General features: G+C 55.4%; 1 protein-coding gene and 1 long non-coding RNA gene across 3 annotated transcripts; one reads left to right on the top strand and one right to left on the bottom strand.

Moving 5' to 3' along the window:
* Positions 1-13,369: 13,369 nt before the first annotated feature.
* DMBX1 (diencephalon/mesencephalon homeobox 1) lies at positions 13,370-33,974 on the bottom strand. 2 transcript variants are annotated; one of them, XM_076010778.1, is made up of 5 exons: positions 33,933-33,974; positions 20,005-20,170; positions 16,869-17,047; positions 16,266-16,614; positions 13,370-15,239 (listed from the first exon to the last, which is right to left on the bottom strand). In XM_076010778.1, exons 2-5 carry the CDS (start codon positions 20,156-20,158, stop codon positions 14,788-14,790), a joined length of 1,134 nt encoding a protein of 377 aa, XP_075866893.1. In that variant the 5' UTR covers positions 20,159-20,170; positions 33,933-33,974; the 3' UTR covers positions 13,370-14,787. The 2 variants fall into 2 exon arrangements, with proteins under 2 accessions (XP_075866893.1, XP_075866892.1); XM_076010777.1 differs by lacking the exon at positions 33,933-33,974 and having other exon boundaries at positions 14,788-15,239; positions 16,869-17,064; positions 20,007-20,158.
* A 131-nt stretch (positions 33,975-34,105) lies between these two features.
* LOC105877501 (uncharacterized) lies at positions 34,106-66,169 on the top strand. The gene is made up of 2 exons (XR_001156991.3): positions 34,106-34,821; positions 65,879-66,169. It is a non-coding gene; the product is annotated as an uncharacterized LOC105877501 (long non-coding RNA).
* The last annotated feature ends 3,700 nt before the right edge of the window (positions 66,170-69,869 follow it).

Genomic DNA, 69,869 nt, shown 5'->3' with positions numbered 1-69,869 from the left:
CTTCTGTGCAAGGTGACCTTTGAGCTGAGCTGTGAATGACAAGGGTCAGCCACAAAAAGGTCTAGGGCAGGGACATTTCAAGTTCAGGAACTGGCCAGTACAAAAGCCCTAAAAGGAGGATGGACGGGCCGCCTCGTGTCAGGACAAGGAGTGCGGTCGAGATGTGTGGGAGAGGAAGTTGGAGAGGTGGGGAAGGGCATCACTCAGCTCACAGGAAGCTTAGTAAGCCAGGGTGAGGAGCTGGGATTTCACTCTCAATGAGGTGGGAGCCACTGGAGGGCTTTAAGCAGGGAAGTGACATGATCTGATTTATGATTGTAAAGATTGCTCTGCCTGCTGTGTGGAAAATAGAGTGTTGAGGGGCGAGAGGGAAAACAAGGGGGCAGTTCGGAGGTCATTGCAGCGAGATGTGCTGGGGGCTGGGACAGGGTGGCCGCTGCCAAGGGAACAGATTCTGCCCCCATTTCTGAGGTAGTTGGGACAAGTCTCCTGTTAGAAGAATTTAGGGTGAGTGAACGAGAAGAATCTGGGAGGAAGGTCTAGAATTTTGTCTGAGGACCGGGCATATGGTAGAGGACTGGGTTTTGGAGGAAAGTGAGGGCTGTGGTAAGGCAACAGTCCACCAGTGGGGCTGCCCCACAGTGCTGGAGCCACAGCCCTGAGTTCTGGAAGGAAGAGGCACCAGATGCAGCCTGGGCAGCCGTCAGCATGCGGGAGCGGGTGAGCCGCGAGGAACTGCAAAGACAGAGAACCCATAACCTAGACTAGTCTCACCTCTGAATCCAGGGGACAGAGGGGACCCACGTTGCCCAGTTCTGAATCTCAGGCAGCCTTCTGCTGGTGCCAGTGCCTTTCTGGTAAGGGCTGTGGATGGTCTGGGGACTGGGGAGCAGTGGCACAGGAGCTCCACGAGGTTGCGACTTCTGTCTTGTTCACCACTCTACCCTAAGTGCCTACTGGCATGAAGTAGGTGCTCCATAAATATCTGAAGGAATAAGGAAAAGCTGTGAATTTCATCACACCGCTGCAATTCCAGGTCCTTGGTAATAGAGATTTTTCAAGATGCCTGATTCTGGGCAGGAGGGGAAAAAAATCTCCTTTATGTGCGGGCATTCCCCCAGTGGCTCAGTTTTCCACTTCTCTGTGGGCAGGTGGCACTGGACTGTAGAGCTGGCTAGGTGGGCACCGATGGGCCACAGCGGGCCAGGCTCCCCAAAGTATGAGATAGCCAGATGGAGAGACCTGGCCTGAGGAAATCGGCACTGCTAGGGACTGCCACCAGAGGGCACCCCGGGCACGTGACAGGGGATAGAGGCGACTCAACCCAGCCAGACTGCATGATTTTGCCTTTTCCTCTTCTGGGGGCCAAGACCCTGTGGGACAGGGAAAGCAGGGGAGTTATGGGGGGTGGGAGAGAAGAGGGAGGGAATGTTGTCACCCAAATTTACTAAGTGACTCATCCAACCCTGGAACTTGAACTTTTTACAGAGTGAGCCTTGATCCTGGACATAAACTTAGCCTTGATCAAGGTCACAGGTAAGTCTTGAGTCTGGTCATAGACGACACCCTGACCCTGATCTTAAATGACTGAGCTCTCACCCCTGTCCATACTAAGTCCTGACCTTGATCATAGACTGAACTTGACCCTGGTCATGCTCTGAGCCCTGGCCCCACCTGGTCCATACACTGAACTCTGACCTTTAGCACATATTAAACCTTGACTGGGACACAGACTGAGCCTTGATCATGGACACACATTCGCCCTTATTCTGGCCATGTACTGAGCCCTGACCCTTACCCTGGTCCATACGCTGAGCCCTGACTATGATAACACACTGAGCCTGACTGGTCATAGAACCCTGAATCTGGTCCCAGCCTGAACGCTGACTCTGATCTATAGGTATTGAATCCTGACTCTGGATAAACACTGAGCTTTTATCATGGTCACAGACTGAGCCTTGATCCCTAAGACTTGCCTTCCCAATAACCCACTGAGTTAAAGACCTTCCACATGCGGCCCCTGTGTCAGGCCAAGCATTAGTCCCAGAAGGAAGTAATTCCTAGAACCACTTTTGATGGGGAGAGAAGGGATTCTGGATCTCTGAATGGTCCAGAAACTCCTGGGCATTGGACCCCTGAGAGGCCAGACAAAGACCAGTCCTAAGCTGCCAGGACATGAGGGAACAGGGGTAGCAGGGCCTTCTCGAGGTATCCCTGGGGCTGCCGGATGGGGCTCTTCTGTCTGCCTGTGCCTCTGGGGAGCCTCCAGACAGAGTCTCTTCCATCTGCACCTCTGACTTCCCTGGAATCGTGGGCAGGTGCCTTCTGCTCACTGGGCTGGGCTCTACTCTTCATTACCTCTCAGGAGAAATATGAGAAGGTGACATTCCATGTGCAGGGAGTGGGACCAGGCCATGACTGAGGGCCCTATGTCCCCAGCCTGTGCCCTGGCAGGAGAGAAGCTCACTCTGGAAGCTCACTTTGGCTGGCCACTTCACATAGGCAAGAAAAAGGGAATCATGCTCAAGGCGACTCCAGCTGGGCCTCAGGTTGGCAGAGGCTGTGACACAGAAGCAGGCAGTGGTGTAGGAAGTCACTGAGGTCCCTGTGTGTTTCTTGGGTCTGCTGTGAGGGGTGGGAGGTGAGGGCAAAGACATAACCCCTCTCCAGGCGCACTGAGCAATTCCATTTCTGTCCGTCCCAGGGTCCAGCCTATGTGCCCTGTCCCTGCAGGGCCACGATGGCCTCCGCCAGGCCCCCCAGCTCACCTAGGGAGGCTCTGAGGGCGGGTGGGGGCTGAGCCAGGCGGGAGCTGGGGCGGGGGAGGGGGTGGCTCGAGTCAAAAAACGCTGACGCCGAAGACAATGAGCTCTCGGAGGCTGAGGCAACTCATTTGGTCCCGGCCACGCTTTATTAAATTCTCATAAACCTGTCGGGGGGACAGGGCTCGCTTCAGTTTACCTCATTAGCCCGACACAATGACAGTGGGGGGGGCAGAGGGAGGGGGCGGCAAGTGGAGGCCGGTGCTCAGCGCTGAGAACCGAGCCAGCCGGGAAGATAATTGAATTAAGTGGCTTTTGTTAATGGTTTTTAAGACTCCGAAGTGTAAATAACATTTAGGGGCTTTCTTTTAATGGGGCTGGGGTTTTAGAGACCCAGGGAGCTTAGGGGAGGCCCAGACTGGTCCCTGCCTTCTTCCCCACCCTAGGGTAGCTCAGAGGGAGCTTTCTGGGGACACATTGCAGTTAGCCTGGGAGGACCGAGGGGACTTCCCCAAAGGGAAGGAGAAACAGACACAGCAGAGCCAAAGAAGGTGAAATAACTTCCCACTGGATCTTTGAACAGAGACAGAGAGTATGTGAGCAAAAGAGTCCGTAGGTGCAGGAGGCTGACTGTGATGACCTACCTGGTCCTAGAATGCCACCATTGGACAAAACAGCCAGAAATGTCTCTGGGATATTACTGGAGTCCTGGCTTGTGAGTGGTCAGGTGACCTGGCCTCGTGGGGTCAACAATCATTTTCCATGAAAGGTCAGTGGGAGTAGGAGGTTATGGCTTTATTGCCTGGGAGGTGGTGAGCTCCCCATTGCGGAACATGCTGTGAACTGGGGCTTCCAGCCTGGAGCAGAGTAGTGGAGCAGACCAGACCCCAGGCTTGCTGAAGGAGACTGGATGTGAGCTGAGCTGTCAGAGGAGCCTGCAAATGTGGGCTGCGAGCTCACTTCTCTGGGGACACAAGGGCCTGGGGGAGCTGGGTGCCAGGAAACAGGGACACGGATACAAGTTGTTCGAGGATCCATGCCCTGGTTCTCCTCAGTCACAGCTTCTCCCTCCCTGCAGATGTGATCCAATCCGGGCTGATAGTTGGCTGGATTGAAGGCAAAGGGCTCTGGGCTAGGTCCCCAGGGGCTGGAGGTGAGATGGGCAGGGCTGGCCCTGGGCCAGCCCACAAAGGGTTAAGGCACTAATCGCCCTGCATGTGACAAAGGGAAGTGGGTTTTCTGATCCAGAAAGGATCAGTCCCTAGGACGCCCCATCAGGCCCTTCAGCGTGAAATTACACCCCAGCAGGGGTGCTCCCCTCCCCCTACACACACTACCTGCCTAGGCCTGGCACAGGATTAGGGCCTGGAGTCATCAGCTTAATAGATCCTGCCTCCCCGCCCATCCCTTCCCCCGGGAACCTTCCGTCCTGCCTCTGGTCCTGGGCCAGCCTCCCCTTTGTCTGTCTGCCTGGCTGTTGGTCTGTCTGGTCATCTCTGGCCCCACTTGGTCTAGTCATTCCTGTCTCCTCCAGCCACTCACTGAACCCGGACCTCAATCCCTGTTTGTTTCCTCATCAGCACCCCAAATGTGCATATGTCATTGCTTATCTGTGTGTGTCTGTCTCCCCACTTGCACATAAGCGCACTGGGAGCAGGGACTCCGTCTTGTTTGGCATTGTATGCCCAGTGCGTCTGGTGCGTGCACTGTGCTAGTCAACATCAGTGGGCTCCCATCCGGCTCACAAAGACTGGGGTGTGGTCTCTAAACTCCGGACATTGGTGCCCAGGACTGAGAGGAGGAAGCTACAGCCAGTGCCAGGACAAGGCCAAGTCTTTAGGAAGAGACACGGGCCATGGAATGGCCTCTGCCCCAGGCCCAGCCTCATCTCCTAAGGATGCCACTAGTGAGACTGGCCAGGAAAAGGGGAGGTCCTGCATGGCAGAAAGTGCTTGTTCATCCGTGGGTGCCATCCTGGGAAACACTGTCACCTTCAGCTGCTGCTAGACCTTTGCCACGTGAGCGGCTCTAAGCCCCATCTGCACCCACAGCTGGGAGTGCCCAGCATGGGAAGAAGTCCTGGATAGAACAGTTGAGGAAACTGGAGGCTATTATCACATGGAAGAGAAAACCCAGCAAGATGATCAGAAACTGAGGCAATCAGAGGCAGGCAGCCTATACAGACCACCCTGGCCAACCTCTGCACAGGAAACAGAGGCCCAGAAAAAGCCAAGGCTTGCCCAAGGCCACACCGCAAAGCCATGGCAAGGCCAGACAGGAACCAGGTTCCTGGAGGTCCTCAGCAGAGCTTGTCCCTCATGCTGCACTTCCCATTTAATCTGACAAGGTTAGATTCCAGCTCCTTCTAGCTCCTTCCAGCTCCTGCTCAGGAAGGTCCATCTAGCAGTGGATGGGGGGGTCATAGAGTGGCAAGAGGAGTCAAGAAAGGAAGGCTCCCTCCCCTGGGGCAATCAGGCAAAGCTTCCTGGTGGGGGGGGGCGGGGGGTTGGCATATGGATGGCTTCTGAAGAGTAAATAGGCTTTCCCCAGGATGAGGGACAGCAAGAGCAAGGACAAGCGGGAAAAGACACAATGCATGTAAGGCACCACATGGGCCAGCGGGTGGCACATCCCAGAACAGTGTGAATAGCATGTTCCATTCATGTGCCCCCCAGGACGAGCCAGGCCTGATAAGAAGGCTGCTGGGTGACAGGTTTCAGCTCAGCATGGGAAAGAACCTTCCAACAGTCAGACCTGAAGCAGGCTGCCCTGGAAGGTAGTGAGCTCCCTGTCCCTTCAGGTTTCTGGAGAAAGGCTGGCTGTCAGTGACTCCTGCTCTCAATGAGGCTGAACTGGAGACTCTTGAGGATGTCTGTGCTGAGACCCTGAAGCAGGACTCCCCAGACATCCTTTAGTAGGCACCCCCTTGCCTGCCTTGTCCGTTCCCCCGGGCTCTGCAGGAGCAGGCGGCCATGGAGAGGGGGCCAGAGGGCTGCAGAGCCACCACTTCTGCAGTTCTAGCTACTCAAGATTCTGCCTGTACATATGTGGCTTCCACCCAACCCAGTCCAGGGGACTTACATCAGGGTCAGAAGTTGTTGAGATCCAAGCTTCTGAGTTAAAAATAGGGACTGAGGCCCCGAGTCCCACTTTTCCAATAGCCCACAGTGCAGGCTGGGGCTTGTCGGCTGCACAGTCTTTCTCTAGGTGGCCGGTCAAGGGCAGGCCGAAGGTGAACCTGAACAAAGCCTGCCCTGCAGACCATCCATGGGCCCTGCCTCTGGAGGGACTGAGGAAGGCCCTGGCCTAGACTCCCTTTCCTTCCCCTGCTGCCAGACATCCACCCCAGCTAACCTGCATTCTTCCTGAGGCACTGGGGCTCCTGTTTCCTGGACTTCTCTCCTTGGGGGGAATCTTAAGGCAAAAAGAATGTGTCTCCTCCCTCCTGGCTACCGAGCACAGGCTGTGCAGAGGCAGGGGAGGGACAGGGTGACCTGTGAAGGACCAGGCTTGCAGGTCTTTTGGCCCGCTCAGGTGGGGCCAGCAACAAAGAGCAGCTTGTGTGCACACGCTCACACCCACGCACACCCACACGCCCACACAAGCTCTTTCCAAGAACAGCTCTTCAAGCCTGGTTACCAAGATAAAGGAGCCACTGAGCGGTCAGCCCCCAGGAGGAAATATCGCTCCTCTGGCCTTTGTTGTTCAAAGGGCTTTGTGAAATCTCCAGAGTCCTCTTGGACAGGGTCCCGGGCTGAGGTGACAGTTTCCCGCAGCTGGAGGCATGGGCAAGGGCGGCACAGCCTTCCTGGCCTGGAGGGCTGGATGGGACCTCCCAGGGGGCCAGGCTTAGAGTCATCAGCGGTGGCAGCAGTTTAATCCTTTCTGTCCATTATTAGCTCATTCAATTCCCACAAGCTTAGGGGTAGGCAGAGATCCCCCCATTTTACAGATGAGGAAACAGAGGTTCCCAGAAGCCCAGCAGCTTATTAAATGGTCCACAGCAAGTCTGTGCTAAAAATGAAACTATGAAACTGTGACTGACTTAGCACTAGTCACAGGCTAAGCCCAGCCTTACCCCAAATAAAGTCCTGCCCTGGCCCCATTCCGAGCTCCAACTCTGACCTCTAATTGAGCTGTGACTTTCCCTAGAGCCAATCCCTGATCCTAGCCCAGATGGCCTCTCCCGTTAGCCATAGGCCCTTGAAGGTCAGAGATGTGAGCACTTCTCCCTACTCCTTTACTCGCAGTAGTTTACCTTCATATGTGTGTGATTATTTGAGCAATCTCTTTTATTAAGCATTTAGTAAATGCCAAGCTTGTGCTAAGAGTTTTACAGATGTTATCTCATTTAATCCTCACAAAGAACCCTGAAGTAGGCATTATCATTAGCCCCATTTTCAGATGAGGACACTGAGCCCCAAGGTGACAGCGGGAGGGATGTGGAGTCTAGGATGCTCTCGGTAGCTCCCTCCCCATCACACTCAGCTGCCTGGTGAGGGGTGGGGGTGGGGAGGAAAACCTCAGCTGGAAAAGGAAGTGGAGGCATTTGGGCAGGTGGGAGAAGTCAAGGGCTTTCCAGAGATCTTGGGTTTCTGAAACCACAGAAGGGGCAGGTGAGTCGCAGAGGGAGACTGTGATGGGAGTGGGGGTGAGACCAGCTACATGATTTATAGGATCTGGTGCAAAATGAAAACGTAGGGCCCCTTGTTTATTTTATACATTTTATTTTTTTTAGAGGTGGGCATCTCACTATGCTGCCCAGGCTGGTCTTAAACTCCTGGCCTCAAGTGATCCTTTCACCTCAGCCTCCCAAGTGCTGGGATTACAGGTACGAGCCACCTCACTCAGCTCCCTTGTTTAAAAATTAAGGATTTCAAGGCCAGGTGGAGTTGTTCATGCCTGTAATCCCAGTACTGTGGGAGGCTTGGAGTGGGAGGATTGCTTGAGGCCAGGAGTTCCAAGCCAGCCTGAGCAAAAGCGAGACCCTGTTTCTACAAAAAATACGAAAATTAGCTGGGCATGGTGGTGAGCACTTGTAGTCCCAGCTACTCGGGAGGCTGAGGCAGGAGGATCCCTTGAGCCCAGGAATTTGAAGTTGCAGTGAGCTGTGATGACACCCCTGACAGCAGAACATTATGGGGCCCTTGGAGGCTGGACCCTGTGCGACTACATGGGTCACATGCCCATGAGGCAGCCCTGGGAGGGAGGACATTGTGTGAGGACATGGGCTCCAGGCAGCCCCTTGGGGAGGACGTGTGGGTCAGTGCACGTGGGTGTACAAGTGGCAGCTAGGACCGGCGTGTGGCTCTCACGTGGGCGCTTGGGCAGTATCTTCAGCAAGCCCAGAGCAGCAGTCACCGAGTATCGTAGGCACCACGCTGGCAGTGGCTCGGGAGACCTGTCTATAGAGGGGAGCTGGTGCCACTCTCTGAGTGTTCGGGGGCTGTCTGGAGTGTAAGCCAAGAAGAATGCACGTCTGGAAGGGGGCAGCATCCAGGCGACAGAGCACGGGCTGTGTGTCTGATGGTTTGTAGCAGGGTGTGTACATGAACATGAGAGACAAGGAGACAGACACGCTGGGATCATGTGATCCAGTGCAGAAGTCAGCACGTCCCCCGTGTATGAGAGAGAGTGTATGTACAGATGTCGTGCGTGTGTGTGGAGTGTGGGTGTAATCGGGTGCGAGAGACTGAGTGGCAGTGTGTGTGGGAATGTGTGCACACCCCCACCGCCCTCCTGGGCGCTGGCCCCTGCTGCCTTCCCGTTGTGAAGGGCCCCCAGGGGAAGGTGCCCCCAGCGTGCCCTGGCCCAGCCCCCAGCCTTTGTGGGGCCAGGTCCCCTCTCAGAGCCACATTCCTGCCTGCCATGGGGTGGCAGGGTGGGCAGAGCCACGAAACTGCCTCCTAGGCTGCTGAGGTGATTTGGCCCAGTGGTGTCAGGTTCCTGTGCGGAGCCCTCCCTCCGCAGCCCTCTGAGGGCCTTTGTTGGAAGTTCAGACACACTTGTCAGGGGGGCGGGCAGGAGGCCGCCTCCTAATCGGCTTTCCCAGAAGCAAAAGGAGAAAGAGATGGGGGCTGGGGGGCTCCAGCCCAGCGCAGCTCTGTGGGAAAGAGATGAGGGGGCGCCCAGCCCTAAAGGGGTCCGTCCCCTAGACCTTCTCAGCAGAGGCCCCTTCCACAAGGGCCCCTAAGGGACCAGAGCCCTGGGCTGAAAGAACACTGCAGCCAAGGCCCAAGAGAGGGGGGATTGGGGGAAAAGCTTTGGGGAGCCCCTGCCTTTCCCATTTCACCCGCTGGGAGCCGTCTGAGCACCTACTGCGTGCTGGGCACATCACCACTCAGCTTCTCGGCCGCCCCATGCCTTCCCCTCTTCATCTCCTCTGAGCCTCAGAGCTCAGAAGCAGGCTGACACAGTTAATCATTCCCATTCTATGGAGCAGGAAACTGAGGACCAGAGAGGGGCAGTTATTCACTCGCCCTGATGGCTTCCTTCACGTCCCCGGCTGACAGCCAAGGTTAAGAGCAACGATTCTGAGGCTGGCCAGGTTTGTCCGTCGGTCGACCCATTACTAGCTGTGTGATACTAGGCAAGTTACTTAACTTTTCTATGCCTCAGTTTCCTCATCTGTAAAATGGGGGTAACAATAGCACCTACCTCATAGAATAGTGTGAGAATTAAGCAACTTATTGTTTGCAAGGTGCCAGGCACAGAGAAAGTGCTATGTAAGTATTGGTCAAAGTCCGTATCAGCAACAGAGAGAGACCCAGGATGGAGCCTTGCATAAGTGGAAGTCTCCTCCAAGGCGGCAAACAGGACCAACCTGAGCTCAGGATCATTCCATCATCTCACCCATTCTCTCCTCTCCCTCCCTCAGTCCAGATCAAATCCATCCCCCTCTCTCCAGGATGTGACAATGGCCTCCTCTCTGGTCTCCCTGCCTCCAGCTCCTTCTCATGAACCACCACATGCCAAAGGCATATGTGTGGGGTTGCGGGGGAGGTCACTAAAATACACATACGGTCACCCCACTGCCCCACTGGGAGTGGCTTCCAGTGCCCACACAGCCCTGGCCCTTGGGCGTGAATCCAAGCTTCCACTTCCCTTCCGGCCCTCCCCTGCTGCCATTGTCCCCACTGTCCTCAAGCCCCGTCCAGATAGGCACCTTGTTCTTCTGGAGCTCAGGGGTTCACCAGCTGGCCCAGTCCCGCAGCTCTGTATGTGCTGTGCCACACACAAGGGTCCCTTTGCCCTCCTGGTGATCACTGGACCTATGGGACTCACATCAGAAGTCTCCTTCCCAAGGGACTTTTCTCACCTCCCCAGACCAAGCTAGAGCATCTCTTCTGTGCTCCCACAGTTCTTTATTTTTGAACCCCAAATCACCCTGTGTTGTAATTGTCTCAGGAAGTGTTTTCCTTGTTTCTAGCTACTCAGTGCCTGCCACAGGGCTAGGCATGCAGCAGGTGCTCAGCAAATGCTGAGTGAATGAGTGATTTGAATTGCAGTGTTACCAGGGTGCCCCGTATGCCAAGGAAGGTGTGTCCCTTGAAGCTGAGGTATGTAGGAGGCACTCCTGGCTGGGGGAGGGGGCGGGTGGCTCAGGGCAGGAGAGGGAGCAGTGGGAGATTTGGGGCAGACATTTGATCTGTCAGCCCCTCCCAGGGAGGCTGGGCAGGTGAAGGGGAGACACGCCCTGCCCTAATCCTCAGCCCCACCGGGTGAGAGGAATGCATCTCCTGGGGTCAACCTGGGAAGTGGGGAGGTCAGGGCCCTGGGAAGCCCAGCGGGTAGTTCCCTGCACACATTCAGGCCTGATGGGGTTCTTGTGCCAGGAAATCTTTAGACAGAGGGGACTGTCACCTCCCTTCCAAACCTCAGCCAGGTGCATGCACCGCCCCTTCTGGCTCTCAGGCCCTGTGTAGACACACCGGAACTCCAGGGAGGGAGGTGGAGCCAGGCCAGTGAGGCCTGAGTGGTGGAGATCTCTTGTCCTCGTCTTGAAATATGGCAGGAGAGACCAGGACTTCGCAGCAAGAACTCCTTAGTTGTGCATTTTTTCTGCAGTTACTGCAGATATATCCAGTCTCCCAGTCTCTTGCGCATGTGCTTGTACCCACACGGATGCAAGCAGATACTTACGAATTCATGGCACAGGTTCTCAAGCCTACATGTAAACTTGTAAGAACACATGCACACATGCAGTGCACCGTAGCAGAAATCCTCTGCTTGCTCGCCTCTGAGGACAAAGAGCTCACTCCCTCTGAAGGTCACCCATTCTGCTGGAGAATGGCCCTGGCTTTAGATCCAGATGTGCCTTCCTATCATTCCCATTTGGCCCTGGCTTACTTGCAGTTTCCCACAGAACCTCCACCTCTTTCTGTCCTGCAGACCCATGCCCCAGGCTACCCTCAATACTCCCAGGTATCTCCGGTCCCAGCTGTCCCCTGTCCCAGGCTGCCCTGCCACCCATGCTTGGGTGAAGTCCAAAAAGCATGGAGATGATGGAGCCCTCTCCCACCCTCTGCTCCCCTGCACCCAATCCAGAGTGGCAGCCCCGCTGCAAACTGGAGAGACCCATGCAGCCACGTGAGGCAGTGGCCAGTCGTGTGGCAGACTCGCCTCTCTCCCCACTGGCCACAGCGTCAGCGGGGCAGCAAATAGACCTTGAGACGCTACCTGCTCAGCCCACTGCAGGCATCTCTGGAAATGAACATGGACCAAGGTCTGTGCTGCTGGGTTCTCCTTTATTAGCCAAATAGGACAAAGAACAGGTCACGTCACAGGAAGTAAGACCGACAGACAGACAAATACACAGAGCATCATGCTGCACTACACGGTGGTGGGGAGAGGGTGATTTGAGTCTTGTTTTTTCAACTAACAGAATAAATAAATACAGTACACAGTGTTTTTGCCACGGGCTGGCACGACCTCTAAGCACAAATGGTCACAAAACGGCTGGTTCGGAAAGCAGTCTCAGAGGTGGGGTGGGGACACAGGCCCCGGAACCATGCTCTGGGGGAGTGAAGAAGCAGGGAAAGGAAACCTCAAATAGGAGGGAGAGGCCAGGCAAGAGGCTTTCCTGGAGGGAACGGCCACAGCTTGCGCCCAGGCTCTCGGCCCGTGGGGTGGCCAGCAGGCCTCAGTGTCAGGTGAGGCGGGCCCACCAAGCCCACACCCTCTGCCTCCCGAGGAGATGCTTAGTGCTGCCTACAAGCAGCTCTCCCCTGCCTTCCGACTGTCCTCAGTCCCTGAGGCTGGTGCCCTAAACTGGCTTGAGAGCTGCCCCAGGGCAGGGACCACATACACCTTCCCTGCCTTCTCTGGGCTTGTGGATTTGGGTCAGTTGAATGGGGAAAGTATCTGAGGGAAGCTGGGCTGAGCCTAAGGTGGGCCTGGCTCCTGCCATGTCACAGCATGATTCTAGATGGACTTGCCCCTTAGGAGGTCAGGGGAGGGTTCCTGGAGGAGGTGGTAATATCCAGGGCTATTGGATTTCAAGGCCCAGTGACAGTCACTCACAGCCAGGGACAGACAAAAAGCTTCGGCTTCCCGTGCCTGGGCCAGATGAGATTTTGTTGTTGTTGTTTTAGAAACAGAACTTCCTGGGGTCTGATCCCAGAGGACAGTCGCTGCGCCATGGGCCTCGGAACCCCTTCCATCTCTCCTGGAGTCTGTGCCAACCTCCCAGACCCCTGTCTAAGTCTCTCCTCTGATGATGATGCCATGGCTCTTACATGCACCTCCCAAATTCCAGACCTCAGCAAGACACCTCAGGGGTGTCTTGAAACCTTCAGCTGCCTGTCATGGTACTTGCCATGTGGAGGTGAGGTCTTTAGCCTGGATTCCAGGCCTCACGACCCTGTCTCTCATGGAGCTGGCCACCCCCTTCCCTGTGGTCCACTTATCGTCTCCACTGATTTGTTCACAGGTTTCCTGGCTCCAGCTAACATCCCCCTCACCTTATTCCTGTCCAAAGCTTTTTGCACCTGCCCCAGCCCAGACTGACCCCCCTGCAGGGATGATGGATGCTGACTATCCTGCAAACCTATCCTACTAGGGCACCAAGAGAACCTCTCTTCCCGCTGGGACAGGAAGCGAGCCATAGGAATCCTTATCCTGGATTTCAGATCAGCTGCTTTGGTGGGGGTTGGAGTGTTCACTGGAGAGACACAAGGGGTTGGGGATCAACCCCAGGACAGGAATCTGTCCAAATTGTCCTCCTCCCTCTGCCCGGAGCGCCTGAGACCATGTGAAGGCATGGGAATGAGATGACCCGGAAGCTGGCACTGGAACTCAAGAAAAGCAGTATCAAATCCAGATTGTCTGAACTACAAGGGGACCATCATACTTATGGGGAAACCGAGGCAAGGTCCACAGAGACGCTTACACATACAATGCCTCTTAATCCACAGCAAGCCAATAGTAATTTTCTAATTATACATGCTGCTTCCGAGAGCTTTGTTGTTGTTGTTGTCAATTTAACTAAAAACTTCTGACTTGCAAGGTTGTGAGCACAGAAGGGAGAATGTAGAGCTGGACAGGGCCTCACAGGCCATCTAACCCAGCCGGGGAAATGGGCCCAGAGAGGCTACAGGCTTGCTCAAGGTCACACAGCTTTGAAAGGGAGTTTCTGAGCTGGGTTTCCTGGCCAGGGAAACACACCTTTCCGTCCCAGAGACTAGCTGGACAAAAGCCCTTATTTCAACAATTGGCTCCGGGAAGCCGCCAGCAGCCTGAGCCTGTGTGCTCTGTATGGTTTGCACTCACCGAGACCAGGAGCCAGAGTTCAGCCTGGGTGCCTGGCTCAGGCGCACTCCTGGGAGGACAGCACCTGTGGAGCCTGGAGTCTGGGTGTGGGAGAGCAGCGCCAACCCTGTTCTCTCTGAGGCCCCACTCCCCCTGCTGCCTCCTTCCCACCAGGGACGTCTCCCCAAAGACAGCTCCAGAGCCCTGTGGTCAGTCCTGGGTGAATGCTGACACCAGACCACTGTCCTGGGAGGACTTACAGGCAGGGATGCTGCCCATTCTACCACCTGCCCCAGCTTGACTATCGCCGCCTCAATCCAGGGAACTGGGACCTCGACACTGAGCAGAGAGAAGAGAAAGTGACCCATGACTCCTTCTGGGTGTCAGGCCTGGGGGAGGGTGGGTGCAGGGGCCAGTGCCACTTCCTGCCTGCAGCTCCTGAGCCACAGGGTCTCCAGCTAGGGCCTTGCTGCCCCTAGAGCCTGGGAAGGAGCAGGGGGGTCTGGAGAGGGTGCAGGCGGGGAGAGACAGGCAGGCAGGGACGAAGCAGGGAGGGAAGAGAAGGAGAGGAACAAGAAGAAGCAAAATTACTAAAACCCAAACAGCCACAACTCCAAACAAAACATAGCTTAGGAACTGATGACACAAAACAGTCAGCACCAAAGGAAGAAACCAGGGGTCAGGGAAGAGTCACAGAGAAAGGCAGAGGCTGGGCAGAGAGGGCCTGACGGACCCAGGCAGGGAGAGGGAGATGGAGGGAGGGAGGAAAGGAGATGGAGTCAGGGAGAGAGAAGGCTGGAGTGAGCTGCAGAGGCTGGAGGTGGAGGCAAGGGTGGCAGCGGAGAAGAGATGAGTGCAGGGCAGGGGACCTGGGGCAGGCAGGTGCCTGAAAATATAGCTTTATATATTTATATTTATATGTCACATTCCACACATCGACTGACTAGGGGCAGAAGGGGAGGGAAAGAAGGGAGAAGGTCTATTGAGGTGGGGATCTAGCCAGTGATAGCCTCTCGCCTCCCAAAGGGAAGCTGGGGCACCCCAGCCTCTCACCTCCTCCCCATTCAGCTTCCATGGGGTCCAGGCAGGGCCATGCAGAGGGTGTGTAGGTGTGGGTGCCCCCTCGGGCTGGGGCTGGAGAAGGGGAACAGGGAACAGGATGCCAGGGCGCAGGATCCCTGGGCTCACAGAGTTAACTCCTTGAGAGCCGTCTGGGGATAACCATGGGGCTGGGAGGGGGCACCCAGGAACCCTGGCTGGGTTGAAGGCCAGACAGTCAGTTGGGCAGCGTATCGAGTCCCAGGGAGGCTGCGTGCTGCTTGGCCCGGAGCCGCAGGTTCTCAATGCTTGTGGTTTTACTGTTCAGGGCAGCGGAGGCAGGTGCCAGGCCTGCGGGGGGTGCAGGCAGCAGTGGGGACCCCCACACACCCTGGTGGGCAGCAGCGGCTGCTGACAGGGACTGGTAGTAGGACTGGCAGTGCAGAGAGCCCAGGGGGGCCATGTTGACGCCCAGGTAGGGCACAGCAGCAGCGGCAGCTGCGGCAGCGGGGGCTGGGCCCCCCACTTCGAAGGATGAGTAGTGCACCAGGTTGTTGGTGGCCGCCATGTGCTGGCGGAATTGCTCCTGCAGGCGGAAGAGGCTCAGCGGGGACGAGGAGTAGGAGTGGGAGGGGCCCAGGAGGCTGCCCCCTGGGGCTGCAGGCGCTAGGGCCAGGCTGCCTGGGGAATCTGCAAACAGACAGCCAAGAACCAGGCACTCAGGGCAAGGGTGCATCTGCCAGGAGAGGCCCCCTCAGCCGTCCCACCCTCTTGGCACTGCAGACAGTACAGGCTGTGGCTGAAACCATATCCATCCATCTCAGCCAGGCCATCCCTGAAGCACTGCTCAAAACCCCTGGAGGGGCCGGGCGCTGTGGCTCACGCCTGTAATCCTAGCTCTTGGGAGGCCGAGGCGGGCGGATTGCTCAAGGTCAGGAGTTCAAAACCAGCCTGAGCAAGAGCGAGACCCCGTCTCTACTATAAATAGAAAGAAATTAATTGGCCAACTGATATATATATAAAAAAAAAATTAGCCGGGCATGGTGGCGCATGCCTGTAGTCCCAGCTACCCGGGAGGCTGAGGCAGAAGGATCACTCGAGCCCAGGAGTTTGAGGTTGCTGTGAGCTAGGACGCCACGGCACTCACTCTAGCCTGGGCAACAAAGCGAGACTCTGTCTCAAAAAAAAAAACAAACAAAAAAAAAAAAAACCCCTGGAGGGAGGGATCCAGGGGGACCCTGCCAAGGCCCCCATGTCTGTCCTTGGGGAGCCCCTCTTTCTTTTCAAGGGCTGTTACTTTGCTTTCCCCTCTGTCCACCGATCCCACCCCCTCCCTCCAGCTCTCAGCTCACAGTCCCCACCCACTCCTAACGCAGCTCCCCTAGCTGTGCTGCTCATGTGGGAATCTCTGGTACCGACACAGCACTCACTCGGTGTGCACCGGTATGTCCGTACTCATTACTAAAACATTGGAATACTCCCAGATGGTTGATAAATAATGTTTGCCCTGGGCTCCCCAAGTCCCCCACCACCCCCGCCACCCAACCCCTCCCACAGAACCAACAGAGACCTTCCCACGACTCAGCAACTCAAGGTTGAACACCCGGCCCAGGCCCGCTCTGGTGATGCCCCTGAGTGCCAGGTGCTGACCACCCCCTGCTCTGGCCACCTCGCACACCCAGGCCCCAGCCTGTCCCAGCCCCTCCCAAGCCTCACCTGCCTTGGGGCTGCCCCTCTTGCAGCCCAGCGCCTTGCCCTCAGCCCCAGGGCTCTTCTCAGCTTTGGGGTCCTCAGCCCCTGCCCGGGGGTCCTCCTCACGGTCGGGCTGATCCTCGGGGGCTGACTCACTGGCCGACTGCTCGGACAGGCTCAGGTGGAGCTCAGCAGGGGGGTCACCACTGGGCAGACTGGGGGGCTGCTCAGTCTCCAGCTGGGTGTCTGGGGTCGGGGCTTCGGTCTTGCCCTCCCCGTGGGAGCCCTCAGCCTCCTTCTGTTTCTGCAGCTGCTCTTTCTGCAGACTGCGCTGCTTCTTCCGGAACTTGGCCCTGCGGTTCTTGAACCACACCTGGGGACAGGAGAGGAGCAGTCAGAAGTGGAGAGGAAAGAAGACGTAGGGTTGTTGTGGAGCAGGGTGCTCGGGGAGAGGCTGTATATGGCAACACTGCCCCCCACCCCAGAAAACACACCCCCTCTCTCCCTCCCAAAACTCCCCTCCTGTCACCACAGGCTTTGCACCCTGGCATGAGGGAGGCAATGCTGGCTGCTGGACAAGGAGCCAGGTGCTTGTCTGTAAGGCCTGGTCAGGGGAGCTGGCCCTACCTGCACCCGGGCCTCAGGCAGGTTGGTGCACATGGCCAGCCTCTCGCGCATCACCACATCCGGGTAGTGAGTCTTCTGGAAGGTCTTTTCCAGGGCCTCGAGCTGCTGAGCCGTGAACGCCGTGCGGCTGCGACGCTGTTTGCGGTGCTGGGAGCCATAGCGGGCCTCCAAGATGATGTCTTGAAATGTACAGCCGTTGGAGGGCAAGGAGAGGGGGCCCATTTAATTATGGGAAATAGGTTCGAATCTGATCCTGCTCTGACCCACTGTGGACACTCAGGCTGCTCCCAGAGCTGGCCTCTGGCCCTTTGCCCTTGGGAGTCACCCATCCCTCTCCATACAGCTGGATTTTCAAGAACTCCCCACCCTTCAATCCACTCTCAGGACCACAGAGGTCTCCATGAATGGCTGTCAGGCATGTGATTGCGGCGGTCGTCCTTATTTGGCACGGAGGGTGGGGAGCTGGGTATTGCCCTGAGGTCCATAGTCGCAGGATACTATGAGTATAATATTCTGAGACTACATGATGCTAATGATCCGTAAGTCCATGTCTCAAAGGTTCTAACACCCTGCAGCCCTGGGATGCTGGATAGTAAGACTTCTTTACTGTCAGAACCCTAGCCCTGACTGTGACAAGGCAGCCTGGGGTGCTCACCTCCTAGTGAGGGGAGTCTGACTATGCAGAGAGAACTCACCAGCACATAACTCTCCGTCCTCTGCGTGTAAATCTCATCACCCCAGTTTTCCTACCAGTCTCTTAGGGCAGCGCCAGAGGCTCCTGCTCTTATGTTTCCTGCACAGAAAGCCTGGCTCTGGCAGGGCCCTCAGGTCTCAGGGAAAACTTGTTGGACTCAGTCTGGATCCTTTCAACTATCTCCCCAAGGACAGAAGGACAAAAGACCAGGCTCCAACTACCCCAGTCCTGGAGGGAAGATGGGGCTGGTGGACCACTGTTTCCATGTCCTGCCCTCGGGTCTGGTCACAGACCCGAGATAGCACCCAAGATAGCGTCTGCCTCGGGCTTGTGTCCACCTCTAGCCCCTCTGCTTGACTAGTCCCTCACCCCGCACTGCCTCCCGCCACCTCATATGTGGCTCCTGCCCCATCTGTGCTGAGAGGAACCCCAGTTCTCAGAGGTCTCGGCCTCTGCACAGGGCTGCCAGAGTCCTTCCCCTGCACTGTGGGGACTGTGGAGTCATCCACAATACCCTAAATGGGAAGAAAGAGGCAACCGGGTCTCCAGGGAGCTCCAGACTTTGGGATACTCTTTCTGTTTAAAGAGGGAGCCCTGAGCCCCTCACAAACTGGCCTTAATCCCAGCCCCAAGCCCTGAGATCATGCTGGTCACCCTGAGGCAGGGGAAGGAGTGGGGGCCACTCAGGCAGCCCCAGCCTGGTTAGGGGAGCAACAGCTCAGCATCCCACTGCTGGCTCCAGGGACTGCGAGCAGGGGTGGTCACAGGAAGGCCAGGCTCTCTGTATCACGGCCAGAATGTCTGCTGAGAGGCGAGGCCTCCATACAAATGCTCACCTGGAGCTCATGGCCTTCTCTCTTAGGAATCAGAGAACTGGGGTGTAGGCTGAATACCCCAGCTCCTCTGCCTCACCAGCAGAAACAAGCCTCTGTTCCTGACTCCTCCTCTCTGTGCTCTTGTCCGTGGGTCCTAGAACACTGTCAGGAGCTTATGTCACCACCAGATCGGGCACAGAGAAATCACTCCAAACCAAGGAAGTACCCATCATAGCTAGGCCAGGACTGCATCCACCACCCCCACACTGGAGACCAATGCCTACACACTGATCTGGAGGTTTTATGCACTGAGTCCTGCCAGAGGCCTAGCAGCGTCTAACGGAGTGGTGGGACTGGCCACGCCCTACCTGCCAGGCCATGTCCTCAGATCCCACCTCACCTCTATGCCTTTGCTCACGCTGGTCCCTGCTCTTTGCCATGCCTTTTTAAGGCCTGGTTCCTGCCCCATAGCCTGCAGAAAGCCCCCGCTCACTACACCAGCTAATCCTGCTTCTCTGAGCTGCTCCATCATTTGACCCTGGCCACACTCCTTCCATGCGGTCTCATGGGTCTGTGGGCCCCTGTTCTCCCTAGGAGTGCTGTGAAGTCGTCTGAGGACAGCCTGGCACAGGGCTGGGCCCACATGAGTTTACCAGCTTGGCCTGGGGCAGGATGGAGTGGGTGGCATCATCTCCCAGGAAATCAAGCTCCCCATGTTGAATCTTTCTCACATCCCTGAGGGGCTGGCAGAACAGAGCAATAACCAGCTAACCCAAGAGTAGGGGGACCAGGCTGCAGCTCCCTCATGGGTACTGACCCTGGGCTTTGGGTAATAGTAACTTCCAAGTACCTGTGAGGCTCTGCTGAATACTTTTCACATGTTACCTCAAGTAACCTCCCAAGCATGCTATGGGATGGGCACTGCCATTGTCTCCTTTTTATAACAGGGGAAACTGAGCTTCAGAGAAAAGAGAGGTGAGTGGGCAAACCCCGAACTAGTCACAAGTCTGTGACTTCAGAGGTCATAGTTTTAGCCATAATGTCATGCTCCAACCTCACTGCCACCCAGATTTAACTTCTCTGTGCCTCAGTTTCCTTAAAATGTCCCTAAAATAGAGATAACACCCTCTCCTCATTGGGACTGAAGGTGCCCATGTAAAGAGAAAAACTTGCACAGAGCCTAGCCCACAGCTGGTGTTCAAAACGTGGGAACCACGATTATTTACAATTCCCTGTGCCTGGAACCTCTTCCCCTGGGCATTCCAGGCTCCTTCCAGCTTCTTCCCAGCTATAGTACTTGGGACTAGTCCCTCACTCTCCTTCCTCGGTTTCTTCATCTGTGATATGGGGCTAAAGCCTCCCTCACAGGCTTTAAGAGAATGTGAAGGCAGAGGGACCCTCCAGTCCCCTGAACAGGGCTAGCAAACAAGGCATGCTCCAGACATACATGCACGGATATTGAATTGACATCTCTGCGTTGCTAAGTGACCTGAGCCTTTCTGAGCTGCCCAGAACAATTCTGGCCAGTGCTCCTTCCCTCTGCCTTCCAGAGCCTCCTCCTCCAGTCTGTCCCTCCTCCCCAGCCCCCACAGTCCTGTCCCCATGGTGCCATCCCCACGGCCCTTACCAGCCAGGCGTTCAGCCAGCGTGAGCGCGTGCACCGAAGGCCGGTAGTCGGGGGCGTGCTGGGCCTGCTGGGCTGCCTGCTGGTGCAGGTTGTACATGGCGCTGAGCGAGTTCATGGCGTGCAGCGAGTAGCCGTTCACCCCGTAGTGCTGCATGGCAGCATCCGCCTGCTGACGGGAAGAGGGAGAAGGACATGAGGCAGGGCCGTCAGACTCTACCCCAGGGAGACCCACCCCAGTCCAGACCCTGGATGCCCACCTTCCGAGGGGGCAGAAGCTCTCCACCAGGAAGTGGCCTGTCTTGCCCATGGCTTAGGGTGTGAGGGCTCCTGCATTCAGTCCTTCACCCGCCCACTCACTCTTTGATTCACTCAGCAGGACCAGCGTAGGGTTTAACGTTATGGGCTCTAGAGTCAGCCTGCCTGGGCTGGAATCTCAACGCCCCCACTCAGGAGTTTTGTGGCTTTGGGCACATCACTTAACTTCTCTGACCCTCAGATTCTGCAAAACAGAGTTAATAATAGTACCTATCTCTTGGGGTTGTTGCAAGGATTAAGAGAGGCCTTTGCAATAGGGCCTGGCACACAATATGTGTTCAAAGGTGTTGGTCATTGTGATTTGCCAGCCCATTTGCTGCTTTATGCAATCATCTCTTCCTTCAATTACCTAGGCACTCCCCCACTGGTACATTTCTGATTCACTCACACACTTATTATTTAATCAGCAAAGTCCCACTGAGGACCACCTGGAGCCAAGTCCAGAGCTAGAGTCCCCATTGAGTCATTCACTCTGATGAGACCGTGGATTAAAACCTTGATGTCTTGCACAGACATAAGAGTATTATTGTTGACTGTTACACATTCACTGCCATTATCTCACTCTATTCTCACCATCTCTCCAAGAAGCAAGCAGGCCAAGAACAATGAGCCCTATTTACAGATGAGTCTACCGAGGTTTAGAGAAAGAACAGTGGCATGTTGAGGCCACACAACTAATCCAGGGCCCCACCTTATCACAGCCTCAATGGTCCTGTCTGTGCACTCACTCTGCACCAGCATGAAATGCTATTTTGGGGATGTGACCCACGTCTGCAGTCTCCCAAAGATAGAAACATGTTTCCTATATCCCAGGTGTGAGAGGTGGAAGGGGAAGGCTGTGGCAATGGCGGGTCCATTTGATGGGAGGAAGACATGACCAGGTGTATCAGCTCCCATCCTCACTGAAACACACCATACACAGCCAAACATCCACAGCATGCACACCAACACACAGTCGCAGACAAGCACACACACGTTGCATGCACAAACACGTGTGCAAAGACATTCTTGGCAAGGAAGTCACAGAAGCCGCCCTATTCACACACACAGATTCAACGTCACCATCCCCACAGTTCCACACACAGACATTCTTACAGATATCTATTCTTGCTGCAGATACATCAACACACAAACATGACACTCTGGCACATTTGTATATTACACATAATCATTCAACACGTATTTTTTAAGCACCCACCTACTAAATACCAAGCGAAGTCTCTAACTTCATGGAATTTACATTCCTGGATGGGGAGAATGTATAACAACAAATAAAAATACATGTAATAACATCACACAGGAATAAGTGGTCTGAGAAAAATAAGGCAGGGAGGAGAATGACAAGAGGGAAAGGAGAGATCATTTTGTAATGTGTGGTCAGGAAAGAGCTCTCTGATATTTGAGCAGAAACTTGAAGTTAGCCCCGTGAAGCTCTGGGGGAAAGGCTTTCCAGGCAGAAGGAACAGCAATGACACAGGCCCTGAGGCATGAAAAAGCTTGTGTACAAGTAACAGCAAGAAAACCAGAGTAGGGGAGGGCATGGTGGCTCACGCCTGTAATCCTAGCATGCTGGGAGGCCGAGGCGGGAAGATTGCTTGAGCTCAGGAGTTTGAGACCAGCTTGAGCAAGAGCAAGACCCCATCTCTACTATAAATAGAAAGAAATTAGCCAAAACAACTAAAAATAGGAAAAAAAAATTAGCTGGGCATGGTGGCGCATGCCTGTAGTTCTGGGTCCAGCTACCTGGGAAGCTGAGGCAGGAAGATCACTTGAGCCCAGGAGTCTGAGGTTGCTGTGAGCTAGGCTGACTCCACGGCACTGTAGCCCAGGCAAGAGAGTGAGACTCTGTCTCAAAAAAAAGAAAGAAAGAAACCCAGGGTGGCTGGAGCCCAGAGGGTGGAGCCAGTAGAGGAGGCGAAGCTGGAGAGCAGGAAGGAGCCGGCTACCAGAGGAGGAGCTTGGGTTTTACCCTTAGTGTGATGGGAAGCCCCTGGAGGGTCTTGAACAGGGGAGTAAAATGATAGGGTTTGTTATTAAAAGCGCACTTCGGCTGCTATCCAGAGAATAGACTGCAGGGGGCCAGAAGAAAAGCAGAGAGACCAGGCCACTGGGCCACTGCAGTTGTCCAGGCTGGTGACCACACTGCCTTCACCAAGGGGGAGGTGGGGGTGAGCAGCAGTCAGATTCTAGACATCGTACAAAGTAGCTTCAACATGGTTGCTGACAGGTTAGTTATGTGAGAAGAAGAGGGCAAAAACAAGGATAACTTGAGTTTGTGGCTTGCACAGCTGAGTGCGGATGGCTCTTCTCCTGAATAAGGAGCATTAGGTTGGAGAAGCAGGTCTGGGGAGGGAGAGAATGGAAATTATGTTTGGGGGACATGGCAAGAGTGAAATATGAATGTGACTTCCGAGTATGAATGTCCAATGGCCAGTGGGATATAGAGTCTGGAGCTGAGGGCTAGATTTACAGATTTCTGAGTCAACACTCACATGTTAACACATTCCAACAACACTCACTCACAGAAGCCCACTCTGCAAAATAGCCATAACCCCAAAGTTAGAAACCTAAGAGGAAAGAATGCTAGACATAGCGATGAAAAAGTGTTTAAACATCAGTATAGCAAAACACCATAAATAAAGAGAAAAGGCAGGCCGGGCGTGGTGGCTCATGCCTGTAATCCTAGCACTCTGGGAGGCTGAGGCGGGAGGATTGCTCGAGGTCAGGAGTTCGAAACCAGCCTGAGCAAGACCTCATCTCTACTATAAATAGAAAGAAATTAATTGGCCAACTAATATATATAGAAAAAATTAGCCGGGCATGGTGGCGCATGTGTGTAGTCCCAGCTACTCGGGAGGCTGAGGCAGAAGGATTGCTTGAGCCCAGATGTTTGAGGTTGCTGTGAGCTAGGCTGATGCCACGGCACTCACTCTAGCTTGGGCAACAAAGTGAGACTCTGTCTCAAAAAAAAAGAGAAAAGGCAAACAATAAATCTGGAAAAATACTTACCGCATACTGTATATGGCATAGCAAAATTGATTTAAAAAAATAAATAGTACAAATAAAGATAAAAATAAAAGAGAAGCCAGATGTGCTGGTTCATGCCTGTAGTCTCAGCTACTCAGGAGGCTGAGGCAGGAGGATCTCACTTGAGCCCAGGAGGCCAGCCTGGGCAACATAGTGAGACCCTGTCTATTAAAAAAAAAAATTTTTTTAAAGATGGTCACCTTAGTAAAACACGGGTTAAGTAAATGAAAAAACAATGCATTAAGGAAGAAATAGCTAACTGACATATGACAAAAGGTCAGTCTTACTGACCAAAGAAATAAAAATAGAAATAATGAGATATAATTTTTTACCAAGCAGATTAGCAAATATGAAGAAAAATTATTACGCAGGTTTATCTAGGGGAATGGGAAATGTCCCTCTCCTACCTCACTGATGAAAGAGCTCTTTAGTCCTTGCATCAAAAGCCTTTAGAGGGTATATCGTCTTTGACTCGACAATTTCATTTCTAGAAATTTATCCTTCAAGTATGCAGAGATATGTGCACAGAAACATTTTTCACGGCACTGGCTTATGTTGGCAAACAATTGGGACTGAACTGTCCATCGAGAGAGGATTAGTTCAGTAAACAAGGGACAGGAGTGCCCACAATGGAACACAGTGCCACAGTTTAAAACAATGATGAGATATCTGTATGTACTGATGTTCACAATCTATTGCTGAATGGAAGAAACAGGTAACAAAACAGTATGCATGATGGGATCCCATTTTTGTAATGTATATATAAATTATGCATAGAAAAAAATCTGGAAGGCTATACCCTGAAATATTAACAGAGGTTACCTCTGGGAGATAGCAGAAGGGATTACAGGTGATTTTGCATTTATATTCCTTCTTTCTTTTGGAGGAGGGGGTGTTGAATGTTGGGAAGGGGTATCCATCTTTTCCAGCAGATGTGGGGATGGAGCCAGGCTCTAAAAAGGTGTCACAAGCTCCAGGTGGGGAAAGGAGAACAGAGTTAAGAAGTAATTTTACCTCTCTCCTCCCCAACCCCTGTGGCTGGAATGTTCCTCTCCCACCAAACTCAGGGGCTTTGTTGCTTTAAAACTCACTGCTATTAATGTGGTAAGTGACATTTTAATTGACTTAATTATTGCTGATCTCACAGTTTTTTATGCACAACATGTTTTTATTAACTGAAGCCAGGAACTGAAGCCAGCCCAGACCACAGGGTCTTGCAAAGCAGCAGGGCCCAGGAGATACGGATCAGATGAATGAACTAATAACAACTATTTATGAAGTGCCTCTGATACATCCGACACCTCCATCGACCCTCCCAACACTGCAGGAGGGAGGGACTCTTCTATCCCCATCTTACAGATTGGAAATGGAAGGTGAGAAAGGTTGGATAATTTGCTAAAGGCCATGCAGCTAGGAAGTGGTGAAACAGGTTTCCACAGGTGAAGCTCTTCCCACCAGCTAGTGTTTCCCAACCCCAGTCATGTAGGATTTTACCCAGCTTATTCCGTTCCCTGATTTCTGTCATCCCTGATTTGATCCAAGGCAATAGGAAGATAGCAAAGAAAAAGCACATTCCACCTGGCATGCATGCTTGTGTGCGTGAACCCAAATCCTCCCAGCTGAGCTCCTCTCTCCCCAGCCTCATTTCCTCTTCCTCACTTCAGCTGGACATCAGGGCCCTGGGTCTCCTCTGAGGCCACAGAGGGACCCTTGACTATAGATGCCACTTACCATCCAAGCTGCACACATGTGGTACCACACAGCCCTATGTCTGCAGCTCACCTCAGTGAATATGTGGGACCACGCATGTGTGCAGCCCAACTGGGACTGTCCACATCTGTCTGTTTGTCCACATCTGCACGTGCATCTGTCTGTGCTTGTGTGAGTGTCTGTGGCTATTTTGTATGTCTCGGTGAGTGTGCATGTCTGTGAGCCCATGTGTGCAAATGATGTATGTGTGAGCATGTGGCCAGAGGAATGTACACTAAATGGTGCCCTAGGAAGTCATCTGGCCCCATCTCCTGCTGCTAAGCCAGTGTACTGTGGCTCTTCCACCCCTGAACAGGGTCTGAGAGAGGACAAGAGAGAAAAATACAAACAGAAAGAAAGAAAAAAACCAAAGAGATAGATCAACACAGAGAAAATAGATTAGACTTACACATTGCTGTTTCTGCACCACTTAGCACAGAGCCTGATACATAGTTGGTGCTTACTAAATAATAAATTTTAAGTGGATAAGGAAGATTTTTAGGCCAGAGATGATGAGGGAGTAGGGCTGCCACAGGCCAGTAGGGTCCACAGGGAGGAATGGACACTCCGAGTCCTAGCTCACTACCTCCTCTGTCCCCAGGACTATAGGCCTGGGTTGGGGGACCACTGCCCAGTGGCTCCTTTCCCAGCAACAGGGGCAACCTGGGCCTGCCCTCAGGGTCCTGGGCCAGGCCTAACAGCTAGAGCCCATCCACATCCCATTCTGAGTGCTGGTGGGCCTGACCAGGAGGCCACCCATGCCAGAGCCCTTCAGGGCCTGCAGGAGCCTCTAAACAGGGGCCCTGCACTCCTGGCCCCGGGCCGGGCACGGCGTGGGCTCAGCCCACTGCACACTCCAAACAGAATCAATTATATATTTAAAAGGTGCCGCCCCGCAATTCCTGGCGAGCCAGGAGAGCCATCCATCATGGCACGGCCGCGTTTCACAAGCTGTCGAATTGTGCTTACATTGGTTAAAAGAATCTTTATATTTCATTAAGCAAGCAGATCGGCGGATCTCCCGCCACAGGCGCCATATAGATGGCTTTAATTTTCCAAATCTGCAAATGCATCCGTTATGTCCCCGCGTTGCTGCTGGCTGCGGCCTAATGCCCAGCCAATCGAAGAATCAAGCAGAATTTTATTAGGGGGCATTTTTTATAAATTAACAGCAGCTCTGCCAGGAAACTGCACGCAAGGCGTCTTTGATTAAAAGGAAAGTGGACCCATCCTTCGGTCACATCCGGCTCGGCCACCCCACAGGCCTGCCCCACCGCTCTTCACCTCTCCCTCTCCTCTGAACTCTTAATTCTCCCTCCGTTTCTTCTCATTCTCACACACAATGGGAGCAAGGCAGCACAAGTTTGTTTAAAGGAGAGGAAAGAAAGTAGAAGGAGAAGAAACCAACATTCTCTGAGCATTTCACCTGCTCTGTCCATTCCAGGCACAGTGACACACGTCAGCTCATTAACAACAACAGCTACGTTGAGTTTTTTGAACATTCCAAAAAATGAACATTGAACATTTACCATGAGCCAAGTCCTGTTCTGCTCATTCTAGGTATATCCTCTAATAAGCTTCAGCACAACCCTACAGATAGGTATTATTATCCCCATTATTTGGATGAGAAAATGGAGACTCGGGAGATAAACTCTCCTGCCCAGGGTCCCACAGCTGGTAAGTGGTAGAGGCAGGATGGAAACCTGGGTCTCTGTCTCTGAAGATCTGTCTGGTCTGATGTTTATGTTCAGAGTGTGGCCAAGAAATAGGCCCCGTACTAGGGCCTGAGTGACAGTGGCAGATGGAGGGATGAGGGTAGCCTGTTGCCATGGACTTCCTTCCCTGAGAAATCCTGCTGCCTCTTTGTCCCGGGAGCTTCTCTGGTGACCCTCTAGGGGGAGAGGCCTCTGCAGCCGTCCCTCCTACCTCACAGTTTGGAGTCCAACAGGACTTTACCTCAGGCAGGTAGAAGATCACAAATACACGAACCCAGGAGCATAAGGCCAGGGCTCCTGCCCCATCTCCAGGCTGCTGTGTGACCTTGGTGAGAGTCCTACCATCTCGGACCTCTTCTGACATGACACTGACCCAATGGGCTGCCCCAGCAGGAAAAGAGACTTCCATCATGAGAAGTGTGTAACCCAGAGCTGGCCACCTGTGAGGGAGGCCGAGGAGGAGGGATTCTTTCATGCCTGTGCGTGTGTTGCTAAAAAAGATCATGTAAAAGTCTTCCAACTCTGAGCTATTGGGTCCGAGATTTTAAGAGAAACTCTACACCTGGCACATGCCAGATATTCAATTCTGGTAACCTCACTAACTTCTTACCCCAGTTCTATGAGGGAGGCACTATTTTAATCTCCACTTTACAGACAAGAAATTGAGGCTCGAGGAAGGTGAGTCACCTGCTCAGGAACTGCGAAGGCTGAGCCCCCATCCCAGTAAGTGCCCCTATACCTACATCTGTCCCGAGTTCTGTGTTGCCAGGAATCAGCAGTGGGAGCATAGGATGGAAGGGGCATGGAGGTCCCTACCCTACCCTGACCAAGGACCCTGCAGGCATGTGGTCTGGAAATAGGCTTGAGATGAGGACATCCCTAGGTAATCCCTCTCAGATGCTGTTCATTTTACAGGAGCTCTAAGAGCCCCAGATCAATTTTTGGATTACTGCTGAACGCTCCAAGCTCCCTGAATCTCCACTGTCAATATCAGCCACTCAAAGGTGCAGAAAGCCAGTGGCCCTTCCCAGTGGCCGATTCTTCCCAGCCCTGCTTCTCCACTATGGGATTCAGTGTGGGAGCAGGACCACCAGGAGTGGTTAAAGAGAAATTCTAGAGAGAGACATACATGAGAGCTAATGACATTATTTGTTTCTGGGTGTCTAAGAGCTGGGGAATCTGGGGTACATCCCCCTCCCTCTGGTTTGCCAAGCTCTGCTCCCATGCCCCAGCAGTGCACATTTAAGCCTGTTTCCATCTCCCCAATTTGTCATCTCCCCTTCCTCCCTCAGCCCACTTCTAACATGCTGCACCATCACCCTCCACCCGCCACTGAGACACGGCTATCCAAAGCCACCAAGTTGCCGCCTCCTCCTCTGGGAATGTTGTCCCTCCACCAGCATTACCTGGAGAACTCCTGATTCCTCATGCTAAGCTTAGGCACCTCCTTCTCCAAAAAGCTCCCCTGGTGCCCCAGGCCGGGTCAGGTATCCTATCACAGCATTACCTTACTGGACTGTACTTGCCCATTTCCCTGCCCTTTGCCAGAGATAAAATAATAACTATTTTTACCAGCCATCCTCATAGAGACCTGACAGGCAGCATCTCAATCCCCACAACAAACTCATAATTCCCATTTGTCTGATAAGGAAGCTGAGACCCAGAGAGGGAAAGTCATTTGCCCAAAGCCACACAGCTCAGCAGCTTAGCCAGGATGGAATCGAAGGAGTCACACTCCAAAGTGTGAACTCAGTGCTCACCAGAGCTTGTACGTAATCTTGCTAGTCCGGGGCTGCTCCAAGGCACAGTCTGGCTCCCCAGCCAGCTCTCAGTACCGAGTGCCCAGCCCAGGAAACATTAGACATTCATTCCACGAACAAAGACACAGCCACTGCTTGTCATGCAATGGACTTTGGGGTAGCATGATGAGTTCCAGCTCAAGGGGCTCAGATTCTAGGGTAACTGCGGACAATCAGATGCCTTGAGTGACGGGAAAACAGCTCTAGGACCTATGAGAAGGGCAACAGGTTCCGGAACGGAGTGAGCCAATGCCCAGAGTCTCCTCCCCACCCTGTCTGCCCTGCCTGGCCCCAGCAGGGAAAGTCCAGTGTCCTCGCCAGGAAAGCAAGACACCTTCCAGCCACAGCTGTGGCCCCAACTTTGCCACAGACTGAATTCTGACCCCATCCCACACTGAGCCGCCCTGGCCACTGCTCTCGCTTGGCCATGCCCCATCCACCAGTGGCATTTGATATAGACACAATGACACCCCACACTGCCACTGTGAGCCCCATGTTGCCTGACCCACATAGGAAGGGAATGGGATACTGAGGTGGAAGAATCTCAGTCATCCTCCTTCTGGCTCCACTGAGGGCCCCCAAAGTGAACATGGAGTTGGAGCCAAGGTCAACAGCCAGTTGGGTTTGAAAGTATGTGGCTTTGCAAGGATCAGGTCGGATGGGGTGCTGGACTTCACAGCAGGCATGTAGAGCTCAAAATTCCTCAAAGGAGAGTCTCCCCTGCCCTCTTGGCTCAGGGATGGGGCAGAGCCAGTAGGAGGGGCACCAGCAGGGAGAGCTCTGGGTCCGCAGCCCTTTTGAGGAGCCTCAGCGCTTAGTTCCTGCACAAACTGTTATCCATTAACATCCAATTATCCCTCGGTCCGAGCCATTAATTATAAATCAGCTGCTAATTGGGGTAATTAGCCCCCCGCAGGCTAATGGGGCGCGACTGAGGGAGGCCCCTCTGCCTACAGTCCTATGGTTTTCCGAGGTCCTTAATGCTGGGGGGGGGCCCTGCAGGGGTGCAGAGAAATTAGGTGGCTGGAGTTAATTTTTTTAAAGGTTACAAAATGAGGCCAGGGGAGGGAGAGAAAATGGGAAAGGCTAGTTTTGGGTTTTTTCTCTGGTCCAGCATCTGCTCTTGAGGGTAGGCTGATGGCAGGGGAAGCAGAGGGGCCTGACCGCAGACCCTGTAGAGCTGTCGGGGTAATCGCTCCATCCTCTGCTTCCTTTCCGGCATAGTTGAGCTAAAGCGTAGACCAAGACCAAGGAGACTTGGATGGAGCTGAGATGCAGCAGGAACAGGGTTGGCCAGAATATTCCTGGCTTCTGAAGGGCACAGAGGAGGCAGCTCTGCCCACTGGGTTGGCCCCAGCCTGGAGTCCTTTGGGGATGAGCCCGGCTGCTTTGGGCTGGTGCAGATCGGGGCTGGGCCAGGAAACAGGGACTGCAGAGTCCCCCATGGAGCAGAGCTGCTCCAGGCCCAAGTTAGAGCCTCCAAACAGCTGGAGGAAATGAAGGGAAGGTCTGTCTCCTGGGCACAGAGAGCGAAGTTCCGCACTGTGCGTGACAAAGTACGTACAGAGAGATAGCGAGAGGCAAACAAACCCTGGTGGATAGAGCTGTGAAGGCTGGAAGACCCAGCCTTCAAGACCCAGCGCTGCAAGACCCAGTGGGCTCCAGTGACCTTGGGGCACATTGAAACAGTGCCCGCTGCAGTAGCAGACTAGCCAGAAGGAGTGACCCATCCGGGAAATGCGCTCCAGCCTGCCGATCTCAGTTCTAGGGGACTCTTCACTTTACCAGAGAAAGCCTGGCTAAAATCCGAACAGCTGGGGCCATCAGAGAGGGGATCTGTATGCAAGCTGAAATCTCTGCCGGTCAGGCAGCACCGGAGCCCAGTCAAATAAGTTGTCATAAGAACAGATAGGTGACTAAATGGAAAGAGCAGCCCCCGATGTCGGAGGAACTTTCCAGAGAGCACTGCTCCGTGCCCTTCCTACAGAAGGGGCAACTGAGACTCACTCAAGGTCAGAGAGATGAGGGGCACTCAGTGCAGGAAGGATGCACAGACCAGAACACTCGCCCATCCGAGGCTCACCACCCCACAGTGGTGAGCCCCTCCCTATCCCAACCCGTTCGGTAATGGGCTTTGGTGAGCGTTGGCGGCGGCGCCTGAGGCCTTGATTAGATATTTATTGCTGTCATTTACATGGGCACGGCAGGGCGGCTGAGCAGGACAGAGAGGGAGGGGCGGGGTAGGGGGTGGAAAGGGAACCTGAAGTTGAGGTGGAAATGAGCTCCACAAGGACCCAGACCCAGCAGGGGGACAGGGAGCACCGAGGCCAGGAGAAAGTGTAGACGCGCCCACCGTGGGCTGCGTGGGACTCTGCACAAGACAGGGCTGGCTGCGGCACCTCTGAGTGCTGCCCTAGGGGGCGTCTGCGCGTGCTGAACGTGAGTGTCCTTGTGAGTTTAACCTCTGAATACGTAACTGTGTCTTTCAGAGGGGTTTTGTGTGTGTTCAGCAGATCTGCCTGTGCCTCTCTACCTATGTGACTTCTCACCTGAGAGTGTCTAAGTGTGCTACCCATGGCCCGAGTGACTGTACCCCAGGAGTCAGCCTGTGCGTGGCCATCAGCCTACATATGCCCATGTGTGACCGTCAATATGGACGACTGGCAAATAAGTGTGTGTACACAGAATTAGTTCAGAGATGAGGGCTGTGCCCCTGGGCCTGGTTCTCCTCCTTGCCCCTAAAACCTACAGGTGAAGTCCAGGTGCTCCCATCGTCAAACCCCAATGGTTGCTCCCCAGACCCCTGGCATCCAGGAAGCGGGCGCAGAGGTCCACAGCAGCAGATCCCCCGATTCCAGGTGCCCCAGACGCTCAGTGGGGTGGAAAATTTATTTCCTGCTCAAGATCAACAGTGTGTGAGCAAATGAGCACCGCTGGGTGTCCAGTGCCCAGGGTTTGTTTCAGAGCAGAGAAATGCTCCACTTTCGCCACCACACAAAAGTGACAGGGAGGGGGTGCAGGGGTCCCCCAGACACTCACCTAATGCCCATGAAGCTGACCCGTGAGCCCGCTGTCTGTCAGAGCCCATTGGGAGGCCCAGGGTGCACGCCTTGGCTGGGCCTTCGCCTGGGGCGGGTTCGAGCCTCTGCACCTTTGCCCTTCCCTGCCGCACTTCCGACTCCGGGTCTGTGCGGCGCGGCCAGGTTCCTGCTCTGTACAGCAGTCCCGCCCCTAAGGTCTGCAGGGATGGGGGAAGGTGTTTACCCCCCTCCTTAGTAGCAAGGTCCCACTTCTTGTCCCAAGACCGCGTCTACCCCAGCCACAGAGGAGAGAGATTTGAGCCAATTATCCAGATAATTTGCTCTCACTAGGCAGCAAATTCGATTTTTTTCTATGTCTACACACTTGCATAAACACAGCTGGTTTTCAGAGACGGGAGGTAGGGACTAAATTAACCAGTCTTTAGGCCAGAGTGCCTTTCCCTTTCTGGGGGAACCCTGGATGCCGGGAAGTGCAACGCGAATCCCGGGAAAAACGAAAACAACCCTCACTTTATCCCACCTAAAACTGATAGACCACTGGACTTCCTACATCGACGCCAGGCAGAGCCGACCCGCCTGCAGCGCACAGGATCCCGATCGCAGCGAAGGAAACGGACACGGGGCGCCCGCCGTGGGGACTGAGAACTAGGAACTTGCACATCTCCGCGGCTGCGGCGCAGACAACCTCCGCGGCCAACAGCCTCCTTCCCCGAAGGCCCGTCGAGTCAGTAGAGCCCTCCTCTCTTCTCAGCGTCCCGAAACCGGAGCTGCTCCCAGAAAACCAGCACCGGCCTGGCCCGGTCCCGGCCTCAGAGGACTTTTGTAAAACGAAAAAGACCTTCCCAGGCCCCAGGCAGAGCGGCGCGGAGGTTGCGCTCGAGGGCCCGTTGGTTCTCGGCTTTGGGGAATTCCAAACTCCGAAAGAGGACGAAAAGGCCGCGGATCTCAGCCTCCCCTTGCTCCCGAGTCCCGACTCCGTCCTCCGACGAGGCACAAGCCTGAAGTGCCCGCCACCCCCAACACCGAGCTTGACTGGAATCCGGGAAAAATTCGGGGGTCCCCCAGGTTGGGTGCGAATTTGGGGAAGAGAATGTCCTTCTCAAGCCCCCTGCATGCACTACCCGTGGGGCCGCGGCCCCTCTGCAAGTTGCAGGGACTTGTGACCCTAGAGAAAGTTGAGCCGATGGTGCCCGGGATCCCGCACAGCCCACCAGGGCCCGCAGCCTGTCGCAGTCCAACCGTGTGACACGGAGAGACCCAGGCAGTCCCACCAGCCCCTCGACCGCTCGAGAGCCGAGAGCCGCTCCGGGAGCTGGCCCCGGCCTGCCATTCCCCGCCAGAGCCCGCCTGACCCAAGCCAGCTGAGGCCTCGGAGGCAAACGAATTTCAGGGGACTATGGCCGCTGCACCCCAAACACCCACCTGGAAGACCCTAGCCCAAGGCCGCGTCTACGAGGGCAGAGGTTGGCTGAGCGTCGAACCACCCCCGACCAGAAAATCCATGCAGAATCGCAACCCCGAGAGAGAAGGCGCACTTGGCGGCATCTGAGTTTGAACGGGATCCGCGCAGGCGAGCGGGAGCCGGATCTGGGCAATGCCCGGGGCACCGCGCAGTTCGCTTGGACCGGGAGGCAGAGGAGGCGTGGGCGGCCCTGGGCTCCCGGGCGAGGACCTGGGCGGCGGGCGCGGCCCCTGCCCAGCCTTCACCCCCGGGCTCCGCGCCGCCCCGCGCCGCATCTGCTCCGCATTACCCGGGCCACCCCCCTCCTCCCCGCCGCCCCCTTCCCAACCGAGAAGGATTTGTCTCCGCTTAATATCCAAACCTTTTTTGTATTTATTTTTTTTCAGGGGCGAAGTAATATCTTCCAAATGAGGCAAAACCGTGACGGATCCGAAGCGTTCTCTGCGGGTGCCTGCGTCTCCGCGGGCCGAAGCTTCCGCCTCCGCCTCGGCGCGTCTCTGCCCGCGGTCGCTTTCCTCTGTCTCTCCGCCTCGGAATTCGGAGTTGTGCAGTCTTTCTGCCTCCCCGGGCGGCTAGCTCTCACTTGCTCTTCAGCCCCGGGTATCGCTCCCTGTCTCTCCCTCTTCCTGCTTCCCCGCCGCTTCCTCTGTCCCTGTGCTGTCTCCAAGTCCTTGGCCCTCTGCAAACTTTCCGATCCTCCCAGCGGGTCCCGACTGCCGGACGGCAAGAGGGGGGCTGCCCCGATCTCTCGGCCGCGTCCTCCCGCCCCGACGGTCCGGCGCCCTCCCGGCTCGGCCTCGCCAGCCCCGCCCGCTCGCACCTGGTCTCCCCGGCCAGCGCAGCCGCCGCCGCTGCCATCTACGCTCGCCGCGGCCGGGGCTGGAGTTTTAAACGACGTTTCCCGGGCGCCCGGCGCGGGCCCGCGCGCTTCCCAGTGGCCCCGGTGGCTGCCAATCACGCTCCACTCCCGCCCCCGCCCCGCCCGCGGGTGCGGCAGCACAGCTCTCGGCCCAGGCGGGGGTCCCACAGTCCGTGGGTCCGCGGGCCCGGCCCGCGTCCGTCGGTCCCTCGGTCTCTGGCTCCCGGTGTAGGGATCTCTGCCTCTTTGGGGTCCGCAGAAGCCACAGGCCAATCCCTGGGTCGATCAGAGGTCCTGAGAAACCTCCCCCTCTCTGGTCCCTCCCCAGGGACTTAGCACCTGAGGGCCGTACAAGTGTCAAGGGGACGCTCCGACTGGCTCCCACCACCACTGTCCCTTCAAGGTTGGTCCTGAGCTGCGCTCATACACGCGCTCTCCCTATCAGTTTCACACCACCAGCAACACTGTCACCACCCCCCCTCGCGCCACCACGTCGCCCCACGACCCGCACTCAGAACTCACCAACCTCACTCAGCCGGTACGTCGGTTGGCGCTCCTAGCAGCTCCGGCAGCTGCTCACCTGTCTGGCGGCAGGATGCCGCCCAGAGAGGCCGGGAGGCCACCAGCGTGGAACTCACAGCTTCACACAGCACAGGCACCTGTCGCGGGAATGGGGGACAAACACAGTCGGTCACTAGTCCACATTGGGAAGATCCTGGGCCTGGAGCTCCCCAGTTCCTGCCAGCGCCCTACTCCCTCCCGGCGGGAACCTGCTCACAAGAAGAGGACATTCTGGAGTCTGCTCCAGGACCAGGCGGATGCTTGGCCTCCGGAAAGGTTTCTGTCTGAGGTGGGTGCCAGGGGCACAGGTTAACGCCCACACTGCCTGCGGGTGCGGGGGTGGCAAGTTACTGTACAGAGGCTCTGTGGGGCTCTGTGTGTGGCTTGTGGAGGTGGCTGGCCAGTTGGTGTTGGCCAAGTGTGTGGGGGGTGGGGAAAAGTGTCTCTGTGTGGCCGGGACTCTGTGCAACCTGCCTGTGGACTCAGTGGCTGCTACTGTGATTCACATGTGGAGTGTGTCCTTGTGACTGGTGTTCCTGTGACCATAAGTCCATGTGTAACTGTGGAGTTTCAAATGGCTGCGAGTCCTTTGTGTGTGTGTGTATGTGTGTAATGAATCCTTGTGCAATTTTCAGCTCAAATGTAGTTGTGAATCCAGGTGGCTGGGTGCAGCGTGGGCACTAAGTCTTTCACTTGGGACCAGGGCAGCTGGACCCTGGTTCTGGCACCCCCTCTGGTCCATAATTGAAGCTCTCAGGTCTAGCTCCTGGAAGCTGGGCTGTTCGCTCAGGAGCTACGGCATGAGGAGGAGACAGTGCTGGCTGCCAGTAGATTTTAGAGTCCCAACCTGAGTTGAGGGGGTCAGGAATTTGGCCCCAGGTCAGGCAGAAGGGGCCATAGGCAGATTTGAAGGTCGGGGTCCATCTTCAGCCAGAGTTAGGGGCTGGGCGCCTCAGTGGGGGGCAGGAGGAGCAATGGGCCTCCAAAAGGAGAGGAGGAGAGGGGAGGGGGTGTGGGGAGGAGAGGGGAGGGGAGGGGGCGGTAAGAGGATTAGACCGCTCAGACCCTTCTCTCCCACCAGGATCCCCCACCCCCACCCCAAAGCTCCAGAAAAGATTTCTTCTGCCAAAGCAAAACCGTTTAGGCTCGATTTAAAGGGACAAGAAAGGCGGAGGCGGGGGCTTTAAATAACCTTTTAATTTCTCTTCAGGGATTCTGGCCCTGTGCGGGAGGGAGTAGAGAGGAGGGGAGGGAAGGGGAATGCAGGCGGCCTCTTTGGCTTAGATAATCGGGACTGGCGCTAGAGCTCCACACAAACTGGGGAGACGGTGGGAAGCACACTGCGCCCCCACCCGGCTGCCCTCCACACACAAACATGCACACTGATCATCCTGGAGAAAACTGCAACCCCTGCACACACATCAGTCATTCAGTCACACAGACATGGGCACATGGGACATGGAGGGGTCATGTATAGAGACACACAAATGAGGGGACACAAAATCCCTCTCATGGTAGCACAATGTGGAGTCCCTCCCCACTCCTAGCCACCCTACTCGGTGAGGCCAGGAAGGTTTGCTGAGGCAGGCCTTGCCCCTCCTCTGCCCAGGAGGAATTCTAGCCCCAACAGGAAAGAAAAGAGCATCCTCTTTGCCCAGGGACCCAGCTCCAACCCATTCTTCCCTAGTTCCCCCCATAGCACAGAGCCTGCTGGGTAGGCTGGAGGGATCGTGACCCCAACCCAGCCTGGGCCTAAGTGTACCAGACCTGCCCAGGCTGGGCAGGGGAGGGTGCTTGAGGATGGCCCAAGTTTTGCTGGTTGGCTGAGGACTACTGGGGGCTCCAGGTGGTGGGACACAAGGCCCAACCAGGCATGCGCTCTTGGAAGGAACTTGTCTGCTGGACGCTGAGTCCAGCTCACTTGCTGCCTATCCTAAGCCTCCAAGGCCCCCACCTGTGCCAGCTGTCCCAGTGGAGGTCTGAGGTGGTGGCTGGATGGCCTCATGATACACACTAGGCCTCTACAGACTCGAGTTCTCCAGACCTGGAGAAACCCACGCTACCAGGCTGGCCCCACCTTCACAGGGATACAAAGGCCTCCATACCGAGGGACACTGTGAGCAGAGAGCTGCTGTCACTCAGTCACATTCCCACCCCCACGCACTTCCACAGACATCGCAGCCCGAGGGCTGGGCTCCCTGTTGGTAGTGGATTCAGTGTGGGGGAAGACACAAAATCCGTGGCAAGCTCACTTGCAGGGATGGGCAGTCCAGGAGGAAACAGGGTAGGATAGGGAAGGGGAACACATTCTTAGGGAGGTCTGGCGCAGTGGGAAGCTTGTCATGCCACAACGTGGGTGGGTTTTACTGATTTAACAAAACCATTTGAAAAGTGCCACCGTCTAGACAGGAGTTAAGAAGAAGTGGAAATCGTTCAGGGCCTCCCTCCCAAGACTGTGCTGGGGGTTCTTCCTCCCATCTGCCTGCCCAAGGCTGTGGCTGACACCTTCGAAGGGCTTAAGAAAAAGGCATCCCTAGAGGAACTGCCCCCCCCCATAGACTTTCCTGGGCTCCTGGGGCTGGGAACATAGGCAGTGGTTCATTTCTGGATGTGTGTATATGTTTATTCAAGTTCATTATCCTGTATTGTATGTATGTGCATATATATACATACATACTCCTATATTTGTAAATATGTGTGCATGTTTAAATATGTACGTGAGTATAGGCTGTGCTTATGTGGATTACCTAGCATTTATAAATTCCTAGGGTGGGGGTGTGTGTGTGTGTGTGTGTGTGTGTGTGTGTGTTAGAGGATATATATCCGAATTGGACAAAGGGGGGAATGGGCAAGGGATAGGTTAACTTATGAACTTGGGAAAACCAGGTGCTCACAAATTTCCAGCTGGCCTGGAAACTCAAAGGACACTGGGTCCCAACTGTCTGCGCTGAAAGATCTGGCCAGGCCCTAGCCCTGCCATCTCTGGTCTCTGGGCTCCGTTTACCGAGGCAATGCCCAACCCAAGCCCCCTACCTTCCCCCCAACACACACTCTTAAGGGAGGGTTCCTTCGGAGCCTCCCCAGCTGCTCACAGCGTGGGGCTGAGGGAAGGGGTGGAGAATGCCGGGATGAGGCCGCCCTCAGGCCACACCGCACCCCCGCCCCAAGCTCCGTAGGCAGGGCAAATCCTGGAAGAGCCAGAACACCAAGCTGCTGAGACCGCGTCCCCCTACCCGCCCCCAGAAGCCTCAGTCTCCTCTGTGGCCAGAGGAGCCAGAGTCCAAGTTCAGGGTGGGGGGCGCGGGTCTCACTCCCCATCCTGGCCTGCTCCCACCCCCACGGCTGGCGCTCCCCGGGGCAGTGGCTGGGTGGTGGGCGGCTTAGAGCTAATTCGGGAGTTAATGGCAGCGGCAGGGCCCCCCGCGGCCCCCTCCACCTCCCACCCCTACCCCGGGGCCGGGCCGCGGGCCGCCCGCATCTGCGCCGTCCGCGGCGATTCATCATCTTGATCCATGGCGCGCGCTGACGGCGGCCCCGGCCGCGCTGACAAGACTAACAAAGCAATTTGCCACGAGCCATCTCCTGGACAGGTTATTAGCGCGGCCGCCGCTTAAAGAGCCCGCCCCACCCCCAGCCCCAGTCCCAGCGCGGGGCAGCTACCTGCTCGGTCCCTTCCCTCCGACGGGCTACTGCCCCTCTACACTTAAAGATACCCCTGCGCTCCCGGCCCTCTCCGACCACCCGAAAGTATCCCCACCTACACACCCCGAGCGGTCCACCCTTAGCTGCCTGGGCGGTCCTCCCTTCCCTAGCTCCAGCTGCTACCTACTCCACTCCTTTTTCGGTCCCCTACTCTTCCCCAAATCCTCGCTTCCGACTGACTCCTAGCCTTTCCCCAGTACTACCTGACTTGCCCCTCACCTCCAGAACTTCCTCACACCCAGTGGGTCTCCCCACTTCTGCCCTCTTGCCTCCCAGCTCCTTTCCCTTCTGCCCAGCAGGAATTGGAAAACCCTATTTACTCCCAGCTTTGGATGGGGGTGGGTTCCTGTGGTGCCTTTGAGCACACTGCATTTCTTCTGACCACTTTGCCCCCAGGTAACCTTACTATTAGGGGCGGGGTGGCCTATAACCCCATTTGCCCCGTGCCATCTGGGAGGCTGCAGAGCAGAGGCTAAGTGTAATCTGGGCAGACTGCCTGCAGGAAGAGGCTGGCCTGGGCTCCATCTCTGCCTGCACCTGCCGGGAAGCAAAGGAGGCCAAGAAACAGGGAGCACCCACTAAGCAACTCCCCTTCGGCCTGCGGTGAGGAGTGGGCGGAGGTGATGTGTAAGTGGGTGTGTGTTTGGTGAGACCTGTATTCTAATATGAGGCTGGTTCTAATATGATCCTGATCCCTAAAGGCAGAGTGGCTATTTGGTCATTTCAGACAAAAGCCATTTTTGGAAGGAATCCTCTGGGTAGAGTGGATGCAGCCTAGTTCCTTAGCTGCACGGCAGGTCTGTGTGAAGGGACTGAATGTGCGCTAGGTAAGCTCCTGAGTGTGTGTGAGTGCATGTTTAAAGCCAAGCATCATACATGCGTGCGTCCATGTACATGTGGCTGGGGGTGGTGGTGTCAAGCGTGTCCCTTTGTGTGCACAAGGAGGCCAGGGAGAGGCCCAAGTACAACACACGTATGAACATGTCTGTGCTCACCTAGAGTAACTGGCCTTCAAACCAGGAAGGAGCCCCCACCCCCTTGTTCACTCTTCTCTTAAATCCAGCGTCTGCATTCCTAAACTGTCAGCCTCTGAAGCAGGGTGTTGGGGCAGGACATGCCCCTGCTCTGAGAGCTGAGGGAGCTCCTTCTGAGGGGTCTGGACACAGGAGGGGTGTTCTACCTGCAGGGCAGTTGGTCTGAAGCCTCCACCACAACCCAGGTTGTGTCCACGGTGAGGACAGGGGGACAGACCATGTGCCAGGAACCTGGCTTTTTTCTTTTCTTCCTGCCAGCCAGGCCAAGTCTTCACCGCGGGGAAGGCCAGCTCTGTTGCTGCCTGCGCCACCACCAGGTCCCTGACGTGAAATATGGGGGGCGCAGGCCGCGCTGGGGAGATTTGTCATCTGTGCTCAGCGGGTGACTCTATCTGCAGACTATTAGAGTATAAAATATATTTTACAAGAGTTTTAGCTACAGGTGACTTGCTCTTTATTACTAGATGTGGGCAAAATCAATACTTCTGTAACTAAAAGATCATTTATTTTGCTTTTTGAAACATTTTTCAACAGGGGCACTGGCTAAGCTTGCAAAGCTATGATTAAGAGTTATGGCAGTGCCTGTTTCCCTTAACCCTTTGAGGACCACAGCTCAGGCACTCCTACGGCTGATATCTGCACATGGAAACACAGACACACATCCCAAATGCAGCAAACAGACACAAAGTGTGTGGGCCCCCACCCTGACAAGGTCATCATGTAGATACACATATTCTCACAATGCATACACTCTCCCAGGTACACACAGAAATATAGCTGTACACATACTCCTTCCCCTCAGAGACCCACAAATCAACTGCACTTGCACACAAATGCATGCTACATGAAGGCCACCAGCACAACTGTACACAGATACCTCCTACTCCGCATTTTTACACACTCACGTGTACACACGGTGACACTGAGATATGCACAGTCACATTGTGCTAACTTCTGACACTGGGTCAGCCTAGGGTGGGGACTCTGAAGATTCAGCTGGAAGATGCTGAGAGGTCCCACAAATGCAACTGTAGCCACTACAGGGCAAGGGAATGGAGAGAGCCCAAAAGGTGGAGTCTGTGGAGCTTGAGCTCTACTCTGACCAGAGCCTAGCTCTCCTCAGTCCCTCATCCCTGTGACAGCCCTGCCCCCTTGCTGTCAACTAAAGCAAGGGGTGGTTTTTCTGGGAGAGAAGCAGCCATGTAGCAAAGCTATGAAGGTATATAACTTTATCAAAGCTGCTCGTTGGTGGCCACCCCTGGTCTGGCCCTGGGTGGATTGAGAATGGTTCAGTGGCCACATACCATTCTCAGAATGCCATCACCTAACCATATTGGAGGTGTTGTCTAGCCACTTTCTGATGCAGCAAATCAGCATTAGCCCAGTTGTTATTTATCTCAGTGTTGAGGAGAATAATGGGGAGACTTGACTTAACCCACCCATAGGATGAAGCTCTAATGGTGAGATTCCAGATGATACTGGCAGGTGTATCCATTGCTGCATAACAAATTGTCCCCAAACTTAGTGGCTTACAATAAATATTCTTTCACTCATTCATTCATGTAGTAGAGACAGGGTCTCACTATGTTGCCCAGGCTGGTCTTAGACTCCTGGACTCAAACGATCCTCCCACCTTGGCCTCCTAAAGTACGAGGATTACAGGTGTGAGCGACCACACCCAGCCAACAAACATTTATTATAGCACAGTTTCTGAGGGACAGCAGTCCAGCAGTGGCTTAGCTGGGTGGCTCAGGGTGGCTCATAGGGTCGCAGTCAAGCTGTTGGCCAGGGCCATATCATCTCAAGTCCTGATAGGTGCTGGAGGGTCCTCTTCCAGGAAGGCTCACTCACATGGCTGGCTGTGGTGCTGGCTGTCAGCTGGGGTGCCTCAGCGCTCTTCCACGTGGCCTCTCCAACGGGACAGCCTGGGCTTCTTTATATATATATGTCTGAGATCAGAGAGAGAGAGATTGAGAAAGAGAGAGAGAGAGAGAGAGAGAGAGAGAGAGAGAGAGAGAGAGAGGAGTGGTGGGGAACAGAAGCTGTAGTCTTTTATAAGCTAATCCCAAAAGTGACATCTCATCACTTTGCCATATTCTATTCATTATAAGCAAGTCACTAAGTCTATCCCATATTCAAGGAGAAGAGAATTAAGCTCCACCTCTCAAAGGCAGAAGTATCAAAGAATTTGTGGGCATATTTTGTAAAACTGCCACAACTAGGCAAGAGGACACTTCCATTTTATACAGTGTCTGCAAGATAACAAGCACCTCTTGATGTCTGTAAACCCCAGGTAAACCATGGAGTTCTCCTGAAGTGGGGAGATCATGGCCAGGTGACAGCAGGAACTCAGCAATAACCTTTGCTTAGGACCATGATATAGCAATATAGCATGTATGGACCCTGGAGCCAGGCTGCCTGGGTTCAAATCCAGGTGTGACTTTGGGCAAGTCAGTTAACCTCTGTGCCTCAGTTTTCTTATCTGTAAAGTGGGGGAAATAATCATACTTATTCCCTAGGGTTGTTATAAGGATTAAAGGAGTTACCATTTAGCATAGTGCCTGGTATGTGGTAAATGCCACATGCACATCAGCTAATACTGTCAGTTCTTACCTCTCATTAGCAAGCCCCCCCCCCCCCCGTGGACACTTTCTCACAAGGGATTTATTGAGCACCTTTGATGTTCCTTAGGTTAATCCCGTATACCCACCACCACCCAGCCAATTATCTGGGGCACCTCCCTAGCTCCAGCCCCCAGGCTGACCCGGGCAGGGGGCTGAGCAGAGGGGCTGGGCTCCATGAGCTCCATTTGACCCTGCCTGCCCAGCACTGCCTTTTGTGGCCTCTCTGGGAATGTTGTGCAATATGTTGGCAACAAACATTTTATGAGCAAGAGGACAGGAAGAAATTTTCCTCTATCGACCCGCAGTCAGGGTCGCTCCCTGCCCCTCCTCTTTGCAAGTCTCCTTGGTGATGAGAGGGCCAAGGCCAAGACTGGCTTCTCAGCAGAGCCCCCATACCAGCAGCCCAGTCTCAGGGGCCCCCTCTCCCAGCCTTCCCAGCGCTAGACCTGCAACAACTGCCCCACCAGCTACCCCTGGCATGGAGGAGTAGGCAGAGTTCTAATCCAGGGGACCTTGGGGCAGGCCCCTCCTCCCAGGTTACCTGGCCTAGGAGTCCCAAGACATTTTCACCCAAAACATCAATAAATAAGAAAAATAAGGTCTTCACAGGAAAATTTTCATAAAGCTACGTCTATTCGATTTGAAGCTCTATCCTCTCTATTCTGGGATTATGTCTTTTCGACTTTTTGATGCTAAATTATCCTTTTTTAAAAATGAAATGATGCTGACAGCAGTTGGTAGTTTTCCCTCTGTGCCCTTATATGGCAAAAATAATAGCTGGAAATTTTATTCTGGAACCCACATTTGAAACATTTTTTTGCAGGCCCATGAAATCCAAACATGTAAAGCACCACTCTCTTCTATGCGGGAGGCACGAAGCTGGCCCCTCCTCATGAAGAACACCTGCTGACCTCCAGCCTGAGTTTATTTATTTATTCTTTGAGACAGAGTCTCATTCTGTTGCCTGGACTAGAGTGCTGTGGCGTCAGCCTAGCTCACAGCAACCTCAAACTCCTGGGCTCAAGCGATCCTCCTGCCTCAGCCTCCCGAGTAGCTGGGACTACAGGCACATGCCACCATGCCCAGCTAATTTTATCTATTTTTACTTGCCCGGCTAATTTTTTTTCTATTTTTTAGTAGAGACAGGGTGTCGCTCTTGTTCATCTGGTCTCGAACTCCTGACCTCTAGTGATCCTCCCGCCTTGGCTTCCCAGAGTGCTAGGGCCATCGCGCTCAACCCAGCCTGAGTTTAGATGCCTGGTGAAAAAGGGGAGTTCCCTGCATTACTGCCTCAACTCTGCCAGCAACTTGGTGTGTCCCAGGATAAGCCCCTTCCTATCCCAAGCCCTAGATGGTCTCTGCATCTGCTCAGAGAGCAGGGCAGACTGATGCTCTCTCTTAGTCTATGATCTAGACCTGCTCCAGCCTCTACCCTGGGGCCCCAGCTCTCCGTGCCCTGCTCCCTCATCCACCTCCTCCTGAGAGGACCACAGGTGGATGCTGACAAGCTGAGGGAGGCAGGTTAGGCCTGGGATGCCCCTCAGTAGGCTCCATTAGGGACAGTCTCCAAGCTAGGGGCAAGCGGGTAAGAGGGGTCTTCAGCCTTTGGCCTGGCCTGGGGGACCCTTCGGGGATGCACCAGGGACAGAGAGAAGGATTTATCTCAGGGGCTCAGTCTGCACTGAGCTCTTGGGATCCCCTCCCCTCCCTGCCCCTAAGGCTTGGCTGGAGCACAAGGGGCCCCTTTGTGGGGCCTAATCTCAAAGCACTTTGGGCTTTAGCGGCCTTCAGGGATGAAAGCGCCAGGAGCTAGCGGCCGGGAGGTGGTGTGGGGGCAGCCCTGCTAATCCCTGGGCTTTCTCCAAACAAAGCTGCCAGGAGGGGCTGGCTCCTGGGAGATGATCCAGAGAACCAATTCCCCGAGCCTAACCCGCTCTGACAGCCCGACAAGGAGAGGCCCACAGCCCACCCCCATGGCCCCAGCACGGCCACAGAGGCTGAGGGAGGCCTGGCCTGGGACCGTTGGGCACTCCCTCCCACCCATGGACACCGCTGTCTGTCTGTGAGGGTGTGTTTCCCTACTTCCTTTCTCTCTGTGTCAGCCCCACTGGCCCCCTAGTTCCGCAGCCCCAAACATCTCAACCTCTTTTCCTCAGGCCCTGCCACCCTAGTCCCCCCAGCACCCCAGCTCTTAACTCTCAGCCCCTAAGTTCCCCAATATCCTAAATCCTCAGCACCCCACTCCCGTATCATTCCCTTCCTTAGTGCTCCATACCCAAGCCCTTTGGTCCCCAATCTCCTGAGCCCTACTTTCTCAGCCCTGTCCCCAGCCCCCAAATTCCCAAGCCCTCAGCCACCTGGTCTCCACCTCCTCTGATTCTCAGCCCCCAATCCTTAGCTCTCCATCTTGAGGCCCTCCACCTTGCCCCAGGGCCCTCCCAACATCCTCCACAAAACTCCAGCCCTGTTCTCTCAGCCCTTCCCCTCCCGGGCTGGCCCCAGTCTACCTCTCCACAGGAAGCACCTGGCTCACTGTGCCAGGCCCATTCCACCCGATCCGGCTTCCCAGCACCCCTGTGCCCAGACCCTTACTCAGCTTGGCCATGAGAAGACAGAGGAGGGCAGTGATTCTGACTCGACCCTGATTAAACCCATGCCTCCCACCACACACTCCTCCACCCAGGACCACCCTAGAATCCCGACATTTCATTAGCCTCACAGGTGAGCAGTGTCATGACCAGAGGAAGGGGCAGGAGTCTCTGCCAGACTCCACAGTCTAAGCAAACAGCCCAGAGGGGAAGGGGAAGGGGCCGTTAACAGGGCTGGGCTTTCTGCCACCCCATCCTCCCCTAAGCTGAGAAGACACAGGATACAGAAAGCTCCACCAGGCCCAGAGAGGGCCAGGTACCAGCAGGGTCACCCAGGCCAGCAGGGGCTACTGAGGAGCCAGGATGGCCTTGGGGCCCACAGGGGAGGGGTTGGGCAAGGCAACAGGGCTGGGTTCCCAGGAGAGGGGTGGGGGCCAGGCAAGCCCAGAGCATTTTCCCACCGTAGCCTCTGCCGTCTCCACTCCGCTAATCTGATTACGATATTTACCAACCTCCCATGGCCTGCTTGGGGAGGGGGCTGGCGTGTTACGCTGAGGATCTCAGTTCCAGTTCCCAGCGTACTAGGAGGCCCAGAAAGGTGTTTGTGGGCTCTGAAATGACTGTACCAGGCCATCCCTCCTGCCTACAGCCACAGGGCTATCTGAAAGACCCATTGCCATCAAGTCTAAGCCTTGTCTTCAGGAAGTCTCCCCTGCCACCCTCTGTGTCCAGCTGCCTGAGTCCTCTCCAAGCCATTTCTGGGCCCTCTAGTTGTCCCATCATGTTATTAACATAACATAGTAATTTTATTATTCAAGTCTGTGGCAGCTGAGGATCCTTGCTGAGGATCAGAACTTTAATGGTGAGCTTTCAGGCACTGAGGACAAAGAGGGTGGTGGTGCAGGCCCCAAGGTACTGCCCTACCAAGTGGCATCAGTGTCTCACAGTAGCTTTGACCTCACACCCCAATCACCCCTTCCTGGCATGTGTTGGGGGGGGGCACTGCAGCACCTGTGTCAGGATGCACTGAGAGAACAGCACAAACCTTGGTGTCTGTCGCTGTCATGCACATACCTGTGCACACACACACACACACACACACTATTCATGAATGCACCAGTCTCCCACACTCCTCCCCACCCACACAGTGGACAGGAAGTCTGCAGGGGATGCCTGAGGCTTGGCTCTCTTTGGCCTGTCCCCTCCCGAGCTGGTGTGGGTGCGAGAGTTGTGTGGAAGGAAGACACTGCCCATAGACGAGAGGGGAGCTCTCTTAAGGGGCTGGGAGACTTACTCCTTATCTCCCTCACAGGAACATTTAAAAGGCAAGGTGCCAGCCTCCCTGGGGATTGAGGACAGTGGAGGTGGCCCTCCCCGAGGAACTGCTATGCCTCTTCCTCCTCCCTTTGCTACGAGAGTCTAAAGCCCCAAACTCATTCATCCCTTGCAGGATTTCAAATAGAGAAGTTTTTTGAGGTAACAGGTAAGAGTTTCTTTAAAAAGCTAACAATCCAGAGACAACTTCAGACTGGGACAAAACTTGCCCCTATCTAGGGATACACACACACACACACACACACACACACACACACATACACACACACACACAGTACTCAGACCTTTACCCCCTTGGGTGATTGCAGCCCAGGGGTTGAAGAATACCAACCAACCAGACGTCACCGAGGGTCGGGCACCCCCTGCTGTCTGACTCTTGGAACTGCACTCTCTCCACAAGGTGCCCCAACCAGGGTCTTTATGTACCTGCCCCCAATCACACAGGCCTTCTCTCGCCTTCACATGCCCTTGGTTGGATCACAAAACCTGTCCTTCCTTGGGGTCCCAATTCCCCCACTGGCAGCTGACTGGAAAAGGAGATGGCCAGGCTGAGGTAGGGCTATGAGTTAGGGGAGATGGAGTTTCAAAGGCTGAATCTTGACTTTTCAGGCCCTAGCAGGCAGAGCGGGAGGAGAGACTAACACAGGAAACAGGGGAAGTAAGTCTGGGCCAAAGTGACCCAGAGCCTGGGGAGCAGGGGGCAGGGGAGAGGGGTCTGATGAAGGAAGACAGATGAGGCAGATCAGAGGGGCACAGGTGAGAAGGGGCTAATGAACAGGACAGGTAAGGTGGATACAGATGATGGGGCAAAGGAGAGATGGACAGGTGAGGACATAGGTGAGCTGGGGAATCGAGAAGGGAGCAGGGAAGGTGCAGAGTGAACAGAGGCCACCAAGGGGGCCGATGAGCAGGAGTCAGTGCCCCCTGCTGCCTGCTATCCACTGGTCCACATCCAGTCCTGCATGTCCAGTCCTGAGGACTGCCAGCCCTGTGACTGATGACCAGGCCCCCGCTGGGGGCACTGAGGGGGGCCACTCAGCAGAGGCAAACAGCTTGGACATCTGTGGCCTCTGTACTATGGGACATGGTGGGGGCAGTGGGCAGAACAGATTGAGTTCAGTGCCGTGGCCAGAGGCCCAGACCTGGCGGGCAGGGGGCAGGAGGGGAGAAGGGGGGGAGTTTGTGAGCCAGGCGTGGCTCCTCCCTCTACCACTCCTGCCTGGCCCAGGGGTCCTCTCTTAGGCCCAGCCCTCTCTCCTGTTGCAAAGCCGAGGAGGGACCCTTTCTAGCTAGCCTGAGTGTTCAGGCTCCTAACTTGCCAGGTACCCTTCAGGACAGGATAGGGCCCTGCCTCTGGCCCCTCCTACTGTGCCCCAGCACACACAGCCAGGCCCGAGCCCACTTTCTACTCTTCACCCCATTCTCCTCCATCCCATTGGTGCTGTGTGTGCGCGTAGGTAGAGGGAGTGTTACTCAGACTGTACCTGCAGAGTGTCCGGCCCCAAACTCATGACTTCTACACCCCAAAGCATTGACCTGTCCAAGCCCCTGAGGGAGAAAAGCTGACTTCATCATCCCCTTTTCTCAGCAGGGGCCCTGGCTGGGGGGAGCAGCACAAGGAGGCCAGCTGGAGAGGGACAGTGTGTAACTCCCCCATTGTCACCCAGCAGATGAGCTGGGTTGGGACCAGGTGTCCTGCACTCAACCAGGGCCCTGCCCACTATCTCCCCTGCCTTGTGGTGGGTCCAGCCATCTGCCCCCAGCCTCTCATAACCTCTCATAACTGGATGTGGACCAGCCTCTCATAACCTTTCCACACACAACACACATAGGCCAGAAGATGCGTGGCCACATGGAGGGGTGAGGGCCTGGGCAAGCAGACTTGAGACCTACCTTCTGGCTTTGAACCCTGTGAGGTTTCCTTGGTGGGGCATAAGTGCCTCGAAGGGGCTTTGGACTAAAGTACCAAGAAAGACCAGTCAGGACTCCACATGAGGAAGCAGTTAGCAGTGAGACAGGTGGCCCAGGGACCTGATGGGCTTCCCAGGCCTACGAGTTCAAGGTGAGGCTGGAGAAGGGAGGCTGTGTGGGATGCCCCTTGAGGCTCCTTCCAGGACTGCAGGTCCAGGACACTCCAAGGTGGCACTGGGGAAAATCACCACCCTCAGAAAGACCACTTGCTCCCCTACTCCTTTCCTCCCCAGATACGTAGTAGTGGTCGGAGGAAGTGTCTGAGTAGCCTTATCTCTCCCAATTCCACCTCCACCCGCATGTCTCCCAAGGGACCCTGGTGTCTGGACTCTGAGATGGCTTAGCCTAGCCCCACCCCCGCAACTGCCCCCCTCCCCACCCCACCCAGGCCTCTTGCTGTGCCTGGCTGAGCCAGGCTGGGGACGCCCTGGGGCTGGGGAGGGGGCTCATCAGCAGTTGCAGCGCTGCTAATAGACCTTCCTGGGCCACATCCTATTACTGCACACACCCTCCCCAGCCCCCAGCCTGGCTGGCCCGCGCCTCTCCGTGGCCCCGGGGACCAGGCATCAGATTGGAGTCAAGATTCCGAGAGTGTCATTTGCCGCCGTTGATGGTGCTGATAATAGGGACGGGCTGGCGGGCAGGGAGCGGCGGCACAGAGGCGGATTCTCTATTAAGGCTTCCCCTCAGCAAGCGAGGGAGCAGCGAGAGGCAGGCCAGAGCTGGCGCTGGGCGGGCGAAGCGGGAGGGCTCTGTGATGGGATGGGCAGCTCACCTCTGCCGCTGTCTGCTCCATTAGTGCCAACCCGGCCCTGGCAGGGAGTGTGTGGACTTGGCAGTTATGGGGTCAGAGGATGCCAAGTCCCAGGAAGGGGGGTGAAGGGTGCATGGGAAGCCCCAGCCCCCATCTCTGCCCCACAGTGCCTCTGAGACAGTGCCCGTTTCCATCCCACTTCACTGCCTGGGACCCACAGCTCCCACTGCTGAGCAGAAAGTGAGGTCCTTGCTGTCCTTTCTGCTCCCAGAGCACAGCCTTACAGCAGGCCGGGGATCTTCAGCCCTGCCCACGGAGACCGAGCAGAGCCTCCCACAGCAGATGCAAAGCCCCACTGGGAGCTGGGCCAGTGGATGCTCTTGTAGTGCGCCTTCACTGCCCCTGTGCGCCCCACCACCTTCACCTCCTCCCTCACCACTGCCCCACCGCCAGGACACCCCCAGCCCTGCTTTGGCGAGGACGCAGCACTTATTCCTGCTGTCACCAACTCCATCGTCATTCCCATTTAGCTAATGCTTAAGAGCACAGGCTTTGGAGCTCTTCCATTTACTAGCTGTGTCACCTTTGGTCACTCATTTCAACCCCCCTGCTTAAGTTTCACCATCTTTAAAATGGGTATACTATTAGCTTCCTCAAAGGGCTACACGATTAGGCAAGTTACTACATAAAAAGTGCTTAGAATAGTGCAGGGCGCATAGTTAGTACTCAATGCATCTTATCGTCATTATTATCCCTATCCTCACTTCATTGCCACTTCCCCGCCTTCACCACCTCCACCTCCACTCCCTTCCTTGATGGTAATAGCAGCTGTCACTTACATAGTATTTATTATGTGCCAGGCACTATTCTAAGTATTGTACATATAGTAGCTCATTTAATCCTCATGACAACTCTGTGAGATAGGCACTATTATTATCCCAATTTTACAGAAGAGGAGATTGAAGCATAGAACAGTTAAATAACTTGCCTAAGGTCACACAGCAAATGTGAGAACCAGAAGTTGACCCCAGTCTGTGTTCTTAGCCACCATGCCAAGCTATCTTCCATTAGGGCCTGTTTTGCTCACAGTATTGCCACCTTGTGACTATTGCCATCACTTCCCCATCACCCCCACCAATATGAATACCTCAGCTCTGTCCCCACCTCCATTGGCACCACCTCCATGATGACCTCCACATCCATGATCATCATCCCCATCCCAATCTCAACCACCACCAGATCCTCACACCATTACTCACGGCCTGTCTAGAACAGATTCTTGGCTTTTGCCCCCCCTAAGCCCTGCGTTCTGGGAGGTGTGTGTGTTCCCTGTGATATAGACCTGTTAATGTAGCCAGACCGGGAAAGGACAGGCAGAGAAATTTAAATTGCTACAAAGCTATTCAGGTGCCAGCTAGAATTTAAGGTCGGCTGGAGCCTGTAAGACGTGCTTTGCAAAGCTGACTTCTCAGTTCCCCCAGGAGGCCCAGTGTGGTTTAAACACCCTTTTAGCATTCTGAGAGCCTCTGATGTGGAAAGACACCTTCTACCTCACAAATAGCTGGGCTGAGAACAGATTTGTCAACAGACACAATCCTCCCATTTGGCTACTTAGAAGTCTGTCTTCTCAACCGACTGAAAGCCTTGAGAATGGGGACACAGCTTCATTCCTATCCTTGTCCCACTTCTCTACTACATCTTCTACCCCTCCACACACACAAATGCCAATGAATAAGCGGACAGAGGAGTTCTAGCTGGGCCTGGAAGGAAAGGGGGTGAGGGAGCCTTGCTGTCCATGGTACCAGGACAGAGCTTTGTTCTTTGGGGACCCACAGGGGGACCTCTTGTCCTTTAGAGACATGAACTATTAACATATTCAGTATTTTCAGAGCCCATCACAACTTGCCATCACTGTTTGCAAAGCTCATTACCATTTACAGAGTCCATCTCTATTTACAAGGCCCATGATTATCTGCAGAGCCTTAGAGTTTGCAGAGCCTGTCGTTGAACGTGAAATCATACACAAAGCTCATCAGTGTTTGCAGAGTCTATTACCATCTGCAGAGCACATGCCATCACTGATTTCTGAGCCAGTCACTGTCACAGATCCCATGATAATTTGTAGAACATGTTACCATTTTCTGAATCCTAGACTTTACAAAGTCCTTGTTTGTAGAGCCAAACCCCATATTTAGATTTCATTATTGTTTATAGAGCTGTCTACATTTGCAGAGCCTGGCTCAAGGCTGGGTATATAGCTGGTGCTCAAGAGGTTTTGATGACCCACTCCATCCAAGACAGGGATAGAGAAAGACAGAAGGCAAGGGAGCCAGGAGGAAAGAAAGAAAATGAACAACAGAGAAATCTGTATTCATTCAACAAGACTTCTGTGGGCATAGGCCTGAGTTGGGCTCTGTGAACAAAGAGATGGGGAAATGCAATGTAATAGTCCCCGTTTTGGAGTCAGGATCTGTGTTGTTTTACAGTCATTGCCTCAGTTTATCTTCACCACAATGCAGAGAGACAAGGACTGTTCCCATGCCCGCTTTACAGATGAGGAGGTTATCCATGGCTGGGAGAGATCAAATAACTTCTCAATACCCTAGAGCTCATTCATAGCAAGTCCAAAACTTGCACTTGATTCTGTTTGACTCCAAAAACCATTTCTACTGCTTCTCTTGGGGGAAAAATGGAGGAAAAGGGAGGAGGGAGGGTATAGAGAAATTGGCTGCCTGTTGGAATGGAGGCAAGGCCCTGCCCTTGAAACACAATATAAAGGGGGAGACTGAGCCTGTGAAACCACCAAGGTGTCCCTGGCAGGACCCAGACTGAGCCCAAGTGCAGACATGGGAGGGCAAAAGCTCTCAGAGGGGGCGCTGAGCCTCCAGGATGCCCGACTCGTAGCAGCCCCTCTCCATTCAGCTCTCACGCTGACGTAGAGGTCTCTCTGACGCAGCCCTGGAACCTGAGGGGGAAGACTACACAGAGCCACACAGAGCCTCGCCAAGGGGACAGACAGGCCTCGAGACAGAGATGGAAAGACATCGAGATTCAAAGATAAAGAGAGACAAGGAAGAGGCAGAGATAGAGCCACAGAGACATAGAGATAGATACAGAAAGAGACAGAGTCAGAGACAGACACATACTCACAGGCCCACGAGCAGACACTGAGAGAAACAGGCACAGAGAGACCACGAGCAGCAGAGGCCAAGGGGACAGGAGGCAGGGTGCATGAGGTGGAAGAGGACTCAGGGGCAGCATCGGGAGGAGCCCCTGTTCAGTTGCACCCGAAGGGTCCACAGCACCTGCACAGGTGGAGGAAGCCCTTACTGAAGAGGCAGAAGCAGCCCTTGCCAGGATGCTCTGCATGCAGGCCGTAAGGATCTGCTGGACACAGTCCCACTCCTAGGTAAGAATGTGCACTCACAGCCCAAGTGCAGGGGTTCAGCCCATCCCTGACTCCCTTTATTCACCTTGGGGATGACTCGAGAGACTGCCATCCTGAGCTTCGTGGGTTATGGGTCTGGAATTTGGTAGGCAAGTGCTTCCCCTGGGCTTGACCCCAGTTGGTGGTATCAAGGGGGAGCTTGGCAGGCTTTAGCCCTCCCCTCAATGACCAGCAGTCCTGAGCCACCCCAAATAGGTATGCAAGCTTCATTAGACAGCACGCTTTCTATGCAAAGCCAGCAGGCAGGGTCTCAAGCCCCCCTTCCCTCCAGTCTCCACCCCTGCTTCCCTCATATGGAAATCCTCCCATTCCCACTGCCAAGTCGTGCCCCTCAGGCTAGATAATTGGATGACTTTCTTGAAAAGGTCCCTGCTGGTTTCCAGCTGTGTGTGGAGGGTACAAAGTAAACAGGAGATGCATGGGCCCTAGCGCATAGTAGGCACAATCAATTAGGGAGGCACAGTGGGCAGAGACTCCTCTCTCTTTGTCGGGTCAGCTCTCCCTACCCTCAGGGTGGGAGTAAAGGGAACCCAAACCTGAGAAGAGCAAGGACTTTGCCTCTTCACAGGGAGAGAGGGAAGGGGAAAGGCGAGGAGGCCCCAGGGCAGATCCAAGTCTCACTCCAATCTGTACCCTCCCTTGCCCCTGCCCCAGCCTCAGATGGGCCACAGCTTCTCTCTCCAGGAAGGTAATGGCTTCTGGCCTGAAACAACTGAGCCACTGAGCCACTTCAGATTCGGCCTCTTCTCTCCCCACCCCCACCCCTCCACACACACACACACACACACACACACACACACACACATACACACACACTTGGGGGCTGGAAGGCAGGGGAGGGGAGGGAGTTCAGGTTCCCTCCTCTCAGGGCAGGAGGCCCCAGAAAGGCTCCCCACCCCCTCTGTGCTCTCTTAGGTGACAAGCCTGAAGGAGGAGGGGAAAATTGTTTTGGATCCTAAGGGTCTCCCTTTTCTCCAGCCTCCCTCCTTTGGGAGAGGGGTGTCCATATCTCATTGGCTGGTGAATTCGTTCTGCAGGCTACCTGTTCTGAACTAAAAATAATAATGTCAATAATAGAAGTTCCCACAGTTTGAGCACCTACTATGTGCCAACCACCCTGCTACATGCTTGACATTTCCTTACATAGATCCTATGAGGAAGATATTATTTCAATCCTTATTTGAAAGATAAGGCCTGAGGCAGAGAAGTTAAGTACCTTGCCCAAGAATATGGGTCCATTAAGTGGTGCAGCAGGATTTGTGCCAGGGCAGGGCTGGGGATGAGGCCCACAGCCCAGCTAAGAACCAGCGAGTTGCTGCTGAGCCCCCATTTGGGGCTCCATGGGTGTGTGTGGCTGGGTACTTTTTCCCATTCTCATTCCTTCTAGCCCCAGAGGCCTGGGAGGATCCCTCTGTTTGTGCATCCCAGGGGCAGGCTTCTGCCTAGGCAGGCCTCTCCCACAGCCCTGCTGCTGATTAATTGTGACCATGTGACCAAGCACTTTCCTGCAGCCGCCTAATCAGATCTACCCCATTGGAGGCCAGAGGAATCCTTCCTGAGTGTGAAATCAATCGGGCCTGATTGCCCCATAGGGGGCAAAGCACCTAGATGGGGGCGGAGTTGGAGGGGCACAGGGGCCTGGTGGGCCCTGTCCAGTGGTCAAGGTTGCCCAGGAGAAGGGGGTTTGGTGTGATTTCTCCTCCCCAGGACTCAGAACTACAAAGGTCAGAGCAGGAAAAGCCAATGAGGGAACCAGGCCCAGATAGGGCCAGGGCTCTGCTATGGTTACACAGGGAGGGGAACACCCTCCTACTGACCCCAGCAACCTAAAACACCCAGAGCACATCTTCACCCTGTCATAGAGCACCCATGCCCCAGTGACCAGGTCCCAGGGGTCAGCCCAGACCACCTCAAGGTAGATCCCAGATTCTGGGGATAAGTCACACACACACCCCTCTTCCCAATGACAGTGGGTGGGTCACTGGGAAGGTGGGTGTGATGGACACACAGGAGTACATGTGCACACAGCACGGGGCTGGGGGCAGCAGCCAGTGCCCTGCATGCTAAAGATTCATTGACTTTGACCCCTTCATCCTCATAGATCTGCTCAGCCACAGGGCCACTCCGTCACTGCCTATGGCATGAGGTGGGGTGCCCTCCATGCCACAGCAATTGCCCTCTGCCACCCCAGCAGCAATTCAGTGTCCACTGTCTGTCCATGCAAAGGATTGGCCTCTCTCAGGGGCTCAGGGTATGTGTGTGTGTGTCCATTGCCATTGTGTGTATCCAGGATGAGTGCCTATCTGCGGTCAGTGCGTGTCCATAGTCATTGTGTGTGGCTGGGAGGGATACACCTGCCACTGACCACAAACACACACTGTCCAGAAACATACATATCGCCGTGGACATACACAAAGACTGTGGACATACACTGAGCATGAACACATTTATGGACCATGGCCACACACTGATTACACACAGCGGATGTTTTGCAGATGCAAAGAGGCTGAGGCTTTCTTGAGATCCTGCTTTGGGTTGGCTTGGAGCTGGGTTCTGTGCCCTTTTTCCAGAAGGGTAAAAGGAAGCCTCCCCATCTCCCTCCCCAGTCTCCTCCCTGACAGCACCTCAACAAAGCAGCAGGCCCAGAGGAGCCTGGGTGAATGTCTTAGACCCCCAGCCCTGCAGAGAGGACCCCTTAGCCAGAGTCACCATGGGGACTCAGCCTGTTTCCCATCCCAGTGTCCTTCTCAGTCCCTTCCACCCACGCTGGGAAGGCCCCAATCCCAGAAGTGAAGACCCGGCCCAGACGCCAGAGATAATGGGCGCACAGACACTAACACACTTGTCCTCAGGGTCCCTCAGAGAAGAGGAGCAGGGGGAGGTCTGTGGGAGAGTGCAGGGGCAGGGCTCTACACCTGGCCAAATACCTATATGGGCTCTTGTGTGGCTGACACACCTCCTTGTGTCACTGGGAGTTTCTGCTTGGACCACAGGGAGGCACAGCATCTGAATGTCAAATTGTGTGTCTGTGAGTATGTGCACGCTCAAGCGAGCACGCGCCAGTGCTGTGTGAGTGTGTGAGCCATCTTGGGCCCGGCCGTGTGACGTTGAGCCTGATGTGCATGTGCGCATGCATGCGCCCCCGAGTGTTCTGAGCGTTTTTTGTGGTTTGGGAGGGTGATCGTGAGCTGGCGAGCGCGTGCGCCTGTGGCCTGTGTACACACGGCTGTTGCGGGCCTGGGGTGCGTGTGCGCGCCTGGAAAAGTGGCGGTGGCTGGACTCAGTAGGCGCGCCGCCCCACCCTGGCGTCCTGTCCCCGGCCGCCGGGCCTCCATTCACCCGGCCCGGAGGAGTCCAGCCACCCGCCCGGGGGAGTCTCCGCCCCCTCCGCCCGAGTAAACTTTTCCCAAATCCGCGAGCGGCTTAGGGCGAAGCCGCCCCCGACGCCTAATCCGCGCCCCCCGCGGATCTGCATAATCGGGTTAGCGGCCGCGCTCCTCCCGCTCCCGCCGCCGCCGTCGCCGCCGCGCGCGATTCTCTCGCTGTCACTTAGGGAGGCTCAGCGCGATTTGCGGCCTAATCCCCCGGGATCGCTCGGCCGCCGCTCCCCGAGGGGCCGCCAGATTGTTCCCTTCATAATTGATTGACTCTATTTGCCGGATTGGGACTTCAAAGCGCCGGCGGCGCGGGGGCGCCTGGGAAGGAGCGCGGCCGGGCGGGCGGGGCCTGGGGCTGTCCCGCGGCAGTGTCGCCGGCGTCGCCCGCCCGGGAGGCTGCAGCGCGCCGCGCGCGAGTGACAACGCGGCGACCGAGCTATGGCCGCCGCCGCGGAGGCGAAGCGTGGGCCGGGCGCGGCGCTCGGTGTTTCCCGAGTCCACTCTTGATCCCCTCGCGACCCCCTTCGGGCCTGCAGGGGGCTACGACCCCCACTTTCCAGGTGACAACACCGGCTCCGAGGTTTCTTCATTCTTCATTCACTCTTCCAACACCTTCCGTCCGCCCAGCGCTGTTTCAGGTCCTGCAGATACAGCGAGCCCCTGACCCTGACTCTGGCTCCGCGGGACGTGAGAAACAAGTGACAAATAAATGAGCAGAAAACGAGCCCGGGGGTGTGACAGTGACTGTGGGGGAGGAAGAAGCTTTCTAAGAGGGGTGCTGGCCTGAAGGAACCGGCTGCGGGAAGGTCTGGGGGACCCGCACTGGGCAGAGGGCGAGGTAGGGAGAAGGCCCCGCCAAAGGCACACCCACGGGCAAGTGGGGAAGCTGAGTCTGAACCTCTGGTCGGCCTGACTCCAAAGCCCAAGGCTGAAGCCACACTTTTCATTCTCACCTGCCCGCCGGGGCTGAGCCCCTGCCTCCACGCAGCCTGGCCTGTAACAGAAATGCCCCGGCCTGCGGGCGCAGGCACCTGTGCAACTCCACGCGGTCCGCCCACTGCTGGCCCCCGAGTGGCTCCGTGTCCCGACCTTCTGGACCTGCAGTTGCCCCTACTCCTGAGGAGGCAGGAGCAGGGCAGCCACAGCCAGGCTCCCAGGAATCCCTAGCCCAGACTTGGGAATCCCCAGAAACGCTTAATTAATTCTTGATTACTCACTGTCTCTGCAGCTGCCATTAACCACCTCCCCAGCCTGGGCCCAGTTAGGCCATGTAATTAAATTAGCGCAGCAAGAGCACTTCCAGGCGGGAGCAAGGGACTCCTGCTGGGCCTTGTAGAAGTTCTGGGGGGCTGCTGAGGAAACCAAGGCTCAGAGACACCAAGGGGATTGTCCAGGGTCACTCAGCAGGGCTAGAACTGGGGTTCAAGGGTCCCTCCCCAGAATTAGTTGGCTCCTTCATCCCACCTCCCTTGAGACCTCTACTCTCAGCACATATTTTAAATCTTAAATGTCTTTAAAACAAGAGATTTGTTGCTGTCCTTAATTAGATTTATGCCTTCACTGAGATTTGGGGAGGATACATTTAGGCCAGGGGAGGGGAGACCTGGATTTCTCTAAGGTGGGAGGCAGACGACAAGGGGCTTTGCAGCCTACAGGCTTTTCTCACCTCCAGGACCAAAGGGGTGGGGCAGGGGGAGATAGGGGGAGAATTCTCCTGGCAAGGTGATGGCAGAGGTGGGAGAAGGGAAGGCATTAGAGGCTCTGTCCACAGGAGCTCCCTTGAGGCAAGGTATGGGAGGGAGTCACTTTCCTTTTTACAGAAGAAACCAGAGAAAACAGAATCCAGCCTAAAAGAACACCCTATGGTTGGAAGTATATGCGATGTAAGCCAAGGCAGAGGGGCTGGAGAACTTGGGCTGCTCCTTCAGAGTGAGGAGGGCTGGAGTCTCTACCTCTACATTCATTCGTCAAGCCTCCCTCCCCTACCTCCTACCAAGCATCCTTCCCTCCCTCAATCCTGGGAGATGCTGGCTGACAGCCCTCCCTCCCCCCCCAAACCCAGCTCCTTGTCACTTCAGAAAATCAGAAATAAGCCTTAGTGATTAGAGGGAGACGAGAGTGAGATGGGGCTTAGAGGCCCAGGCTCAGGGAGGTGTTAAGAGGCGAGTGGGACTCAGAGTATTAGGGGGGCAGAGCTAATAGCGTCTCTGGCTGCTCTCTCCCCAGGACTGCAGTATCCAGGGGAGGAGAGAGAAGGGGAGGGGAAGGGAAGGGTGAGAAGATGTGGGGAAGAAGGTGTGGCAGCAGAGAAGCGGGTAAGGAGGTGGGGGCTGGGGGTGGGGGATAGAACTGAAGAAGAGGAGGGAGTGAGACACGGAAGTAAAGGAGAGGTAGTGAGAGGAAAAAGAGAAGGACAAATTAAATAAGATGTCATTTTCTCCTATTTGGTTGAAAAAATGATAATTTTTAAAAAGATAACCCAGTGTTGATGAAAGTAAGGGAAATGGAGACTCTTAGGAATACAAATTGGCACAACCTTGGAGGTTCTGGAGGTAGAGGGCAATTTGGCAGTAATTATCAAAATTTCACATATGCATCCCCTGCGGCCAAACAATTCCTGTTGTAGGCATGTGGTCTCTGTGCACAGCGATGTAAGGACAGAGGTGGTTACTGCAATGATGCTTGTCATTGCCAAACACTGGAAGCAACTCAATGTCCATCCATAGGGCCTGATTAAACACATTACAGTGTACCCAGACCATGGAATACTACATATCCAAGAAGAAGGAGGAGATAGATCTGCATGCACTGACATGGAAAGATGCAGAACAGGGAAAGCAGGTGAGGAAAGAGAAGTACAAATTAAAAAAGATGTCATTGACCAGTGAATAATAGGCCCATAAACAATATGAAGAGTATGGTCCCAATTTGAAGATTTTTTTAAAGACACACTTAAAGCTATGTGGGTGTATGTGGGTGTGAACATATAGAATGAAACATGGTAAAGGAAGGAGAAGCCCCAAATTACTGACAGTGCGATTTATGGGGCAGGGGGTAGAGGGGGGATTTAGCTTTCCATTTGGCATTATATTGTTACAGAATTTTTCTCAAACCATGTCTTGGGTAGGTACACTTAAGAACAATGACTTATTTTAAGGGAGATGAGGAAGGAAAGGGGTGGGGGAAGAATAAGGGGGAAAATAAGGTAGTGCAGGCAGGAGGGAAAGTGGTGGGGGCACTGTCTGCTACAGGAGGGCTGGGGGGGGTGCCAAAAGAGGAACACCAGCCAGGCAGTGCCCAAACGCATTCCCTACCCCTATCCCCAGCACAGAAAATCTGGCTGAGGCCTGAGTAATTGAAGGCTAATTGGGTTTTAGGCTTGTTAATGCTCCTGTGAATGTTTGCACTGAGGAGAGCCAGTCGATCCGGATAAATGACTCCCCGTGGGACACAATGGTTGGAAGAAACACGGAGGAGGAAGGGCCTTATGGCTGATGAGCTGGGAGGCAAAGCTTTTCAGCCCGCTCCAGAGGCTGGGTGGGGGTGGGGTGGGTGCTGTGCCTGGGAGAGCTGGGGAGCCCTTGGACTTCCGTGGGGTGGGGGAGGAGAGGAGAGAGGCTGGTCCCCGGAACTTCTGGGTCTCAGCTCTGGAGGGGGCAGGATCCTGGCAGGCAGCAGTGAGGAGACCCAGCCAGAACCCTACAGACTTCACGGTGGGGGTCTGGTCTCTAAAGGGAGTGAGGGGATAAGTCCAGCTACCAGTGACAGGCACTGAGGCCTCTGTCCTCACCCAGATTGCAGCTTATCTGGCTCACAGAGGGATGAGATCCCTTTTAGATGATTTTCTGGGCTGGGCTGAAGTGGACCCCTTCACACCCACTGGAGTATCCTGCACCTCCCAGGCACAGGCCACGGCCATCCTTCCCTCCCAAATCCCCCTCCGCTGAGTCTCTGCCTGGCCCCATGCCTTGGGCTGGAGGAGCTCTGAGACTCCCTTATCTCCCATCTGATCAGCGGGTGTTGTGGGCTTCTGTTATCCTTGACAGTGGCAGGGAAAGGGCCAGAGGAACTTTGGCCTCTCTCCTTCAGCCTGAAGAGGCCAGATGATGCGAGAGGAGGCGCCGGAAGGGAAGTCAGGCCCAGGCAGCTAAGGAAGAGAGGGAAAACTCTTGAGGAAAACGGAAAGGTTCTGTTTGGCAGAGTTGCTGCTTGGGGAAGTTCCGCATGTGTCATGGGGGCTAGAAACCCCAACTCCCTAGGAACCCACGGCAAGGGCCTTCCATGGGTAATCTCCACCCTGATAATCCGTCCTCTCTTCTCCGGGTCGGAAATACAGGATGTGCTTTTAAAGGATCAGCTGCGCATTTGTTTCCTCCTCCTCCTCCTCCTCCTCCTCCTCCTCCTCCTCAGGCCTGACTTGGGGCCCCTGTGACAAGGCAGGGAAACATTTAATGAGTTTGTATTCCCCAAGAGCACGGTGACTGACAGCCGCCCCAGGGGGTCACCACTCTTCTTGTGTCCTGGAAGAGGATGCAGCAGCTGCGTGCTGTGCTGCTGTGTGCGTGTCCAAGTGAGCGCACGCCTGTGCCCTGTGCGCGTGCACCTGAGGCAGGGCTGGTGAGGGGCTTGCCGCAGCCCCCTTCCCATGCACAGACTCTGCTGCGCACATCTGGGAAAAGGAGAAGAACCTGGGAGACGCCATCCTTGCAGATGGAGCTACCTCTGGGCTGAGCCACGAGCCTCAACCCTCCACCTGGTCTCCTCAGGTCACCCTCCACACACTCAACGAGGCCAGGTTGGTGGAGGGGAGGCCTGAGGCTGCCCACAGTGGGGTTTGAAGGAATCAGGGGCTGTGGTCGATGTGGAGGCCTGAGTCTGCATGGGTAATGAGGCCAGGGACTGGCTTGTCAATAGCATTTAAGTACTTTTCTCCCATTTTCAGGCCAGACTGAATTATTTATTCGTTTCTAGTCAATCGCTGGTAATGTCATTAGCATTTGTCCATCAAAGGTAGGGAACAGAGTGGGAGTGGTCCCCTTCCACTGACCCCCCACATCCGAAACTGATTCTCAAAGCTCAGTCCATCTGGTTTTCTGCCCTTGCACTCTAGTTACCCTGGGACCAGAATTTCTCAGAGGCCCCGCATCCAGGAAGTTCTCTACTCCCACGGAGCTACAACCCTAATGGTACCAAGGGAGCCAGAGAGTGGGTGTTCTTCCCACTGTACTCACACACACACACACACACACACACACACACACACACACACACACACACATTATTAACTCAGAAACCCAGTCCTCCCGCATGCAGGCATCACATGGCTGTCCCAGGTCAGCCAGCCACGGCTGGCAAGAGAAGACCTGGCCGACAGTGGGGTGGGGCCCCTGCAGAACAGGCAGTCTGGGCCTCTTCTCTTGGTCTGGAGGCCAATCTGCCCCTCAGGGTCAGCTCCCAGTGTCCTTCCTCCCCGCTCAAAATAGGTTCCTGCATCAGAGGCTTCTCTTCTTCAGACCAAATTCCCAGGGGCTGACCTGCCTCGGCCCTCAAATTAAGCTCTCAGAGCAAGTTCTTTCTCCTTCTTCCATCAGCTCCCCAGACAGAACCTGCCTCTCCTTTCGGGTCAGGACCCCAGCCTGGCGTCCAGGGCAGGACCTCCCTCCCCACTCAGCCCATGGGGCTGCCTACACCGTCGGAAGCAAAGGGGCCTAAGGAGGAGGGATCCTCGGGGAAAGGACTGCGGGTCCTCACCCAGCATCCAAGTCAGGAGCTCCTGAATCCAGGCCCTTCACCGACCAACCTAATCTTCTTCCATCCTCCAACCCAGCACTTAAAGAAGAAAGCGAAGGGTGAGACTTCTTGCAGAGATTGAGGAAGGAGTGTGCTCCAGGGTGCATGGGCCCATGAGGCTGTGGGGAGCCAGACTGGCCAGACTGAAAGGTCCCAGCTGTGAAACAGTCACAGTGGCAGCCTCAGCCAATCCCATCTCCCAGTGTGGCACTGGCTTTCAGAGTTGTCCCAGAGTGAGGTAGGGAGACCAGCCCTTTGCACTCTGGATTGGCCAGTCACTGGTGGACAGCCCCCAAGAGGGGCACAACCTTAGGTGAGGCAGCTGAGGACACCTGCAGCGGCCAACACTCCCAGCACTGCAGGAACGTCTCTGCCCTGCAGGGCGATCTGGGCAGCGCCACCACATCCACTGCAGACCTTCGGGGCAGCACGGATGGGGCACTGGGGGACAGCTCAGTTCATGGAGATGGAGATAGTTATGAAAGTTGGGGGATGTGGGCAGACAGGGCAGCTTGGGCAGGCACAGCAGTATGGGGACTTTGGGGTTATGTGGAGGGCTGGGGGATGTGGGGGGACAAGGCAGATCAGGATGGTTTGGGGAGACCTCGGGGCACCAAAAGTTTGAAGGACAGAGGGGGCAGTTGGGTCTTCTTCATGCTGCTCCTGCTGGGCCCAGGCAGGCCGAGTGGGTGGGAAGAAGGCCCCCCTGAGCATGGCTGTCTCCTCAGTCGCTAAGCAGGATTAGCCTCCTCTTCCTCAGGAGGAGGGGCTCCGCTCCTGCATCAGCCACCAGCTCTGGCCCTAATCCCCCTCGCTTTCTAATCCACCCACGACTTTCTTAGGCATTAGCGTTGGGCTCTCAGCTCCCTAAGCACCACCCTGAAGATGGGAGCCGGGCTCTGAAGGGAATTAGGCCAGCCTCAGAGGACGGCTTGGCAGACGGCTGCAGGGAGGCTGAGAACGCCACCCACCCCTCAGCCTCTCCTCCTCTGCAGCCCACCCCCTGCCCAGGCAGGGGCCATGGTCTCATGGGGTCCTCCTGGCTCACTGCTAGACCCAGGTGAGGATGGGGGCAGAGAGGGACTCAAGGGGAAGAGGATCCCTACCTTGCAGGTCGATGCTGAGTCCAGGGGAGTGCCAGGCAAGGATGTGAGGGTAACTCACAGCCTGGCAGAGGCAGAGAGATAGGAGAGAAACTGGAAGGTAAACTGAGGCCAGATTGCACAGGGCCTTGGATGCCAGCTGAGGAATTGGGCTCTACTCTGGGAGTGAGGAGGAGTCAGAGTGGGAAAGTGATGGGATTCAGAGCAATTGTGAAGGACTGGGGCAGGGCGGGCAGAGACTGGGCATCAGGAGCCTCTTGCTGTGATGCCAGTGACAGGTGATGAGACCCAGAGAGGACACCAACCAGCACAAGGACACCCAGCACTAGCTCCCAGGTGGCTGAGCAGCACAGTGGTGGCCCTATGTGGCAGCAGGGACAGGTGCAGCCCAAGCCTGACTGGGGGATCCACATGCACCTGTGAGAGAACAGAGCTGGGGACACCCTGGGACAGTCAAGGCAGAGTGACAGCCCATTATCTCGAGGTAGTTGCCTTCCAGGCCTCTTAATCATCCATCACTCCAACTATTAAGAACGGGCAGCAGCAGCCTGGCTGCAGTACAGGACAGGAAGGAGTGGCCGAGTGGGCAGAACCTCCACCTGCCCCAGAACACCCCCGCCCAGTTCAGGCCCTGAGAGTGACCATGGGCTCCTTTCCTAATAGAGTGGCCCAGACACGGAGCTGGGAGGCAGGACAGGGTGCAGGTCTAGGGGTGCCCAGGTCCTGGAAGCCAGGAGGGGTGTATGGTCTATCATGAGCTGCTCTCCGGAAAAATCTGGGTTCTTTCTCTCCCCTTTATACCCATCCCTCCCCATCCCCGGCCTCCAGGCTAAGTTGTCTGCAGATTTTGTTGGGTGGTTATTAATATTACTTAAACCAAGTACTTACTAAAATTCTCCTTACCCTAACTCTTGGGCTAGGCAGCTGCTTTTCACCCATTTTTTACAGATGAGACAAATGAGGCTTAAGGGGAAGTCACTTTTCCTAGACTCACATAGCTAGTGACAACACTGAAACCAGGGAAGCAGAAAGGGAAGAACAGGCATTTCCAATCCAGGAGGGCAGAGCAGTGTCATGGTTGAGGGTATGACTGCTGGCGTCTGATGGTTTGGGGTTCAAATCCATACCCTGCCTGTCTCTTCCCAGCTGGGCCACCCTGAACCCCAGGTTTGTCATTTGTAGATGAGTTAATAAAGCCAGCTCACAGGACCCCTAGGTGAGGGCCTTGTAGGAGAGTACACATGCCGTGTCCCAGTGGGGACTCTAGAGGGACGGTCGTTGCCTACATCCCACGGGGCAGACAGGCAGAAGTGCAGGGGCTGGTTCTCAGCCCTGTCTGCTTCCAGCCCCCTCAGTTACACCCTCCCAGGGGTGGTGGGAGGCAGTTGGGGTCCCCAGACTCCTTGAAGGTGTGAGGAGGGCAGATGAGTCAGGTATTGAGCGGGGGTGGGAGTTCATCCCGGCAGGTCCGTGAGGCCGCTGTCTGGCCGGCCCCTCTCATCGGGCCTTGCTAATGAGCCTCCACTGGATTATCCGCTCCCACCTCCGCTCGGTTTACTCTGTCAAATCGTGTTTGCATTTTAAATGGGAATTTGACAAGACGGGCGATTTGTCTGCTGACGAGGTTAATGGGTGTTAGCCCTGCGGACTGGGGAGGGAGGACCCACGCCCCACCCGCTCTGGCCTCCGCTCCGATCAATGGCCCCGGCTGCTGCTCCTCCTTCTGCTACAGCTGGTTTGGGCCTCACCGTGGCCAGAGGCTGTCCCTGCATCTAGCTCACCACCTCTGGGCAGTCTTCCCAAAAGCACCCTGACCTGGGCCACCACTACTAGTCAGGCTAGGTGGCGTCTTCCTCCACCTGAATGCAGATAGTGTTCCTGAGGGCTGGGCCGTGTCACCCAGTCTCAGACTCAGGCTTCTAGAGCAGAGCCAGATTTTCCCTCACAGTTGGGGTCCCAAGGACTGGGCAGTGTCTCTTCCCTCCTGCCTTCCTCCCTCCCCGCTGTCCCATATGGGACTTGGAACGGAGCCAGCGGGGCTGGTGTTGCCACATCCTGAGTTTCAGTGCTGGGACAAAGACTGGTTGGCAAGAAAAGGTTTTGAAGCCATCGTCTCCAAGCTGGGACCCAACTAGACCAAGCCCCAATGTTGGGGCTCACAGGGGAGCTGGGGACACCCTTCTGAGGCTTCCTGACAGAGCCACAGTTGACCTCCCCCCACCAGGGTCTTTCTCAAGACTCTCCCCACCAAAGCTGAGCCAGAATCCAGCTTTCTGGGACCCCAGCCAGAGTCCAGGAGCTGACCAGGCCAGCATGGGCCGGGACTGTGGGAGAAGATGCCCCGGCCTCCCCCTCCTCCTGGAGGCCTGGCGCCCTTCCCCACCCCAGCTAATGTGCCACAATTACCTCCTAAGTGCCCAAACAAATGTGGCTGCTGGGGAAAGTGACACGGGCTCCAGGTGATGGATTCGTGCCATCGGGGAGCCGGGCGGAGCGGGCCCCAAACGGGGGGGCAACACTAATATTGTATCAGCGTCGGCGCCGGCGCCACGAGCCGGTGATGAATATGTGTCACTTTACACGGCGCACACTCGGGGGCCTGGCTGCGCAGGCATGGAAAATAGAGTGTCTGGGATTAATGATATTGAAAATGATAGAGAGCAGATTGGAAATGGCTTCGCCCGCCCGACCCGCAGAGATGGAAACGTACCTCACAGCTATCTGCCCAGGCCCGGCCCCCACCTGCTCCCCCTCACCTTCCGCCAGCTGCAGAGGCCCACGATGAGGACCCTGAACCTTGGGGCCCTGCCAGCAGCTCCTTGGGATGGCACATCTGGGGGTGGGTACACCTGTGAGCAGAGACAGTGCATCAAGAAAACCTCAGCCCCTGACTCACCTTTGACCTTGGTCCCAGAGGAGCCTGATCCCAGTCACCCACTGAACCTTGGCCTTGTCCACAGACCAAGCCCTGACCCCAGTTCCAGCTGAGCCCTGCCTCTGGCTGCAGATCGGGTCTGGGGAAGCCGGAGTCTCTCACAAGACCAGGAGGGCTGGGGTAGTTGAACAGGGGTGGGAAAGGAGGGTGCAGGGGAGAGGCCAGAGAGCACAGACCTCTCAGTGTAGGGGATCCCACCGCCGAAGGGGAGCTCAGAGCCCAGTCTGTTACTCCGTGACATGGGCTCATGAGCAAGTGAGCAAGTGAACAGGTGGCTCCTCCATGGATGTCGTTCTAAGTGCTCATGTTGCTTTTTATGACCGTGTCTGCACATGTTAAGTATGTGTTTATAGGTGTGTGTGCGTGCATGTGTGCATCTGTTCACAGATATGCCCGTGGGGTTGCGGGGCTGTATCTGGCACACGCAGGAATATGGGTAAGCAGGTTTGTCCGGTTGTGTGCCTTGGTGTGTACGGCACCTATGGGACACTGTGTGTGTGTGTGTGTGTGTATGCCTGTGGGCCTGTGGGGATACATACATGTGTATCTGGGTGTGAGTGCGTGTCTGTGAGGGTGTCTGTATGTTTACCCACAGAGGGAGGGACTCCAGTGTGGGGACTTTAGTTGAGGAAAACTCTCTTTTATGAGGCCTGACCCTGATCATAGGCTAAATTCCCGGCATCAGGGCAAGATGCCTTTCCCTGCTGGAACAGAATCGATCACACTGGAATTTCAACCACTTTGCCAGATGAGCAGCAACCGTGAGACCACTGGTCTAGCCTCAACGTCCATCCCCACGTCAGTCCATCCAAACCAAGCTCAGAGGATGCGCCCAGATCAACACATGATTCCTTAAGCTCATGATGTGGCGGGCTCTGTCTTTGGAAACAGGACAGACTGGCTCCTGACATCATGCAAGGTACATTCCATCAGCTGAGTCAGACTCTAAACCAGTAAACAGATAAGTAAACAAACAGTGACAGAGTTTAAAAAGTGCCACAAAATAACTGCAGAAGACCATGGTAGACATTAATGGGGTGACCTGTCATTTGATGAGATGGTTAGAGTTGGCTCCTCTGTGCAGTGACATCCTAGCCAAGGCATGAGGAGCCAGCCCTGTGGAAAGAGGGGAACAGAGAGTGCAAAGGTCTGGGTACATTCTAGGCCCTGTCAGGAGACCGAAGTCAGAGGAGAGACTTGAGGGGAGGGAAGGGCCAGAAGGGAGTTAGGTTTTGTTCTCTGTGGGATGTGGAGCCCTGGAAGGATTTAAGCAAGAGAGTGCCATGATCTTAGTTGCATTTTTTAGTGATCACTCTGCTGGGTGGAGGAACAGTTAGAGGTGTTGAGGGCAGAAGCTCTGGATCAGCCCCAGGCCCGGGGGCCACACCCCCCTGCACCAGCTGTGGCTTGCACACACCATGGTCACCCTAGTCCCACCAGCTGTCCCACCAGGACTTCACTGAGTCCTTCCCAGCACATCCTGGGGGCCTTGCCCAGCCCACTCTGCCCCAAGTCCTTCCCCTCTACCCCTGCCTGGACCTTCCTCTGCCTCACGCTCTGTCCCACAGCATTGCCTGGAAATGCTCTCTTCCCAAGACCACCTGGGTGTCCCCAGCTCTGCTCTCATCCAAAGACTCAGTCCTGAGAAAGTCAAGGTGTCAGGGTGTCAATGAAGATAGGAGACAAGGAGGGTGCCTCAAACTGGCGGGGAGAAGCCCGGGTCTGAGGAGAGAGCCCCACTTCTGAAGGAAGAAGCACAGCTCTCAGGGCAGCCCCACCCCCAACTGTGGGCATGCTGAACACGCTGGCCAGTGTCCCCACAGGGTCCTATCACACTGCACGGCAGAAGGCTGCCTCCTGCAGGGGGCAGGTCACCACCAGCGCAGCATTGGCACATGGGAGGCCCACGGGAAATGTAAGGGGGCAAAGCTGGTGACCTGACTCCACCGCAGGCTCCACACCCCCCTAATCCTGCACAGGTGCATGGAGCCCCTAGCAGGCAGGCTCCCAGTGGGCAGTGACTTTTGTATTTGGAGAAGGGAGGAAGAAGGGCTGAGCCCTCCCTGGGGCCACCTCTCTACCCTCTCTGCTCCAGTCTCTCTTCTGCTGCTTGCTCGCTTTCTCTTGCAATCTCTCTCGATCTCTCTTCATCTCTCTGCTCCTTTCTCTCCCTCCTTCCCTGCCTCTCTCTCCCTGAGTCATTTGCGGAGCAGAGATGGCCTAGCCCATCTGGGAGCGAGAGCGCGAGCGCAGCCCGGTGACGGAGGCGCAGGTAATAGCCGAGTGCTGGAGAGAGACGTGGAAATTTATGACATTGAAAATGACTGAGAGGGAGTGTGTGTGTGAGTGTGGGAGAAGGCGAGGGCAGGGGAGGGAGGGGGAGGGAGCTCGCAAGCGCTCTCTCACACACACTCCCAGCCCTACCCCTCCCTCCGAGGGAGACCAACCTTGTGGAGAGGACATGGGGAAGGGGGAGGGGGTGGCCAGACAAGAGACAAAGGCAGACAGACAGACAGACAGGTGGTAGGAGGAGAGAGCAGGTGGAAGGAGGAGAGTGACAGAGCAAGGGGAAGAACAACCAAGGGAGAGATGACAGGGTACCTGGCCTGGTGCTGGCCCTGACCCTCCGGGAGCTCTGCTCTGAGGGAGGGTATCTCCTGGCTCACAGGAGCTTGGAGTCTGAGGTCTGAGCTGGAGATTATCTAAAGGATGAGGCCCAAAAAAGGCCAGCCATGCTCCAGGTTGCACAACAGGCTGGTGGCCAAGCAGGGCCTGAACCCAGGGTTCCTTCCTCCCAGCACGGACTCCATGCCCCCAGGAGCTGGGATGTGGACAGCCAGGAAACAGAGGGACAGGGATGAGATCTTGCAGCCAGCCCCCAACAGCTCTTCCCTCTGGACCATAGGAGGCAGGGTAATGGCCAGAATGACCTCCTCACTTTTTTTATGTGGTCAGAGGAAAATCTGTTTCCTTAGGGTGCTAAGCCCATAATCTCCTCTGCCCCAGCCACCTCCAGACCCACCCCCGGGATACCATTGCTGAGGAGAGGAATAATTAGACATCCTCCAGAGAGCTGAGCCCCTTGCCTCCGGTGTGACCACCCCAAACTCAGCAGACCACGCTCCGCCCCCTCACCCCTCTCTGCTACCTCTTGGCTCTAACACTGCTGGGCCCCTCCCAGTCACCATGCCTTAACCCTTAACGCAGGTCTCCGTCCTTTGCTTGGATCCCCTCCCTGTCTAGGCCTCAGTTCCCTCATCTGTAAAACAGGAATAATAACACCCACCTATGCCCATCCTCTTGAGCTAGAGAAGCAATGCCAGAGCTCAAGGATAGACCTCAGTCTCCCTAAGGCTCTAGATTCTTCTCCACTGGAGACTGGGGGTCATCTTAACTCCAGAGGAGCTTTCAGTAGTTCTGGCTGACTGGGTAGTGAAAGTGGAGGACACAGGACATCCCCACATGCAGCCTTCTCCCAGGGAAGCTGGTATATCAGAAACTTGAAAGGCAGGACCCTCCACTCCCAGGTCTGGGAGAAAGCTGAGGCATACGACAAAGTGGCACACAGCCAAGCAGGGCCAACCAGGCTCTGGTCTACCAGCCGGACTCTAGCCAGGTACCAGCCAGGCCCCTTGTCCTGCCAGATGTGGGCAGGCCAGTGTCTTAGGGCTCTTAGAGACCTTGCCCCTACCCCCAGCACCTGACTGAACAGGTGTCCAAGTTTCCCCAATTGGAAAGCAAAAGAGGTGACCCCCCACTCCACAGCTCTGCCCTCTTCTCCCTAAGAGTTTTCCATGGAGGCCCCATCTCCTCCCCTCTCTCTTCTCCCTCTCCTGCTCTATAGCACTCAGGAAACCTTCCCAGATTAACCTCTCCTGGCCCAGGGCATCTGAAGAGGCTATATAGTGCAATGGTTGAAAGCACAGCTTTGGGGCCAGAAAAGCCCCAAATCACAGCTCTGTCCCTTGGCTGGGTGACCTTGGGCTCATCAGGTAATGTCTCTGAGCCTTATTTCCTCATCCACATCTGGCAAACCTGGCTATAAATAGATGTGATGGAGAGAACACGAAGTCAGGTATGTAAAGCGACTGGCACAGATGAGGTGCTGGGCAAGTGTCGGCTGGCACCTGTCCCCGCACTCCATGCCACATGTAGCTGTGTCTCGGCTTTCTGCCGCACTTACAGGGACCAGGCTGAGAGCTGAGGGTGGGAAGAGGAGAAAAAGCAGCAGCAGCAGCTTCAGGAGAGCCCTGCTCACTTAGGAGAGATGAAGCCAGAGCTACAGTGGGAGAGACTCGGCTTAGCCCTGAGCAGGGATTCCTCTCTCACTTGCAGACCCCGGAAGCAAATTTCAAAGGCCTCGCCTGGGCCAGTCTGCTCTGCAGCCCATGTCCTCCTCCTAGAGGCAGCTCGGAGGCAGCAGCAGCCACCCTGTCTGGGGAGCAGTGGGGGAGGTGAAGAGTTCACCGGGCTCAGGGGCTGTGGGCCGCAGGCCTCCCACCCAGCCCCGGTGTCCTGGCCTAGCCCATTGTGGCCGCATAAAAGGTGACGGATGGTTAATAGGGGAGATAACGGGATTCATAAGGGAAATTTATCGGTCACTCCGGTGGTATAAATATGTTTATAGCAGACCAAGGGGAAATGAAGAAGCCCCAATAAATCACAGTGAAGCCACC

The sequence above is a fragment of the Microcebus murinus genome, chromosome 2, assembly GCF_040939455.1.
Source record: "Microcebus murinus isolate Inina chromosome 2, M.murinus_Inina_mat1.0, whole genome shotgun sequence".
NCBI classification, from domain to species: Eukaryota; Metazoa; Chordata; class Mammalia; order Primates; family Cheirogaleidae; genus Microcebus; species Microcebus murinus.
Note: the sequence above shows the minus strand (reverse complement) of the source record. Positions and strands in the feature narration are given on the sequence as shown.

What these genes read in the sequence shown, in the direction of transcription:
- DMBX1 (XM_076010777.1), bottom strand. Translation starts at nt 20,158, where the DNA reads ATGCAGCACTACGGGGTGAACGGCTACTCGCTGCACGCCATGAACTCG. An exon ending in TGCCTGAGGCCCGGGTGCAG is followed by an intron (nt 16,615 to 16,868) that starts GTAGGGCCAGCT and finishes TCCTGTCCCCAG; the next exon opens with GTGTGGTTCAAGAACCGCAG. An exon ending in GAGGGGCAGCCCCAAGGCAG is followed by an intron (nt 15,240 to 16,265) that starts GTGAGGCTTGGG and finishes GTCTGTTTGCAG; the next exon opens with ATTCCCCAGGCAGCCTGGCC.